At 36.7% G+C, this 52,119-nt stretch overlaps 1 protein-coding gene and 1 pseudogene across 2 annotated transcripts; both read right to left on the bottom strand.

Annotated features, from left to right (window-relative positions):
- Window positions 1–6,163: 6,163 nt before the first annotated feature.
- LOC132476453 (olfactory receptor 7A10-like) lies at window positions 6,164–7,059 on the bottom strand (annotated as a pseudogene).
- A 4,323-nt stretch (window positions 7,060–11,382) lies between these two features.
- SEPTIN14 (septin 14) lies at window positions 11,383–51,796 on the bottom strand. Of its 2 annotated transcripts, XM_060120239.1 has the most exons (11): window positions 51,743–51,796; window positions 42,204–42,324; window positions 41,624–41,819; window positions 35,917–36,103; window positions 31,985–32,146; window positions 26,057–26,153; window positions 24,609–24,777; window positions 21,634–21,766; window positions 15,610–15,778; window positions 13,637–13,642; window positions 11,383–11,426 (listed from the first exon to the last, which is right to left on the bottom strand). In XM_060120239.1, exons 1-11 carry the CDS (start codon window positions 51,794–51,796, stop codon window positions 11,383–11,385), a joined length of 1,338 nt encoding a protein of 445 aa, XP_059976222.1. The 2 variants fall into 2 exon arrangements, with proteins under 2 accessions (XP_059976222.1, XP_059976223.1); XM_060120240.1 differs by lacking the exons at window positions 11,383–11,426; window positions 13,637–13,642 and having other exon boundaries at window positions 15,599–15,778.
- Between the last annotated feature and the right edge of the window lie 323 nt (window positions 51,797–52,119).

The following is a 52,119-nucleotide window of genomic DNA, read 5'->3' as shown; positions in this document are numbered from 1 at the left end:
CCTCATGTCTGACTTATATTCTGACCCTTAACCTCACATAGTACATAACTCTGAACCTTACCCTGACCCTGAAAGTTATAAGGACTCTCACCCTGACCCTCACCCTGAGTCTGCTCTTGATGCTAATCCTAACTGATTCTAAACCTCGCCCTGACCCTGAACTACTTACTCACACTGATCCTGACTATTACACTGGCATGACACTCAACCTGACACTGACCCCAATTGTGACTTCATTATGGCCCTGCCCTACTCTGATGTTGATCCTACCCTGACCCTCACCACATCCCCGATTTTCACATTGCCATTGAATCTCTGTCACCCTGACCCTTACTTGACATTCACACTGGACTTGACTGTCACACTCATCCTCACCTGACCCTGACCTTGACCCTCAGTTTGACCTAAACACTGATTATAACCATCACTCTGACCCTGAAGTGTATACTCACTCTCACCTTGACTCTGACTCTCACTCTCATTCTGACACCACCTCTGTTCAATACCTGAATCTCACCTTGTTACTCACTCTTACCTTGTGTCTGACTGTGACACTCACCCTGACTTTGATCCTGATACTCATTTAAACACTCTATCTCATTCTCACTCTGACTCTGATTCTGTACCTGACCCTGACTCTCACTCTCATCTTTACCTTCAATTTCAACTTTACCCTGCCCCTGCCCCTAACATTGATGCTAACCCTACACCAGCACTCAACTTGACCCTCACCCTGGCCCTGAATCTCAGCCTCACCACGACTCTCATCATGACCATAAACTTGACCCTTACCTCACCCTGACCCTGACTCTTATACTCACTCTCCATTTACCCTGACTTGACCATTACCTTCTCCCTGAGCCTGACCTCACTCTGACTCTTCAATGACCCTTACACATACCTTCACTATGCCCTTGACACTGCCTTGAATCTGAAACCTATGCTTTACCTGAACCAGACTATCACCCTGACACTACCCTTCCCTCACCCTGGCCCGGGTTGGCACCGCACCCTGATCCTGACCCTGATCCTGGTGCTGAAACTGACCTTGACCTCTTCCTGATCATGACTCTGAACATTTGCCTCACACCCCTGACTGTTCTTCCTGACTCTGACACTAACCCCGGTTCTGACCCTCACAATGACACTCAATCTGACCTTGAGCGTGACCCTTACCTTCATCAAGACCCAGGAATTAGCATTGGTGTCACCCTGAACCTGACACTGATCTTTACCTTTAAATTTACCTGATTCTGACCTCTCTCCCTTTGCCTCCTGACCAACTGTGGTGCTTCTCCATGTGGCCTGTGTGGCATGACATGCCCCTCCTCTTGGGAACTGTCACAAACTATCTTTTCAATGATAGCTGTCTACTGATCTGTTGGCCTCCCCATATTTAAATAATAATAAAACCTACATTTAAAAACATGCTCATCCTCACCCTCTACATGACCATCTCCCCAAATAGATTCTGATGTCCTTGTTCCCCTGAGCCTTACCTGAAATTGACCCTCAAGCTGACTTTGACCTTACCCTGAGCCTGACCCTGATGATCTTCCCACACTGAAAGCAGCCTGACCTTAATCCTGATTATGAAGCTGACCCTGCCCCAAACACTACTGTCATATTAACTCTGAACTTTTACTGACCCTCACTTTGACCCTGACCCTGAACCTAGCCTTTACTTTTACCATAAGCCTGATGCTCACTCCATACTTATCCTGACCCTGGTCCTCACCCTGCCCTCAGCCTTGTCTATTCCTTGATATGACCCTCACTCTGAGGCTGACCCTGAACTTAACACTTATCTTGACGTTGACCCTGACAGTGACCCTCGCCATAACCCTTATCTTGACCCTCACCCTGACCATAAATTTGATTTACTTACCCTCATGCTGAATCTGACCCTAGGGTGACTTTTGACTTAGATTCTCACCCTGACACCAAACATGATACAGAGCTAATACTGTCCCTGACACTGAGCATGACCTTTACCCTGAAGCTTACCCTAGCTCTGACACTGATGCAATGTGGTCACCAATTTTGCTTATCATCATCACCTTAACCTAGAACCTGCCCCTCATTGCTGACCTTGACCATCACCCTGATGCTGACACTCAACCTGACTCTGATATCAACCTCACCTTGACCTACAACCTATCCTAATGCTAATCCCTCACTCTGACCCTTGCCCTCACTTCATTGCTAACCTTCACACTGACATTTAACCTGACTCTGACCTCATCCCAAAGTTCTCCTGAACCATGACCCTGACCCTGAACCTCATTTTCACACCCATCTTGACCCTAATTCTCACCTTGACTCTCACCCTGACACTATAACTGATGCTGAACCTCATCCTCATTCTGACCTTTACTTGATCCTCACACTCAACTTACCATGATCCTGATCATGACTCTCAACCTTAAGCTAACTCTGACCATCACCCTGACTTTGACCTTACCCTCACCCTGTCCCTGTGACTCTCATCTTAACTCCCATCCTGACTCTGACCTTCAAGCTGACCCCAACCCTTGCACAGACTATGACTCTGAACCTAACATTAACCATGACTGTGATCCTGGTGCTCAACCTGACTCTGGCCCTGGTGCTCACACAAATACTGATTCTGATTTTCACCCTCAAAATGACTCTGAACTGGTCCCACACACTGTCTCTGACCCTGATCATGACCATCACACTGACCCGGGCCCTTATGATGTTGACAATCAACCTGACCCTGACTGTGACCCTGACCCTGATCCTGAACCAAACCCTCACTCTACAATGAATCTCATCGTTATCTTGACCTTCACTTAATGCTTACCCTGACCCTGAGACTCACAGCCACCCTAATCTTGACCATGACCCTTACCCTTAGTTCTGTTCTAACACTACTCAGACCCTGATAATCATCAAGACCAAGATGTCCTTCAGCAGGTGAATGGATAAATAAACTATTATATCCATACAATGGAATATTGTTTGGTGGTTTAAAGAAAATGAGCTGTCAAACCATGAAAATACATGGCAGAACCTTAAATAGGTATTGCTAAGTGAAAAAAGCCAATCTGAAAAGGCTACATACTGCATGAGTCTAATTATGTGACATTCTGGGAAAGGTAAAACTATAGAAACAGTAAAAAGGTCCGTGGTTGTCAGGAAGGAAATGAGAGTCAAAGAGGTTAACTAGATGAAGCACAGGGGATATTTTTTTAGGGTGATAAACCTATTCTGTATGCTACTGTTATGATGAAGACATGCAGTTTTTGAAAATTCATAGAACTTTACAGCAAGAAGAGTGAAACTTAAGTATGCAAATTTAAAGAAAAATAATTTGGCTATGTTTGAAGGATCCCAGGAGGGAATGCAGAATGTGACATGAGAGTCAAACTATTACAAATGTACAAGACAACCTCACTGTAGGGATGGGGGAATGAAATGTACTAACCTAAGTGACTTTGGAAATGATGGAATTGATAAGGCTAAGCCAGAAATAACTGCACACAAACACTGTGCTTTAGCTGATAAAGTTATTTCTCACAGATGTACTAGTTAATAATTCTGATACTGCTGTACATACACATTAGAATTGAACAATGAAGTAAATAGATTGTGGATGATGGCAGCTGGGTTTCTCGATGTTGGAGTGGGAATTTAGGGATAAGCAAGGGGGGAAGTTTAGAATAATCTATGTAGTAATGGATTAGAGTTAGAAATATCAGCAGGGATAGACTTGTAGGAGTGATATCAGCATATGGCCAGTGGGGTAAGTTGCTCCTCTTTTCTCTCCCACTTTTTAAACAACTAATTAGACATCCATAACTGAACAAAAGTGCCTCTGCACGTTATGTCAAGGAAGCCAGGAGGTTTCTAGCCCACCTGTGTACCTGAAAATAAACAAACAGGACCTCAGTAGGGGCTGTAGATCCAAGGGAGTCAGCAAACCTGCTCCACCTCCACTAGTCACAGCGGGGCAGGGGATGGAGGGGAGGAGAGCCTGGAGATTGCCAAACTGGGAAGAGACCAAGTGACCCTCTAGGAGAGAGAGAATTTGTGGAAGTCTAGCCTGCCTGAGGGGGATTTTAGCATGCCATTGGAACAAGGTGAGGATGAGTTTGGAGGGGAGAAGAGAAACTTGCCAAGGTGGCCCATCTCCCCAGGTGATACTAACAAGGGACTGAGCTTTTGGCAGCAGTGGTGGTGACTCCTCCAACAGAGGAGGTGGAAAGCCATGACCCCTCCCATGGAGTTGGTGGAAAGTGGAAGTGATGAGTGACTGGACCACTATCCCAGTTATGCGAATTGCAACCGGAGAAACCCATTTCTCTCCAGCAGCAACCAGATTCCTGAGGAGGGACCTCCATGACTGAGGGGAGAGAGGAAAAAGAGAAAGAAAGAGATAAGAATATCAAGGGGCATTAAAGCTTCGTTTCCTGCTATCTGCTTCAGGACTTCAGCAGGAAGTCTGCCCGCAGACCTGCCGGAGAACCTCACTCAAGGAAACACCCACCAACTGTGGGCACTCCAAGAACCCCAAGTGCTAAACCCATACCTCTTTCTACTCTGCTGTCGCCTCGCAAGTGCATCTGCCAGAATGAGCCCTAGTTGACACAGAGGGTGCTCAGATAACAGGCCAAGGTTTGGGGTCGGGGGGGAGTGCAAGGGAGAAAATACAAACTTGAGCTATAGCACCACCTTCTGGAGCACAAAAGAAAGGATTCTAATAGCCGGCCTGGTGAATTGTAAGAGCCAAAGAAGGCATAAAAGCTTACTTAGTTAAGGTTTCTGCTACTTATAATGTGAAAGCAGAAGTGTGTACCTATAAACACTATTTAAAAATCAAAGAAATATGATGGACTTAGAGATTATCATACTAAGTGAAGTAAGTCAGACAGACAGATATTATGATATCACTTATATGTGGAATCTAAAAAATAGTACAAGTGAACTTATTTACAAAACAGAAACAGACTCACAGACATAGAAAACATACTTATGGTTACCCAAGGGGAAGCAGAGGGAGGGATAAATTGGGAGTATGGGATTAACAGATGCACACTACCATATATAAAATAGATAAACAACAAAGTTTTACTGCACAGCACATACAGTATATTGAACTATATTCAGTATCTTGTAACAACCTATAATGGAAAAGAATTTTAAAAGAATATAGATATCTACATATGTATAAGCAAATCAACTTGCTATATACCTGAAACTAACAAAAAATCAAGGAAATAGGCCATCATAAAAAGAAAACGATAATTTTCCAGCAGCTGAACACAAAGGCATGGAATATTGCAATCTAACTGATCAAGAATCCAAAATCTCTGTTACGAAGACATTCAATGAGCCACAAGAAAACTCAGAAGGACAACTCAATGAACACAGGAATAAAATTAATGAACAGAAAGAGTTCTTTACAAAAGAAATGGAAATTATTAAAAACTTGGATAAATGTATTTGATAATCATTATGCCAGTGAATCTGGTAGACAGTATGGACATGGGCTTGAAGAAGAGAATAGAATCTTAATGAGGAAAATCAAACCCTATGACCATGAGATACTAGCATTTCAAAGTCTATGTTTTCAGGGAGAGCAAATAAGTCAGTGATATACAATGAATATTGGGCATAAAAGTGAAAAACTGTAGTCTCAGATTTTTCTGTGTTATAAAATTATATAAATTGTCTTGGTTGCCAAGTTTAGTTTTTCCATAGGAGTTGTGTAACTCATGGCTATTCTTTTAGTAAAATCAAACAAAAATTAGTGTGATCTACATCACTTGAGAATAAATTATTTTTAAGAAATCTAAGTAGTCCCGTGAGATAAATGAGAATTGCCAAATATTTTAAGTCCAAGGTTGGGAATAAATCTGAGAGAATATGAGAATGACAGGGGAAATAACCCTGTTCGTTGTCAGGGCAGAAAGCTTAATAAATAAAGTGAGCTGTATAAATTGTAGAGAGAAGTTGAAATCAAAGAAATAGAAACTCTAGCAATAAAAAAGTAGTAAGTCCTACTTCCACACTCTGATAAAATAATTGGAAATTCTGGTTCACAGGCTTTGATCCTTGCAATCATGTGTACTTCTTCAGCCCTAGGACAATTGGTCTTTTATAGTTTCCTTCCCAAAGAGTCTTTTCAAAGCTGTTTTTACATGTCTTTGTTCTTCAAACTGTAGATGAAGGGTTTTGGCATGGACATGACCACAGTTTACATCACCAAGGCTGTTGCACTTGAATGTGAGCTGTGTGGAGAAGCAGAGCTTAAGTACATTCATAGACACATACAGTAAAATAAGGAGACAACTGAGAGGTAAGATGGACAGATGGACAAGGCTTTATGCTTTCCCTGAAATTATGAGATTCCGTGTATGGAGGAAACTCTTTTAGAATATAAATAAAGAACATCAGCCATGAGAACACACTGCCCAGCAGTGCAGCTGCAAAATGTATCATCATGTTATTAAGAAAGTTGACAGAACAAGCAAGTTGGACCACTTGACTGAGCTCACAGAAAAAGTGGGGATATCCAAGTCTGCATAGAAGAACAGCCCCAACATTACCAAGCTCTGTAGCAAGGAATTCATGACACTCATGACCCAGGACACAAGAACCATCAGTCCCCAGAGCTGGGGGTTCATGGTGATGGTGTAGCATAGCGGGTGAGAGATGGTTACAAAGTGCTCATAGGCCACCACAACCAGGAGAAAGTTGTCCAATCCTGCAAACAGTAGGAAACAATATATCTTCCTGCTGCAGATTTCAAGGGTTATAACTTTGCTGTGTGTCTGGATGTTCTGCATCATCTTTGGGATCCTGGTGGAGGTGAAACAGAAATCTGCAAAGGACACGTTGGAGAAGAAGGACAGGTTGGTTGGGTGTGTGGAGGTGGGAGTCTGAGCTGATGGCCAGGATGATGAGCAGATTTTCAGACACAGTGATCATGTACATGGAGAGGAAAAGCCAAAATGTGAGGGCCTGGAATTCTGGTTACTCTAAAAATCATAGAAGAAATTCTATAATTCCTGTAAGGTTCCCTGGTTCCATGTAGTGTAAGTGACTACAAGAAGTGAGAAAAACATCAGTAACATGTTTAATTTTCACCTACATTTACATTTTGCAGTCAAGAAATTGATTAATTTCAACAAATTGTCTATGGATCTTGTCCCCTCTCTAGGATTCCTTGTACCATCTCTGTTTATGAATTTTTGTCCTACTTTCAGCTTTTTCCCAAGATGTTATGTGTTGCAATTTTTTTTTTTTTTTTTTTTTTTTTTTTTTTTTTTTTTTTTTTGTGGTACGCGGGCCTCTCACTGTTGTGGCCTCTCCCATTGCGGAGCACAGGCTCCAGACGCGCAGGCTCAGTGGCCATGGCTCACGGGCCTAGCCGCTCCGCGGCATGTGGGATCTTCCCGGACCAGGGCACGAACCCGTGTCCCCTGCATTGGCAGGCAGACTCTCAACCACTGTGCCGCCAGGGAAGCTTGTGTCTTACAATTTTTATGTGAAATTCTTTCATGCATTTGAGGAATATTAATTGAGTGATAACTCAATTTTCCAATAACTATCTAGGCCATGAATATAGGGAGCTGAAAAACAAAACTCTCTACAATCCAATGATAGAGAAAGAATATAAGGAAATAAAAAATCATGTAACATGTCAGATGGTGAGCGGCGCTGTGATGAAAAATAATCAGTCATAAAGGAGACAGTAGACAGGGAGTGTGATTTTTTTTTTACTGAGTGTTTAGGTAACACCAGCAAACAAGGTGACATTTGAGCACAGATTGCAAGGAAGACAGGGTTGGATCCAGGAAGTTATCTGAAGTGTGTGCCTAAGTGCAGGAATGGCCAGTGCAATAGCTCCAAGAAACGTGCTTGTTTCAGAAGAATCAAGGCTCCAAAGGAACCAGGTATGTCAGAGAGGTATGAGCAAGAAGGAGCACAATAGAAACAGTGTCAGAAAAATTTGAGGAACCAGGTGGTTTCCCTGCTGCTGCTGAAGCTAAGCTAGAGAAGGTCCCTCATCCACTCCATGTTCCTCTTCCACATTATTAATTTTGTTGCAAGGACATCCTCTAAATTGATTGCCTCCTTAGTACCATCTGTTGGTTTATTTCTGGTCTCTGTAATGTAAAAGTCACCTTGGAATTATGAGGCCACGTACCCTGCCTTTAGGAATGTTCTCACTTCACAAGGTACACAAGCACCCAAACACACACATACACACACACACACAGAGATTGGACCATGGTCTCTTAGGCTGTTGCTACCATACCTTTCCCATTCCCAGCCTCATTGATTAGGCTAGGAGTAAATACAACTCACATCAGCCACAGATATTATCTTGCCTCTAAAGAATGTAGAAATGGTACCCAGAATTCCCAATTTAAAAAGCATCTCATGACAAATAAATCTGGGCCTCCATATTGGTATGGCCATTTTCTGTCATGTACTAAAATTACATAAATAAATATATATATAACAGCTTATAGTTATAATGATGGATATCATTATCATAATTATATCATTATCAATTTGATGTTTCTCGGTGGGGACAGGTTGTAGAAATTCTTTTACTATCATCTTGCTGACATCACCCTAAGAAATTCCTCTGCTTCCTCTATTGCCTGTACATTTTAAATACTTTCAGTTTATTTTATGTCATTAAACTGTAATAAATTAATCAAAAGGAAAAAATGAAATGATGCATGACGCGCCATAGGGTTTTTTTTTACTTTTTCTTTTTTACTTTTATTTTTTTGTTTGTTTGGGGTTTTTTCTCTCTGTCACCATAGGATCTTGATCACAGGGAGCTGAGTCACATTGAATAGGTGTGTGATATGTGTCTTCTAACTGGGAAAAAGGAAATTGTTATTTATGGCTATATGTAAAATGGAATTAAATGAAGGCAATTTACATTTTAAAAACTCACTTTTTTTTCTTTTGGGATTTCCCTGGTGGCACAGTGGTTAAGAATCCACCTGCCAATGCAGGGGACACGGGTTCGAGTCCTGGTCGGGGAAGATCCCCATGCCGTAGAGCAACTAAGCCCCTCCACCACAACTACTGAGCCTGCGCTCTAGAGCCTGCAAGCTACAAGTACTGAGCCCACGTGCCACAACTACTGAAGCCCGGACGCCTAGAACCCGTGCTCCACAACAAAGAGAAGCCACTGCAATAAGAAGCCTGCGCACCACAACAAAGGGTAGTCCCAGCTCGCTGCAACTAAAGAAAGCCCACGCGAAGCAACGAAGGCCCAACGCAGCCAAAAATAAATAAATAGGACTTCCCTGGTGACGCAGTGGTTAAGAATCTGCCTGCCCAACCATGTAACTGGTCCTGATCACTCAGCAACTAAGTGGCAGAGCTGACTGTGACCGCCTGGAGGGGTGGGATAGGGAGGGTGGGAGGGAGGGAGACGCAAGAGGGAAGGGATATGGGAACAGATGTATATGTATAACTGATTCACTTTGTTATAAAGCAGAAACTAAAAAAAAAAAAAAAAAAAAAAAGTGGCAGAGCTGAGATGAGAAATCAGCCCATCTGGTTCCAGAGTCTATGCTCTTAAACAGAAATACTGATGCAGAGAGTATGATTAAGGATTTAGCAGTCAGCGCTCCCTGGCATGACGTGCGTGGGTAACACTTATTGATCGTTTAATCTGCATCAGGCACCGTCACATGACATTTTGTGACTTGTACCTTTCCATTGATAAATAGGATTTGCATGTACCAGGAACCTTGCATCCTCACCACAGCCCTATGAGTTATGAGGGTTACAATCCTGTTATTTTGATGCTCCCTGTTTCAGAGATAAGGAAACTGAAACACGAGAAAGCTAAGCCCAAAGGCTCTGTGATATGCAGTAGCATAAGACATGAGCATCATAAGAAATGTAACAGAGGATCAACAGGGCCTGGGAGGAGAGGAAGCTCGGACTGGACCCCAGTGAAACCGCTTCCTTGGCTGTGCATTTACACTGTATCTTTAGAGGGGTGGAACTGGGGGTGTGGGAGGGCTCTGTGCAGAGCTCAGTTAGAGCTGTGTGTCTATTTGTGTTTGTGCTAGTGGTTGCATCGGTGAGGTCCTTCTGTTATCTCTATATGGTCCCTTCCGGTATTGTGATCAATGTTTGGACAGGGAGAACTGGACCACTGCAGTCAGGGTTCTGTTGACCCAAGAGGCAGACCCGATGAGCACATCACCCCCGTGATGTGTTAACGAGTCTAATATTTGTGGGCATGCCTTGTGTTTCATGTGCTGAGGTATATTGATATAATCACAAGCACACATGAACACGTAAGTGAGTATGTGGACAATACTCGGACGTGAGTGAAACGAGCACACAGACACCTAGGTTAGAGTTCCACATCTTCCATCTATGAATTAATTGTAAGACCTCGGGCAATTTTTTAATTCTCTCTGAAGCTCAGGTTTCTCCTCTGTAAAAGAATACCTCTCTCACAGGGCTGCTATAGTCAATGAATTTGAAACTTTATAAATCAAAAAACTTGATTCAAGAATGTAAGTTATTATATGTATGACTGATTCACTTTGCTGTACAGCAGAAACTAACACAACATTGTAAATCAACTATACCCCAATAACAATTAAAACTTTTAAAAAAGAATATAAGTTATTCACAGGGAACTCTGCTCAATACTCGTGATAACCTATATGGGAAAAGAATCTGAAAAAGAGCAGATACATGTATATATATAACTGATTCACTTTGCTGTACACCTGAAACTAACACAACATTGTAAACCAACTATACTCCAATATAAAATAAAAAATGTTTTAAAAGGATGTAAGTTATTGTATGTATATATATATATATATATATATATATATGTATGTACAACATGCATACTATAATGGCCTCATTGAAATTTTTATCTTGTTACCTCTGTCTGTCACAAACTGCAAGTGAGATTTCTCCATCTCTCTTTGTCCGCTCCTGGAAGCATATTCATCTAGGAATGAGGTTAATGCTATGCTTTGGAGGATATTTGCATTATTTTTGACCCTTAGGAACAGTGTGCTCTTGTGAAAAGGCATCAAATAGTACAGACGTTTGCAGCCTTGAATAGGAGATCTTCCAAACGTCGCCTCTACCGGACTGACCTGTTTGTGACCACCTAGAGGGGTGGGATAGGGAAGGTGGGAGGGAGGGAAATGCAAGAGAGAAGAGATATGGGAACATATGTATAACTGGTTCACTTTGTTATAAAGCAGAAACTAACATGCCATTGTAAAGCAATTATACTCCAATAAAGATGTTAAAAAAAAAAAAGAATCTGCCTGCCAATGCAGGGGACACGGGTTCAAGCCCTGGTCCAGGAAGATCCCACATGCTGCGGAGCAACTAAGCCCATGAACCACAACTACTGAGTCTGTGCTCTAGAGCCCCTGAGCCACAACTACTGAGCCCATGTGCCACAACAACTGAAGCACATGCCTAGAGCCTGTGCTCCACAAGAGAAGCCACCGCAATGAGAAGCCCACACACCGCAACAAAGAGCAGCCTCCGCTAGCCACAACTAGAGGAAGACCACACACAGCAACAAAGACCCAACGCAGCCCAAAATATATTAATTAATTAATTAATTAATTTAAAAAATTGGACAGCCATATGCAAAAGAATGAACATGGACACCTACCTTACACAGTACACCAATCCCACTCAAAATGGATAAAGACTTGAAGGTAAGACCTGAAACCAAAGAACTCCTAGGAGGAAACAAAGGCAATAAGCTCTTTGATATCGGTCATGGTGGTGATTTTTTGGATATGACACCAAAAGAAAGGTAACAAAAGCAAAAATAAACAAGTGGGCCAACATCAAACTAAAAGGCTTCTGCACAGCAAAGGAAACCATCAACAAAATGAAAGACATCCTACTGAATGGATGAAAATATTTGCAAATTATGTATCTGATAAAGGGCTAATATCCAAAATACATAAAGAACTCATACAACTCCATATTAAAAACAAAAGAAAACAAAAAACCAATCTTATTAAGAAATGGACAGAGAAACTGAATTGACAGTTTTCCAAAGAAAACATACAAATGGCCAACAAGCACATGAAAAAGTGCTCAATATCACTAATCATAAGGGAAATGCAAATCAAAATCACATTTAGATATCACTTCATGCCTGTGAAAATGTCTATCATCCCAAAGAGAAGAGATAACAAGTGTCAGTGAAGATGGAACCCTTGTGTATTGTTGCTGGGAATGGAAGTTTGTATAGCCACTATGGAAAAAAATATATGGATGTTTCTCAAAAAATTAAAATTAGAATGACCATGTGACCCAGCAACCATACTTCTGGGTATATATTCCTATGTTAGTTGCAGCATTATTCACGATAGGCAAGATATAAATACAACTTCAGGGTATGTCAATTGATGAATGAATAAAGAAGTGTGGAATACTATTCAACCACAAGAAAGAAGGAAATCATGCCATTTGCAACAATTTGGATGAAACTTGAGGACATTATGCTAAGTGAAATAAGTCAGACAGAGGAAGGTAAATACTTTATGATATCACTTATATGTGGAATCTAAAAACGCCAAATTCAAGAAACAGAGAATGGTGGTTACCAGAAGCCAGGGTTGGGGAAAATGGGGAATTATCAGTCAAAGGATACAAACTGTTAGCTATAAAGTTAACAAGTTTTGTACAGTAATCTAATGTACAGCATGGTGATTATAGTTGATAATATCATATTATATACTTGAATGTTGCTAAGAAAATAGGTCTTAAATGTTCTCACCACAAAGAAATGGTAAGTACCTGACAGTAAGAAGGTGTGTTAGCTAATGCTATGTTGGTAACAATTTTGCAATATATAAATGTATCAAATCAACACATTGTACATCTTAAACTTATGCAATGTTCTATGTCTATCTCAATAAAACTGGAAACAAAAGATAGATTGAACTGTATCTATTTCTAACATTGAGAATGAGATAATGAAGCCCCCTGTCACCACTTCTACTCAACGTTGTACTAAAAGTCATAGTCAATTAAGTAAGGCAAGAAAATAAAAGACATAAAATTTGGAAAAGTAAATGGCTTTCACTCAGATACCAAATAATCATGTAGCTAGGAAATCCAAATAAATCTACCAAAAAAGCTATTACAACTTATTCGTGAATTTAACAAGTGTTAGAAGGGTTACAGAATACAAGATAAATGTACAAAAATCATTGGAATGTGCATTACTAGCCATGATCAAGTAGAAACTGAAATTTAAAAAATACAACTCACATTAATATCAAAAAAATAATCTAGCAAATAAAAACTCTAAGGAAAAGTAAAGTATACTTATAAGTTTTTAGTAATGCTGACTTATTAAAACTTTCTGTGCTATATAAATCTGGAACCTCTGTTTAACAGGAAAGTGGATCTGAAAGAGAAAAATAATTTTATTCATATAGTTAAAAGCTATATAGGAAACAAATACTATTTTATAAAACCATTATTTAATGAGCAAATGTATGCTTTATAAACTACTAAATCATAACTTATTTTATACCTTTGGAAAAGAAGTGGAAAGAAAAACCATATAGTTTATTTAGGGTGAATCTTTCCTTTCTCTAAAAGAAACTATGGACTATCACATTATTACCTAAAGGGTCCATTCTCAAATGCAACCAATGCACTTTTACAAGGCTATCGTTATTGTTTGTTATATGTGTAACAACATTGGTGACTCAAATTTTAATAACACTGGATTATGTTGAGAGAATGAGAAGATGAAAATCCCTTAGCTGTATAATTCACCAGCATGTGGAAAAGCAATAATAAGTTATACTAATTGTTTATCTTCTAAAAGTCAATGATCTAAATTAAGTTATCCATGCATATAATATAGCTAATGTACTATTATTGTTTTCTTTTATTCAATGAACAATTACCACCATGTGCCAGGCACTGTTCTAGGCCTAGGGATGAATTCATAAGTGAACAAAACAAAGATCCTGGTCCTTGTAGAGTTTCCATTAAAAGTTCACATAGTAGACTTCATTCTTCCCCCAAATGATAAAATCATAAGGTGACTTAATAACATATATAAAAATCATTGTGGATATACCTCTCTTTCCCTGTATTTTTCCAAAAAAAAACTTTCAAGAAGTAAAGGTATTATAAATCAGATTATATTTTCTCAAATATTTTGAGGCAAAATCACAACACCCTAATACCCTGAAAAAAATATGCTGCCTTTGAAATGAATGCAGTAATAAAATTAGAACAGAAGAAAAATTTATTCTTTTAGGGACATGAGAAAAATTCCATGAACTATGCCAGATGTAGCTGGAGTAAATACATACAGACTCTCAACGGTAATACTTTCGTAGAATGAGTCACGGTGAGTCAGCCACACACATAGGTGAACTGACATTGTAAATGCAGAAAATCAGGATATATAGTCAGAAGGAAAATTTTGAAATGGCAAAAAAAGTCCACTTTATTTGATAACTTTAGTTTTAACATATACCCCAAATATGTAAGGTGTAATATTATCATCCAAATGTTACTCATGGTTTCCCACTGTTTTCTGGCTCTCCCTAACTTTTCAAGATTTATTCCAATATTAGTTTTACAAGGTATAACATAAAAGCCTAAGAGTTCCAATCAGAAACAATATTTTATTTAATAAAAACTATCAAGAAATTATTATCAATAGCTAGTGGGAAGCAGCCGCATAGCACAGGGAGATCAGCTCGGTGCTTTGTGACCGCCTGGAGGGGTGGGATAGGGAGGGTGGGAGGGAGACGCAAAAGGGAGTGGATATGGAAACATATGTATATGTATAACTGATTAAATTTGTAAAAAAAAAAAAAAAAAAAAAAACATACAAAATATGTGTTAATCAACCAGTTTATGCTGTCAGTAAGGCTTCTGGTCAACAGAAGACTATTAGTAGTTAAGTTTTTGGGAAGTCAAAAATAGTTATACGTGGATTTTCCAGTGGGTGGAGGGTTGGCACCTCCAACACCTATGTTGTTCAAGGGTCAACTGTATATCCAATTCCAAAAACAGAACCAAGACCCAAATAGAGATTAAATACAACAAATAAAATTAAATTAAAAAAAAAGAAATTATTATCAGTAGAATTTGTTAAGAAATATCAGCATAAGAATTAGCCTTTTATAACATAATATTTTATGCCAACAAATCCCCTACTTCTATTTAGATATGAAATAGTATATATACACTTGATCCCTTGGAGCCACAGGTAGGGCTATGGTAAAAGAATTTCAACAGCTAATCACTTTTTACACTGTGCTATATAATGCTTTGATTTTCTTTCATTTTAGCAAATATTTATTGAGTGCTAATTCTGTGCTACTCTTGTTCTAAACACTGAGGACAGAACATTTAACAAGATGGTCAAGGTACCTACTCCCAAGGAGTTCACATTCTAGTTGGAGAAAGTATACAATAAGCAAACAGATTTTAAAACTTAGTATAATTTTAATCAGAATTAGTGCTATGAGAAAAATCTCACCGGAAGATGAGATTGAGAGTGATAGGGCTCTATGACACACAGAATGGTAAGAGAGGATTATTTCTTACTATCTTTGTCCTTCCTTATATTGGTACACCCCTGAGTCTGCACTGTTCCAGAGGCAGCCTTCATTTTATAAAAATCTATTATTTCTTCTTCCAGTTGTCTTCTCTCCTTCTCAAGTTTCATTGTCTCCTCTTGTTGGACCCTCTTAAGATGCTCAAACTTGTCCTGTAGCTGTGAAACAAATCTGCAGTTGTGACACAAAGCACACTATGGTGGCACATCCCCAAGAACATGTTTCTTTTTTTCTGGTTACAGACATACACTAATCATCAGAGTAGCACTTGATCTTAATAACAGTTTAAAAAATTATCTCTGCTGGAGTCATATTGCTCGTAATTACATTTTCAGACCTGAGAAGCAAATGAGCATCTAGATACAATGGCAAGAAGAATGATTGCAAAGGCTGGGGATGTGGGAGTGTGGTATTTATAAATGATGACAAAATCATTGAGAAAACTTTTTACTTAAAGATGGGAGGTTGAAGGTAGAAATCAGAGAAAGCTAAACTTTATCTTAATACATAAACATTTCAAATGTTAACTACTCTGGTGAGAAACTCGAACTTTTCCTGCAAATCAGGTTCAAGGTAAGGATGTCCCCCCTCACTACTCCTTTTCAACATTGTACTGGAAGTACTTGCTAATGCAATAAAGTAAGAGAAGAAAAATAAAATGTATACAGATTGGGAAGAAAGACATAAAACTGTCATTGTTTGCAGATAACATAATCATCTATGTAGCAAATCCAAAAGAACTGACAAAAAAACTCCTGGAACTAATTAGCAATTATAGCAAGGTTGCAAGATATAAGGTTATTATATAAAAGTTAATTGCTTTCCTACATACCAGCAGTGAACAAGTGGAATTTGAAGTAAAAAATGCAATAACAATTGCATTAACCCCCCCAATGAAATACGTAGGTATAAATCTAATAAATACATACAAGATCCATATGAAGAAAACAACAAAACCTTGATGAAAAAAATTAGAGAAGAACAAAATAAATAACTATTTCATGTTTGTGTATAGGAAGACTCAATATCGTCAAGTTGTCAGTTCTTCCCAACTTAACCTACAGATTCATTGCAATCCTAATCAAAATCCCAGCAAGTTATTTTATAGATATTGACAAACTGATTCTAAAGGTTTTATGGCAAAATAAAAGACCCAGAATAACCAACACAATATTGAAGGAGAAGAATAAACTTGAAGAACTGATGCTACCTGATTTACTGACTATAGTAATCTGACTAAAACTACAGTAATCACGATAGTGTGATATTCGTGAAAAAAATAGAAAAATAGATGAATGCAACAAAATAGAGAGCCTAGAAATAGATGCAAATATATTTAGTAAATTGATCTTTGACAAAGGAGCATAGGTAGTACAAGGAGGAAAGATAGTCTCTTCAACAACTTGTGCTGAAACAACTGAACATTCACATGAAAAAAAAAAACCTCAAAGAATCTAGACACAAACCTTCACAAAAATTAAGCTCAAATGGATTATAAGTCTAAATGAGGGGACAGAAAAAGTGTTCTATGCAAATGGAAATGAAAAGACAGCTGGTGTAGCAATACTTATATCAGCCAAAATAGGCTTTAAAGCAAAGACTGTAACAAAAGACAAAGAAGGACATTACATAATGATAAAGGGATCAGTTCATCAAGAAGATATAAATTGTAAATATAGATGCACCCAACATAGGAACACCCAAATACATAAAGCAACTATTAACAAACTTAAAGGAAGAAATTTACAGTAGCATAATCATATTAAGGGACTTTAACAATGCACTCACATCAATGGACAGATTATCCAGACAGAAAACCAATAAGGAAACATTGGTCTCAAATGACACACACACACACACACACACACACACACACACACACTTACATATATATAGAATACTCTGTCCAAGAGCAGCAGAAATATACATTCTTTTCAAGTACACATGGAACTTCCTCTAGAATAGACACATGCAGACCACAAAAGAAGTCTCAATAAATTTAGAAGAGTGAAATCATATCAAGCCTCTTTTCTAACCACAGCATTATGAGCTAGAAATCAACTATAAGAAAAATACTGTAAAAAACACAAACATGTGGATGCCAAACAATATGCTGCTAAACAACCAATGGGTCATGGAAGAAACAAAGAGGAAATTTTAAAATATCTGGAGATAAATGAAAACAGAAACACATTTTTCCAAAATCTATGGGATACAGCAAAAGCAGTGCTGTGAGGGAAGTTTATAGCAATACAAGCATACCTCAGGAAACAAGAAAAATATCTAGTATAAACAACTTAACATTACACATAAACAAATTAGAAAAGAAGAACTAACAAAACCCAAAGTTAGCAGAAGGAAATAAATCATAAAGGTTGAAGCAGAAATAAATGAAATAGAGGCTTAAAAAATAGAAAAGATCAATGAAACTAAGAGCTGGTTGTTTCAAAAGATAAACAAAATTGATAAACCTTTAGCTAGACTCATAAGAAAAAAAGAGGGCCCAAGTAAAATCAGAAATGAAAAAAGAGAAGTTACAAATGATACCACATAAATACAAAGGATCATAAGAGATTAATATGAAAAATTATATGCCAATAAAATGGGCAACCTAGAGGAAATGAATAAATTTCTAGAAATGTACAATTTCCCAAGACTGAATCAGGAAGAAATTAAAAATATGAACAAATTACCAGTAGTAAAATTGAATCAGTAATTTTAAAACTCCCAACAAACAAAAGTCCAGGACCAGATAATTGGACAGGTGAATTCTACTAAACATTTAAAGAAGAGATAATGCCTATCCTTCTCAAACTATTCCAAAAAGCTGAAGAGGAAGGAATACTTCTGAACTCATTCTACAAGGCCAGCATTACACTGATACCAAAACCAGACAAAGAAACCACACACAAAAAATATTACAGGCCAATATCACTGATGAACATAGATGCAAAAATCCTCAACAACATATTGGTAAATCAAATTCAGCAATACATCAAAAGGATCATATACCATGATCAAGCAGGATTTATCCCAGGGATGCAAGGATAATTCAATACTCACAGATCAAACAATGTGATATATACTATATTAACAAAATTGAAGAATAAAATCATATGATCATATCAATAGATGCAGGAAAAGCTTTTGACAAAATTCCACATCAATTTATGATAACAACTCTCAACAAAGTGGGTATAGATGGAACATAATAACCTCAACATAATAAAGGCCATATATGACAAACCTACAACCAACATGGTACTCAGTTGTGAAGAGCTGAAAGTATTTCCTCTAAGATCAAGAACAAAGCAAGGATGTCCACTCCCACCACATCTATTCAACATAGTATTGGAAGTCCTAGCCAGAACAATCAGACAAGAAAAAGAAATAAAAGCCATCTAAATTAGCAAGGAAGAAGTAAAACTGTCACTGTTTGCAGAGGACGTGACACTATATATAGAAAATCCTAAAGATGTCACCAAAAAACTGTTAGAACTAGTAAACGAATTCAGTCAGGTTGCAGAATACAAAATTAATATACAGAAATGTGCTGCAATTCTATACACTAACAAGGAACTATCAGAAAGAGGAATTAAGAAAACAAACCCATTACAATTGCAAAAAAACAATAAAATACCTAGAAATAAATGTAACCAAGGACGTAAAAGACTTGTATTTGGAAAACGATGAAAGAAATTGAAATGACACAAATAACTGGAAATATATACTGTCATCGTGGATTGAAAAAATTATTAGTATAATAACTACAATATAAAAGGCAATCTACAGATTCAATGTTATCCCTATCAAAGTACCAATGGCATTTTTCACTGAACTAGAACAAATAATTCTAAAGTTTGTATGGAAACACAAAAGACCACAAATAGCCAAAACAATCTTGAGAAAGAAGAACTAAGCTGGAGGTCTCTCCATCCCTGATTTCAAACTATATACTACATAGCTACAGCAATCAAAACATATGGTACTGGCACCAAAACACACAGACCAGTGGAACAGAAAAGAGAGACCAGAAATAAACCCACACTTAATACGGTCAACTAATCTACAACAAAGGAGGCAAGAATGTACATGAGGGAAAGACAGCCTCTTCAATAAATGATGTTGGGAAAACTGGACAGCTACATGCAAAGGAATCAAACTGGACTACTTCCTGATGCCATATACAAAAATAAACTCAAATTGGATTAAAGATATAACTGTAAGATCTGAAACCACAAAACTCTAGAAAAAACATAGGCAGTAAGCTCTTTGACATCGGTCTTATCAATTTTTTTGGATATGTCTCCTCAGGGAAGGGAAACAAATGCAAAAATAAACAAATGGACTGCATCAAACTGAAAAGCTTTTGCACAGTGAAGGAAGTTATTAACAAAATGAAAAGGCAGCCTATTGAACGGGAGAAGACATTTTTAAACAATATATCTAATAAGGGGTTAATAATCAAAATATATAAAGAATGCATACAACTCAACATAAAAAAAAACCCAAACAACCCAATTACAAAATGAGCAGAGGACCTACACAGACATTTTTCCAAAGAAGATATGGAGATGACCAACAGGTACATGAGAAAATGCTCAACATCACTGATCATCAGGGAAATGCGAATCAAGTTCACAATTAGATATCTCTTCACACCCTTCAAAATGGCTATTATCAAAAAGATAACACTTTGGCAAGGATGTGGAGAAAAGGCAACACTTGTGCAGAATTAGTGGGAATGTAAATTGATACGGTCACTATGGAAAATAGGACGAAGCTTCCTCAAAAAATTAAAAATAGAACAACAGTACGATCCAGTAATTCCACTTCTGGGTATTTTTCTGAAGAAAACAAAAACACTAAGTTGAAAAAATATATGCACCTCTATGTTCATTGCAACATTATTTACAATAGCCAAGATATGGAAGCAACATAAGTGTCCATCAATAGATGAATGGATAAATAAGATGTGGTATATATATATACAATGGAACATTAGCCATAAAAAAGAATGAAATTTTGCCTTTTGTGACAACATGGATGGACCTGGAGGGTATTATGCTAAGTGAAATAAGTCAGATAGAGAAAGATAAATGCCATATGATTTCACTTATACACGGAATCTAAAAAACAATTCAAATGAACAAACATAATAAAACAGAAACAGACTCATAGATACAGAGAACAAACAGGTGGTTGCCAGAGAAGAGTGGCATTAGAGGATGAGTGAAATAGGTGAAGGAGATTAACGGATACAAACTTCCAGTTATAAAATAATGTAATGGGCATGTAATGTACAGCATAAGGAATATAGTGAATAATATTGTAAAACCTTGCATGGTGACAGATGGTAACTGGGACATCATGGTGATCTTTTTGTAATGTATAAAAATATTCAGGGGCTTCCCTGGTGGCGCAGTGGTTAAGAATCTGCCTGCCAATGCAGGGGACACGAGTTTGAGCCCTGGTTCAGGAAGATCCCACACGCCGCGGAGCAACTAAGCCCATGTGCCACAACTACTGAGCCTGCGTGCCGCAACTACTGAAGCCCGTACACCTAGAGCCCGTGCTCCACAACGAGAAGCCACAACAATGGGAAGCCCACGCACCACAACAAAGAGTAGCCCCTGCTCGCTGCAACTAGAGAAAGCCCGTGTGCAGCAACGAAGACCCAACACAGCCAAAAATAAAAATAATAAAATAAAATAAATTAATTTAAAAAAATCAATCACTGTTGTATACCCGAAACTGATATAATATTGTAAGTCAAATTATACTTCAGTTTAAAAAATAAAAAAAGTAAATTCTCCAAATGCTCTAGAAAAAAATAAGATTACAGATGGAAAATTTTTAAAGGCTGTATCCAAAACCTATATGGTAAATAGCTACTTTTTGAAGAATAGCAAGTATCCTCCAACAAAATCATCTAAACTCTCGAGATGAAAACCTCCAACTTAATAGGACACTTAAACTTGAATACAAATTATATCAAACTAGCAGGACTTGCCTTTTTTTCAGCTTCTTTAAATGCTTTTTCTTTCTCCTTTACTCTCTGCATAAACTTCTGTTTCAACTCTTCTTCTTCCCTCTGACATTGATCCAAGAAATCCTGCCTTTTGGCTTCATAGATCTCTTGAAAACTGAAAAGAAATTTGTGTTACTTTTATAGTAAAATGTTAATATAAATAAACATGTAAACATATATATTGTTTATTAATATAAGTAGCTCATACAACTCAACAACAAAAAAACCAAACAGGGCTTCTCTGGTGGCGTGGTTGTTGAGAGTCTGCCTGCCGATGCAGGGGACACGGGTTCGTGCCCCGGGCCGGGAGGATCCCACATGCCGCGGAGCGGCTGGGCCTGTGGGCCATGGCCGCTGAGCCTGCGCTCCACAATGGGAGAGGCCACAGCAGTGAGAGGCCCGCGTACTGCAAAAAGGGGGGAAAAAAAAACAAACAAACAACCCAATCGAAAAACAGGCAGAAGACCTAAATAGTCATTTCTCCAAAAGAAGATATACAAATGGCCAACAGGCACATGAAAAGATGCTCAGCATCCCTAATTATTAGAGAAATGCAAATCAAAACTGCAATGAGGTACCACCTCACACCGGTCAAAATACCTATCATTAGAAAAATCTACAAATAACAAAGGCTGGGGAGGGTATGGGGAAAAGGGAACCCTCCTACACTGTTGGTGGGAAAGTAAATTGGTACAGCCACTATGGAAAACAGTATGGACGTGCCTCAAAAAACTGAAAATAGTGTTGCTATATGATCCAGCAATCCCACTTCTGAGCATATATCCAGACAAAACTATAATTCAAAAGGATACATGCACCCTTGTGTTCATAACAGCACTATTCACAAGAGCCAAGACATGGAAACAACCTAAATGTTCATCAACAGAAGAATGGATAAAGAAGAGTTAGTACATATATACAATGGAATACTACTCAGCCATAAAAAATAATGAAATAATGCCATTTGCAGCAACATGGATGGACCTAGAAATTATCATACTAAGTGAAGTAAGTCAAAAAGAGAAAGACAAATACCATATGGTATCACTTATATGTGGAATCTAAAGTATGACACAAATGAACTTATGAAATAGAAACAGACTCCCAGACATAAAGAACAGACTTGTGGTTGCCAAGGGGGATGGGGGAGAGGAGGGATGGACTGGGAGTTTGGGATTAGCAGATGCAAACTATTATATATAGAATGGATAAACAACAGGGTCCTACTGTATAGTACAGGGAACTATATTCAGTAACCTGTGATAAACCATAATGGAAAAGAATATGAAAAAGAATATATCTATATCTATATATATATCTGAATCACTTTGCTATATAGCAGAAATTAACACAACATTGTAAATCAACTATACTTCAATAAAATACATATATATATATTGTTATGTCACATATAAGGACATTTACCAATATTCTCTCATGTATAGAAATGAAAATTTCTATATCACGAGACGTAAAAAAGTGAGGTGCCATATTGAATATAAGTATAGAGAGTGTATATATAGTAAGTACTCACATTTTGAAACACTTAAATTATGTTTTGTTTCTCCTACCACTTTTTATTATATCACACTTCTTCACATCTTTTGACAACAAAATTTGGGGAAACATCTAATTTATGAGGTTCTCAAAATAATTAAAATAAGGCCAGGCGTCTTTCAAAATATGATGCATTTAAGATAGCCGGTTCAATTCTGGTTGCCTTCAAAGTACTGTAACTAATATAACTGGATTGTTCTACACTGTCATCCTTCTGCAGTACAAATCCTATTCCTCCTCAATATAGCTAAGTACACCTACTCTCAAACTATTTTCACTTGACTTCCATTGAAACTGAGTCCGCCGAAAACCTAGTTCCTCTGCCAAGTTTATGATTGAGCTCTCCATCCAAAATGTTATTCCCTTTCTTGTCCAACACCTGTTCCCCTCAAGACTGAGGAATATCAAAGAAAAGGGGAGATTGAAACGGAGTGGGATGTTGTGGGAACCTCCCAGGCATAAAAGCCTTTCCGTGTACCCCCTTTCTTGTTTGTGGGAAAAAGGCTTTCTGCCTCCTAGACCTTCCCTGAGTTCCAAAGGGCAGATTCAAACAGTTACTGGGAGGAGAGTGAGGGAAGGCAGAAAGAAACAATAGTGCAGCATGGGGTCCTGGACGTGGTTCCTCCTGGGGCAGGGGCGGGAGTGTGTGTATGACAATCTGATACAGATCTCTTGAGTTCTTCTACAGGAACTAATGTGCCTACCCAGGTGGAGGATGATAATTTCACGCTGAGCACAAGCATGTAGACCCAGACTGGTAGGAACCAGAAGGCTGATGACTGAACATCACCCTGTTACCTCACCATCAACCAATCAGAGGAGGGTTACACACCCTACAGCCCTCCTCCACAAATTTTGCCTATAAAAACTTCTTCCCTGAAACCCATCAGAGAGTTCAGGTCTTTTGAGGATGAGCCACCCATTCTCCTTGCAAGATCCTTGTGATAAACCTTTCTCTGCTCCAAACTCCAATGTTTCGGTTTGTTTGGCCTCACTGTGTGTCATGCACATGAACTTGGATTCGACAACGCCATGACATTACACTGCTGCTTTTCCTCTTTCCTCCATCCAATCCTCAATATCCTTTTCAATATCCTTTGCCATCTTATACCAATTTTTACTAATATTTGCACATCTCTTTCCTGAGCTTCTGTTCCATATAAAATCTACTTTTTCTTTTGGATACACATTTCAGCACATACACATATTGGATGCATATAAACGAGCCCTTGCATTATGTTGCTCCTACTAACTCTCCATCTAAGTCTGAAGATGATGAAAAACCACAAAATTTAGGATGTGAGAAGTACAGCTATTCTCATTCCAAAATAATCATATCTCATCGTTGTAGGGGATTTCTAAGTCACCCGTCATCTTGTTTGAGCAAGATCTCCACTCACCTAACTGGCTGGTTGTCTGGACCCACATCAGTAAATCCCATTTTCTGAAGTTTGCTGAACCTATAACGTTCATAGTGCCAAGTGTGGGTTTGTTCTTTCAAGTCTTCCATGTTTGTATAAAGAAGAACATCCCGGAGCTTAACAAAGTCACAGTGATTTTCATTTTCCACTAGGCAGAAAAATAATAAAGCCACAATGCTTATTATCAATCCCTATCACTTTCTAAGTATTCTTGAATGAGCCAAGAGATCGTTCAGATTAATAGCTATAATTCTTTTAACCATGTAACTATGGTTATATGGTACATACCAATTAGAGGTAGAGTTTATTTATAGACCAGGAAATTTGCTTGAAATTTATTAGCCAAAGAATAAATAGGAAACACTGAAATAACATGTAATATTAGTAGATGACATAAACTTTCATTAATAATTATGTTCGTATTTTTCAAATGAATATGCTCAAGGTATTTTACAGAGCACTAAAAAAGAATATAATATAATTTCACTAAAGTAAATAATTTTATTAAAGTAAATCCTGCTAACATAAAGGTCTTAACAACTATGCATGATTTAGTTATTAAACTATATTTATACACCATATTTATGAGAATGAATTAGCCAATTTTCAAAATCACTCAATAAATTCACATGGCTCTCTACTGTGTCATATCCCAAAGACTGAGCACAATACTTTGTGCATTGTGTATGATATTGTAACCAAATGTAATATTCATTAAAATATGTTGTTTTTAAGTATGTTTCATGAATTTAAAAATTTGTAATATATTAACCGAAAATAACATTTGGAAACTAGTCTCCAATAATTAGTATCACAAGTATACGAATCAGACAGTAAATGACTGCTATTACACTATCCTAACTCATCATGATGCTAGATAACTAATATAAATGTCTAGGTATAATTTATCCCAAAATGAATTGTATTACTTTATTTTTAAAACGTTTTTCCATCCCTTTTTATAGTGACCACTTTAAAATGCTTTATAAATTAGGTAGCAATTAACTTATATAACATGTTTCAAGTACCAATATTTATGCTTCTGTGTTGTTCAGAGTTCTTTTGTTCAAAGAACTTCCCAACATTCTTAATGTGATGGTTTATGCATAGAGAGATAATCTGCATATGGCAGATGGGGGAAATGAGGAGGTTCTGCTCAGTTTCTGAATTTTTGCCTAAAGCACCATCCAGAAAACTCCCGTGAGAATAGATTACAATCAAAATAAGCATTATCTTAAATGAAACAGAATCTGTGCTCCTTATCAGTAACTATTAATTTGCTGTTTAGCGAGAGTTACCAATATTGACTCAAGGTAAAATATTTTGTTTTACGTATTTATCGTTATATTTTATATAATTTTTATAATTATATATATATTTAAGCATAATCATTCCAGAGCAAGTCTGTGCATCTTTGTTACATTTACCTTGTAAAACTCCCCAAGGGTACTGACGTCCTCTGACCATTCTTTTTCCAACTTTCACTTCATCCATACTTCCTACTACAGCAAAAGGTAAGAGTCCCTAGAAAGTAAGTACAATTTTAATCATGTTTCCTTATACCAATATGACTTACTCTGTTAATCTTATTTCTGTTATGGAAACAACAGAGACAATAATATCATCATAAGTTTATTCAAACAAGTGATTTATCCAGCCTCAGATTTTATGACTTCACATTAAATATGTGCAAATTAATTTCTGTAAGCACTTGTGGGAGATCATGCACACAATTGAAAACTACCTACTGAGTACAGCCTAAAGCAAGGCATTCTACTGTGGGGAATACAAAGAAAACAGTTTTTGGTAGACATATATTTTTTTCTCACATTACCTTTACCCTGAAACACAATAAGCAAATCACTTTTAACTCCAGTATAAAAGCTAAAAGACAAAATTAAGAAAACTCTAATAATTAGTTAATTGAAATATAACATAAAGCATATTAATAAATAATACTATATAGAAAATGGAAAAGAAAATTTAAAAAGAAAAAAGAGAATGCAAATCAGAAAGGAATAAGTAAAACTATCTGTTCTCAGATGATATTTTTTAAAACATTTTTTAATTGGGATATAATTGACATATTATATTAGTTTCTGATGTACAACATAATGATTTGGTATTTGTATATATCGTAAAATGACCACCACAGTAAGTCTAGTTAACATCCATCACCACACAGTTACAATTTTTTTTCTTGTGATGAGATCTTTTTGAATCTACTCTCTTAGCAACTTTCAAATATACAATACAGTACTATTAACTACAGTCACTATGTTGTACGCCACATCCCCAGGACTTATTTATTTTATAACTGAAAGTTATACGACACAAACGTACATATCTATGAAACAGAAACAGACTCACAGACATAGAGAACAGACTTGTGGTTGCCAGGAGGTGGGGATTGGGGGAGAGAAGGAATGGGAGTTTGGGATTAGCAGATACAAACTAGTATATATAGGATGGATAAACAACAAGATCTTACTGTATAGCACAGGGAACTATATTCAATATCCTGTGATAAACCATAATGGAAAAGAACATGGAAAATAATATTTATATATATATACAACTGAATCACTTTGCTGTACAGCAGAAATTAACACAACATTGTAGATCAACTATGTTTCAATAAAGTATAAAATAAAATAAAATAAACTATTTGGGGTTAAAAAAAAGAAAGGCAACTGATTTCTGTATGTTAATCTTGTATCCTTCTACCTTGCTGAATTCATTTATCAGTTCTAGTAGCTTTTGTGTGGAGTCTTTAGGGTTTTCTATATATAGTATCATGTCACCTGCATATAATGACAATTTTACCTATTCCTTACTGATTTGAATACCTTTTATTTCTTTTTCCTGTCTGATTGCTGTGGCTAGGACATCCAATACTATGTTGAATAGAAGTGGTGAGAGTGCACATCCTTGTCTCGTTCCAGATTTTAGCAGGAAGGCTTTAGCTCCTCACTGTTGAGTAGTATATTGGCTGTGGGTCTGTCATAAATAGCTTTTTTTTTTGCGGTACGTAGGCCTCTCACTGTTGTGGCCTCTCCCGCTGCGGGAGCACAGGCTCCGGACGTGCAGGCTCAGGGGCCATGGCTCACGGGCCCAGTCGCTCCGTGGCATGTGGGATCTTCCCAGACTGGGTCATAAACCCGTGTCCCCTGCATCGGCAGGCAGACTCTCAACCACTGCACCACCAGGGAAGCCCAAATAGCTTTTATTATGTTGAGATACGTTCCCTCTATACCCACTTTCATAAGGGTTTTTATCATGAATGGATGTTGAATTTTATCAAATGCTTTTTTCTGCATCTACTGAGGTGATCATATGGTTTTGTATGGTGTACATGGTGTATCACATTGATTGATATGCTTATGTTGAACCATCTTTGTGACCCTGGTCATGGAAAGCTTGTTTTTTAAAAAGGTAAACAAAATTGACAAGCCTTTAGCCAGGTTGATTAAAAAAGAGAGAGAGAGAGGACCCAAATAAACAAAATAATAAGTGAAAGAGGAGAAATTACAATGAATATTACAGAAATTAAAAAATCATAAGAGAATACTATGAATAATTATAAGCCAATAAATTGGACAACCTAGAAAAAATGGATAAATTCCTAGAAAAATATAATCTCCCAAAACTGAACCAGGAAGAAATATATAATCTGAACAGACCAATATTTAGTAGTGAAATTGAATCAGTAATCGGAAAACTCCTAGCAAACAAAAATCCAGGACCAGACAGCCTCATATGGGAATTCTACTAAACATATAAAGAAGAGTTAATACCTATCTTTCTCAAGCTACTCCAAAAAACTGAAGAAGAGGGAACACTCTCACATTCATTCTATGACTCTACCATTACCCTGATACTAAAACCAAAGACACAGCAAAAAAAAAAAAGAAAGAAAATGACAGGCCAACATCTTAGATGTATATAGGTACAAAAATCCTCAACAAAATATTAGGAAACCAAATTCAACAATACATAAGAAGAATCATAAACCATGATCAAGTCTGATTTATTCCAGGGATGCAAGGATGGCTCAATATCTGCAAATCAATCAGTGTGGCACACCATATTAACAAATCAAAGAATAAAATCTCATGATCATCTCAATAACTGTAGAAAACGCATTTGACAAAATTCAACATTCATTCATGATGAAAGCTCTCATCGGTGTTGGTATAGAGGGAACACATCTCAACATAATAGATGCCATTTATGACAAACCCACAGGTAAAATCATACTTAATGTTGAAAACTGAAAGCTTTTCCTCTAAAATCAATAACAAGACAAGGATGCCCACTGTCACCACTTCTATTTAACATAATATTGGAAGTCCTAGCCACAGCAGTCAGAGAACAAAAATAAATAAAAGGCATCCAAATTGGAAGGGAAGAAGTAAAACTGTCAGTATTTGCAGATGACATGATACTATATACAGAAAACTTTTAAGCCTCTACCAAAAAACTACTGGAACTAATAAATGAATTCAATAAAGTTGCATAAAAATGTTAATATACAGATTTCTGTTGCTTTTCTATACACTAATAATGAACTATCAAAAAGAGAAAGCAAGAAAACAATCTTGTTTAAAATCACATCAAAATGAATAAAATACCTAGAATTGGCTTAAAAGAGGAGGTGAAAGGCCTATACTCTGAAAAATATAAGACGTTGGTGAAGGAATATGAAGATGACACCAATTAGCGAAAAAAATATACCACAATCATGGGTTGGAAGAATTAATAATATTAAAATGTCCAAACTACCCAAAATAACCCATAGGTTTAATGCAACCCCTATCAAAATACACATGACATTTTCCACAGAACCAGAATAAATAATAATAAAATTCTATGGTACCACAAAAGTCCTTGAATAGCCAAAGTGATCTTGAAAAAAAAAGAACAAAACTGGAGGTATCACACTCCCTGACTTCAGACTATACTATAAAACTATAGTGTCAAAATAGTATGGTACTAGCACAAAGACAGACATCTAGATCAACGGAACAAAACAGAGAGCCCAGTTATAAAACTACACACATATGGCCAATTTATCTATGACAAAGGAGAGAAAAATATACAATGCTGAAAAGACAGTCTCTTCAATAAGTGGTGCTGGAATAACTACATGATAACTACACAGCTACATGTAAAGGAATGAAATTAGAACCTTTTCTCATAAGATATACAAAAATAAACACAAAATTGATTAAAGACCTAAGTAAGACCAGAAACCATAAAACTCCTAAAAGAGGACATAGAACACTCTTTGACATAAGTGGTCACAATATTTTTTTGGATCTTTCCCCTCAGGCAGAGGATACAAAAGCAAAAAAAAATATCCGGAGCCTGTGCTCCGCAACACGAGAGGCCACAACAGTGAGAGGCCCGTGTAATGCAAAAAATAATAATAATAATAAAGCAAAAAAAATAAACAAATGGGATCTAATTTAATTTAAAACCTTTTGCACATCAGAGGAAACCATCAACAAAATGAAAAGACAACCTACTGAATTAAAAAAATATTTGCAAATGATATATCTAATAAGGGGTTAATACCTAAAATATATAAACAGCTCATACAACTCAACATCAAAAAAAAGCAAACAACCCAATTTTTAAAAAGGGCAGAAGACCTCAATAGACATTTTTTCAAAGAAGACATGCAGATGGCCAACAGGCACATGAAAGGATGCTCAACATCACTAATCATCAGGGAAATGCAAATCAAAACCACAATGAGGGCTTCCCTGGTGGCGCAGTGGTTGAGAGTCCGCCTGCCGATGCAGGGTACACGGGTTCGTGCCCCGGTCCGGGAGGATCCCACGTGCCGCGGAGCAGCTGGGCCCGTGAGCCATGGCCGCTGAGCCTGCACGTCCGGAGCCTGTGCTCCGCAACGGGAGAGGCCACAACAGTGAGAGGCCCGCGTACCGCAAAAAAAAAAAAAAAAAAAAAAAAAAAAAAAAAAAAAAAAAACCCACAATGAGATACCACCTCACATCCATTAATATAAACTATTATTTAAAAAAAACAGAAAGTAACAAGTGTTGGTATGAATGTGGATAAATTGGAATCCTTGTACACTTTTGGTGGGAATGTAAAATAGTGCAGCCACTATGGAAAACAGTATGGTGGTTCCTCAAGAAATTAAACGTAGGATTACCATACAATCCAGCAATTCCACTTCTTGGCATTACCCAAGGGAATTGAAAGCAGGGACTCAAATAAATATTTGTACAGGTATAAAAGGGCAAATATTACATATTTCCATCTACTAGAAGTACTTTGAGTAGTCAAATTCACAGGGCTGAGGGAAAGAGTAATGGGGAATTATTGTTTATTACAGAGCTTCAGTTTTTGAAGATGAAAAGAGTTCTATGGATATAGATGGTGGCAATGATAGTAGCACAACATTGTGAACGTATAATGCCACTCAGCTGTAAGCTTTAAAAGGTTTAAGATGGTAAATTTCAGGTTATGTGTATTTTACCACAATTTTAAAACCTCTTAGAAGAAAACTTATAAGTAAATCTTTATTACCTTGGATTTGACAAAACATTCTTAGATATGACATCAAAAGCACAAGTAACAATAAAAATAAATAAACTGGACTTCATCAATATTGAAAAGTTTGTGTTTCAAAGCACACCAAAAGTAAAATGGAAAGACCAACAGATTGGGAGAAATATTTGCAAATCATGTATCTCATAAGCAACTTGTATCCAGAATATATAAAGAACTCTTACCACTCAATAATAAAAAGACAAAAGCTCAATTAAAAATAGACAAAGGGTCTGAGTAAATTTTTCTCTTGGGAAGACATATTAATAGCCAATAAAAACATGTAAAGACCAAATATTATATAATTCCATTCATATGACATGTCCAGACAGAGAAATCTGAAGAGAAAGAAGTTGATTAGTGGTTTCCTAGCGTTGGTGGAGAGGAGGGCTGACAGGTAGTAGGTGAGAAAGCTGAAGAGTATGGGATTTCTTTTTGAGAAATAAAAATGTCCTAAATTTCGTTGTGGTGATGGTTGCACACATTGTGAATAGACTAAAACTCACTAAATTGTATATTCTAATGGGTGAGTCATATGGTATGTGAACTATATCTCAATAAAATGCTTTTTAAAAGAATTGATTATCAGCAAACATTTTTCAAAATCAAGAAAGTGAAACATTTTCCCACACTGGCTTTTGGGGAAAAGAAATCTTATTTATAGTATCGTTGTCAGATACAAGTGACACTATATTACTAATATTGTTACTTATAAATTATACTTTCATTCCCACCTGTCAAATAGAACTGATATTCAGTAGTTAGAAGCTTACATTCATTGAGGTGTTCACGTGCGTGGTAGCTTCATCATCTGTTGGGAGCTGGTATATCTGGATGCCATTACTAATCAATTCACTCATTATCTTACACTTAAATTTCTGTAAATCTTTTTTAGAAATTGTATCTGCTTTGGCAATCAGTGGTATAATGTTCACCTATTAAGAAAGAAGCAAACAAAATCTCACCATTGAGGATTTGTTATTAATTTGTTATATTTACAGTCAAAACCTCAATCTCTGACAATAAATTTTTGTAACTAGATAATCACTGGCTATCATGACTTCTTCACAGAATTACTTTCCAAAATCATCAGTACTTTTGAAGATTAATCTTTAATCAGAATTCAGGTTTAGAAATCTCAATTTTCTGTCTCTTCTCAAACTTTCTTACACTTCCGACACATCTGGAGTTAGCAAAATGTAAGTAGCAAAATGAAGTATGATCAATTTGATTTCATTATCAATTTGATTTCTTATTCAACTGAGTATTAAAAAGTCAGAAGAGACCTTTCATCAAAATTATAGAACAGATCAACTTTGTCCTTCTACCTGTCATTCATTTGCATCATCTTCTCCATAAATCCATCTTAATCACTGTCCCATTTTCTAGGTAGAATCTTGTTCTACCTAGATGACCTTGCAGGTAGATCTGCTTGTGTTTTCCAAAGACCACCTAAAAATAGTAGACTTCTTTTTTTCCTATACTTTAAAAGCTGAGTGTGTATATGTGTGTGCATAGCACCTTGCTAACAAAAAAGTCCATTTGTAATTTGTAAAAAGAAATGATTTCACATTGCATATTTGAAGTTGAAATTTTATACATAAAATTTTCTTCCTAGCTCTACAATATGATCATTCCTTCTCAATGAACTTACATCTTAATAATTAAACTTTGTAGAAAATAACAATATAAAATTCCAAAATATGTTTTATTACTGTTAAAATAAATCATTACTGTTAAATCATAGCTACACAACGTTAAGTTCTGTGATCTAGTAGAAATGCATAAAAGTCAGTTTTAGGTCTATTGCTTTTGTTTTAGGTTCCTCAAAGTACTTTTTTTTTTTTTTTTTTTTTTTGCAGTATGCGGGCCTCTCACTGTTGTGGCCTCTCTCGTTGCGGAGCACAGGCTCCGGACGCGCAGGCTCAGCGGCCATGGCTCACGGGCCCAGCCGCTCCGCGGCATGTGGGATCTTCCCGGACCGGGGCACAAACCCGTGTCCCCTGCATCGGCAGGCGGACTCTCAACCACTGCGCCACCAGGGAAGCCCCTCAAAGTACATTTTTTAAAAATCCTGTGAAAATCTAGGGCTTCAATATTATAACGTAGATGTTCAAAATTTTGTCTAATTTTAAAATCTTGAATAATAGCTTCCATAGTAAAAAGCAGACAACTGCTATGGTAGATTCAAGACTAACATAAATGTCTTGGGTTGTATTAGTGAGAAAGCTGGGAAAAGATATCCTCCAGTGATAGTAAATCATTAACACATGAGAAATGAAAACACTTCATGTCAATAATTCCTCGGGTGTTCATATTTAAGGAACAAAAGTCACTTATTGCAAGGAGAGCTGAGAAACCTGTAAGAGAAGACAACAGACAGACACACACCCTTGCCCAACCCTTTATGCAATGGTCTTTGCAAAAATTAGTAACTTCCAGTATCTGGAAATGGCTTGATGATTACAGCTGCCCATAAAATTAAAAATAAAACTGTGTGTCCTTGAGTATTGAATATAGTACTAATCGAGAAATTGAGACAGCTCTTAATTTTAACTAGAAATCTAATTTCTTTCAACTACTTGGTGACTTAGATTAAGTACAACGTTTCTTTCCAGTTTGATCAATACATAGCAAAGGTCAGGCCTTCTTTGTTAAAGGGAATGCAATTTTAGAACTCTTCCTCCCTTCAACTGAGTAAAGTTGAAGACAGCATGTTTTACCAGGGCTGAATGCAGAAAAGAATCTCGTGACATGACAAGTTCTTTCATATGTATATTTGCTCTCTGTTGGAAAAAAAAATCATATATATTCTGAATTTTCTCTGACAGAATCAGCAGCCAGGATCATGAAATCTTCATGTTTCACACTATCAGTGGTACCAGGTAAACGTTAATGGCATTATTTTATAGTACTCTAGAGTAAATTCTATTTCAAAGCTACAGGTAAATGACCATGATCTGAATTATGATTTAATCACAAACCCCTAAATTTAAAAAAAAATTTTTTTAAGTTTTTTAAATTTTTATTTTAGATTGGAGCATAGTTGATTAACAATGTTGTGTTTATTTCTGGTGTACAGAAAAGTGATTCACTTATACACATACATGTATCTATTCTTTTTCAAATTCTTTTCCCATTTAGGTAATTACAGAATATTGAGCAGAGTTCCCTGTGCTATACAGTAGGTCCTTGTTGGTTATCTATTTTAAATATAGCAGTGTGTACATGTCAATCCCAGACTCCCAGTCTATCCCTCTCCCCAACCCTTCTCCTCTGGTAACCATAAATTCTGTTCTCTAAGTCTGTTTGTTTCTATTTTGTAAGTTCATTTGTATCAATTTTTTTTTTAGATTCTGCATAGAAGTGATATCATATGATATTTGCCTTTCTCTGTCTGACTTACTTCACTTAGCATGATTTTAAATTTTATTAAATTTTTTAAAACCTGTGTCTCATTTTCCTAACTGATACACATTCTATTTAAATTTCTCTGGAAAGGAAGAAAGGTTGAAATGTATCAAATGCTCTTATGGGCTGAATATGTCTCCCCCTTCTCCCTCACACATATCTTAAAGCCCTAAATCCCAGTATCTCACAAAGTATTTGGAGATAGAACCTTTAAAGAGGTGATTAAGTCAAAATAAGGCCATGAAGATAGGCCCTAATCCAATCCCACTGGTGTCCTCATAAAAAGGGGAAACTTGGACACACAGAGACATCAGCTGTGTGTACAAAGGAAAGATCAAGTGAGGACGCAGTGAGAAAGTGGCAATCTGCCACCTAAAAAGAGGTTTCAGAAAAAATGAAACTTGATGGATGGTGGGGGGTGGCCCCGTGGCATGGGGGGATCGGATCGGTGCTTTGTGGCCGCCTGGAGGGGTGGGATGGGGAGGGTGGGAGGGAGGGAGACGCAGGAGGGAGGGGATGTGGGAACAGATGTATATGTATGACTGATTCACTTTGTTGTAAAGCAGAGACTAATAATAAAAATTAAAAAAAAGAAAAAAAATAAAAAAAAATAAAAAAATAAAGAATAGATGCAATTCCCCTGAATGGAGTGAGAAAAGAAGAAACCCTAAACTGAGATTCCAATAATTAGGATGTAACTTTAGGGAAAAGAGACTGCAAAGAAGATGGAGAGGTAGGAAAACTAGAGGAGTGTGGCACCGTGAAAGCTGAGTGAAGTGTTTCAAAAGGGAAAGTTGATCATGTGGTCAAGAAAACCATGAATATACAGACTCCACTGTGTGCAGTTTCATTGTCTACATTTGCACGTTGGTGATTTTAATGAGATCACTTTCAGTGGAGGGATGTGGGAGAAGCCACAATGTGGTGGCTAAGGATTGAGCAGGAAGCCAAAACTTGCCACAGGGATGGATGGCAACAGTACAAGGCGGGCTTAGAATATGGGGAAGATAAAAAAAAAAAAAAGAAAAAATGAAACTTGGCGACACCTTGATCTTGAACTTATAGCCTCCAGAATTGTGGGAAAATTAATTTCTGTTGTTTAAACCACTAAGTCTGTGGTATTTTGCAATGGAATCCCTAGGAAATGAACACAAATGCTTTAAAGATTAACAAAAAAGTGACATATATACATATTACAAAATAACAAGTTCTCTGTGTGCAAATGCCTTCAAGATTTGTATTATTTCACAATAAGTATCAAATCTTGATAGGTTGATAGATTTACCAAACGCACCTTCCTGTCAATGTTCTTCATGGTTAATAGATCAAGGGGTTTCAGAGAATGTCCTGTAGGTGAAATGAAGTAAAGGCACACGTGGATACGGGAATCATGGTAGTCAACAAAGGAACGCTTAATTTTCAATTCTTCTTGAAGATAGGACTCAAATTGAGCATCTATGTAGTCAACTATTGGCTGGTAGCTGAAAAAAATGATTATTTAAACATTTAGCATAACAGATTAATATCATCTGATGTCTGCATTTTTACCATTTAATATCTAGTTAATATGTGTACTCACTAGTTTGCCACAGTGATAAAATGTGCATAACATGTCCTTACAAAGATAACAGCTACAAAGCAATAAAAAATCCTCTTGTTTATAGAAAAGGAAAAATGATCTATCAGTTCAATGAAGTTCAAATCAGAAAACAAATTTTTTATATGTATACATATGTATAAGTGCAAAGAACCAAGAATGCTCAAGACATACTGAAAAAAAATGAAGGAGATATATTCTTCATATATCAGGTCTTACTATGTATGAAGTAAAATAATTAATACAGGATGGTATCAGCACAAGGATAAATAGACTAAAGCACTAGAGAATTTTTGGATGTGACAGAACTGTTCTATGTCACAACTAAGATGGTGGGTATAAACTCTATGCATTTTTTAAAACCTACAGAAATATACACCACAAAAATTGAGTCTTACTGTATGTAAATTTTAAAAGAGTGCCATCAGCATCATGACAGTGAATACGTCTCTCCTTTTGCCCCCTAAAAAGATGATTGCTCTCATTCTTACAACAAACAACAAGGATTTACTTGTTGTTTGCACAGGTAACTATATTCAATATCTTATAATAACCTATAATGGAAAAGAATCTGAAAAAAATATGTATATAACTGAATCACCTTGCTGTACACTTGAAACTAACACAATATTGTAAATCAACTATACTTCAGTTAAAAAAAAGAAAAGAAAAAAGCTGGGCAAAGTGAAAAATCAATGACTTTTCTTGAATCCATCAGAGAAATAAAGTCATAGAACAAGAAACTTACTGAAAATCTAGAGGCAAAGAGAGGTGTACAGGGAAAAACGGTAACTGATCATTTGCTTACCTGAGACACATGTCAATGGAAACTATATATCCCAGTAAAAACATTAAGCTAGGAATTTTTAACTAACTGTTAAAATCCAAGAGTGGGTTAGCCTGAGAGCATAAAACACTTCAGGAACCATATTAGGGAATCATAGAGAAGATCAGGGAAAATCCTGAGAAATTTTCCCCAAGATGCTGGCGAGGGAAAGGCCACAGCAGTCAATGCTGAAACTTCAAACAGACCTATCTTCCAAAGGAATAAGTCTTAACCTTCAGGGATAAAGGCTTCAAAACTGCAGCCTGAGGGCACTAGTAGAAAGCCACTGAAGATTAGGGAGAGGAACACAGGCAAAAAACAAAAACAAAACAAAAAACTCTACCCACAAGGAAGGCACAGAAATATGTGGTAGGCTAAACATTATATATGTAGGAGGAGAAATAATGCTTATGAAGACCACACCCTTGATAAACAGATTCTTAACAACTAGCTAACATTAAATTTTAGTTAGAAAAATAGACAATGACTGATGAAGCCCCAATGATGTGAGGTAGATACTGTTCCATGAATTATACAGAAAAAAAAAATTGGGCTGAAAGAAGTCAAGTAGATCTTGAACAAAATGATGGACCGGGAAGCCCCAAGCTCTCACTCCTCCACAGAAACATTAAAAAACATCCAAAAACTACTTGAATTAACTTTAACAGAGCTCTTGAAAATAGTCAAAGATTTATAGGCACCAAATAAATGCCCAATCAAGAAAAAGCCACCTACAAATAGTAAGAAAGTTTTGTGGCATTTCTTATTTGCCCTGGTTTCACCACCTCCTTGTCATGGACATGGTCTTGGCATTACAGGAGTGACAGCCCAAATCACAGTTTCCTCCCTCACACTGGGGGGAGCAGAGCAGACCTTATTTTCAAATTGTTTAGCACTTATGTTCTAACCAGTGGAGCTACCTGAAAGACAAATCAGAGAAGAAAATAGGGACATTACTACTGATAATACAGAAATAAAAAGGATTATTAGAGAATACGATGAACAATTATATGCCAACAAATTGGATTACCTATATGAAATGAATAAATTTCTGGAAATATACAACTGATCAAAACAGACTCATGCGGGCTTCCCTGGTGGCGCAGTGGTTAAGAATCTGCCTGCCAATGCAGGGGACACGGGTTTGAGCCCTGGTCCGGGAAGATCCCACATTCCACGGAGCAACTAAGCCCGTGCACCACAACTACTGAGCCTGCACTCTAGAGTCCGGGAGCCACAACTACTGAGCTCACGTGCTACAACTACTGAAGCCCACACACCTAGAGCCTGTGTTCTGCAACAAGAGAAGCCACGGCAATGAGAAGCCCGTGCACCGCAATGAAGAGTAGCCCTCACTCGCTGCAACTAGAGAAAGCCTGTGCACAGCAACAAAGACCCAATGCAGCCAAAAATAAATAAATAAAATAAACTTTTTTAATTAAAAAAAAACCTGACTCATGAAAAAATAGAAAATCTGAATATATCTATAACTACTATAGGTATTGAATCTGTAATTTTTAAATTCTACATAAATAAAATTCCATGACAGATGGCTTTGTTGGTGAATTCTACCAAACATATAAAGAAGAATTAACAGCAAACTCCTCTAAAAATTGATGAGGAGGGACTATGTCCTGACTCATGCTATGAGGCCAGCATTATCCTGATGCCAGAGCCATACTAAAACACTAAAAGAAAAGAAAATACACCAATATACACCAATATCCCTCATGAATATTAATGCAAAAATCCCCTATTAAATATTAGCAAAGCAAATTCATCAGTACAGTAAAAGGAATATCACCACAAATAAGTGGGATTTATTCCTAAAATGCAAGGATGTTTCAACATATGAACATCAATCAATGTAATACATCACATTCATAGAATGAAAGGGAAAAAAACAGATGATCATCTCAATAATTGCAAAAAAAGACATTTGACATAAGTCAATACCGTTTCATGATAGAAGAAAACACTTAATAAACTAGGAATAAAAGTAACCTTTCTCAACATGATAGAAAACTATATATGAAAACCCCACAGCTAAAATCGTACTCTATTGCAGAGTCTGAAAGACTTTCCCCTAAGATTAGGAACAAGTCAAGTATGCCTACTTGTGCCACTTCAATTCAACATAGTATTGGAAGACCCAGCAAGAGCAGTTAGGAAGAAAAAGAAATGAAATCCAAATTGGCAAAGAAGAATTATCTTTGTTCATGGATGACATGAAAGCAATTTCATTTATAGTAGCATCAAAGAGAATAAAATACTTAGGAATCAACTCAACCAAAGAGGTGAAAGATTTGTACACTGAAAACTATAAAACATTAATGAAAGAATTTAAAGAAGACACAAGTAAATGGAAAGAAATATCATGTTCAAGGAGATTTAATATTGTTAAAATGTCCATAATACTCAAAGCAATCTACAGATTCAATGCTATCCCTATCAAATCCCAGTGGCTTTTTTTAAATATAGAAATAGAAAAAACAGTTCTAAAACTCATATGAAAACAATAAAGACCAGAGATTCTGAAGGTGAAGAATAGAACAACTGAACTAAAAATCCACTAGAGGGATCCAAGAATGACTTGATGAGGCAGAAGAAAGAATCAGCAAACTCAAAGACAGGTTATTTAAAATTGCCCAGTCAGAGAAGCAAAAAGAAAAAAAAAAAGACTGAAACAGGGTGAAGAAAGCCTTAGGAAATTATGGGACTCCATCAAGCAACAAGCAAACCAACATGCCTATCATCAGAGTCCTAGAAGAAGAGAGAGAGAGAAATGGGCAGTAAGCTTATTTAAAGAAGTAATTGCTGAAAACTTCCCATATCTGGGAAAGGGAAATGGAATAGAAGATTGAAGAAACTCAGAAGACCCCAAAATAAGATGAACCCTAAGAAGTAGCCACCAAGACACAATATATTCAAACTGTCAAAGGTCAAGGACAAAAAGTAAATTTTGAAAGCAGCAAATCATGTATAAGGGAGCCCCCATAAGACTATGAGGTGATTTCTCAGGATAAAATTTGCAGGCCAGAAAAGAATGGGATAATATATTCAAAGTGACAAAAAGAAAAAACACGCCAACAAAGAATATTATACCCAACATAACTGCCCTTCCAAAATGAAGGGAAAACAAAAACTTTCCCAAATAAATACTGAGGAAGTTCATCACCACTAAATCTGCCTTAAAAGAAATGCCACTAGATCTGCCTGAAAAGAAATGCTAAAGGGAGTTCTTCAAGTTGAAACAAAAGGACACTAAACAGTAACACAAAAGCACACAAGCATATGAAACTCACTGGTAAAGGTAAATATATAGACAAATAGAGAATACTGTAATACTGTAATTAAAATGGTATGTAAATCACTTTTACCTGTAGCATAAAAGTTAAAAGAGGGCCTCCCTGGTGGCGCAGTGGTTAAGAGTCCGCCTGCCGATGCAGGGGATACGGGTTCGTGCCCCGGTCTGGGAGGATCCCATGTGCCGCGGAGCGGCTGGGCCCGTGAGCCATGGCCGCTGGGCCTGCGCATCCGGAGCCTGTGCTCCGCAACGGGAGAGGCCACAACAGTGAGAGGCCCGCATATCGCAAAAAGAAAAAAAAAAAAAAAAAAAAGTTAAAAGAAAAAGAGTATTACAAATAACTATAAATACAAAAATCTTTTAATGGATACACAACATAAAAATATGTAAAGTTTGGGGCTTCCCTGGTAGCACAGTGGTTTAGAGTCCACCTGCCGATGCAGGGGACACAGGTTCGTGCCCCAGTCCTGGAAGATCCCACATGCCGCAGAGCGGCTGGGCCCGTGAGCCATGGCCGCTGAGCCTGCGTGTCCGGAGCCTGTGCTCCGCAACGGGAGAGGCCCCAACAGTGAGAGGCCCGCATACAGCAAAAAAAAAAAAAAGAAAAAAAATATGTAAAGTTTGATATCAAAACAAAGTGAAGGACAGGTAAAAGGGTAAAATTTTTGCATGTGATTGAAGTTGTTATCAGCTTAAAGTAGACTGTTATAACTATAAGATGCTTTATGGAAGCCTCATAATAACCACACAGAAAATACCTATTAAAGGTAAACAAAAGAAAAAGAGAAAGGAATCAAACATATTAGTACAAAAATCAACAAAATACAAAGAAGTTAAAAAGAAAGAGGAGAAGAGAAATAAAAGAACTACAAGATAGACACAAAACATTTAACAAAATAACAATATAAGTCATTCCCTATCAATAATTACTTATATGTATTACTATATACTATATATAATAGTTACTTGAATGGAGTAAACTCTCCAATCAAAAGACATAGAATGGTTGAATGGATTTAAAAAAAAAATCCAACTGCATGCCATCTATTACAGTAGACCCATTTAATTATTTTTTAATTGAAATATAGTTGATTTACAATGTTGTGTTAATTTCTGCTGTACAGCAAAGTGACTCCATTTTCTATATATATGTACATGTATATATACATATATATATATATATTCTAAAAGACTATTACTTTTTAATACATGGAGAAAGAAAGTTCCTTGAAATTAGAATAATTTTTAAATTAAAATAAAAAACTACTCACCTGGCTTCCTTGTTTATTTGATCACCATACCCCACTGTTTTCACAACAGTTAAATTCAATTGAATATTGCTTTCCTGAAGTTCATATGTCTGAATTTTAAGTCCAACATTTGGGTAAAAATGTGAGGATTTTTTGTCTTTCAAATTAGTATTGAACAGTGTGTCGATCAATGTTGATTTTCCAATCCCAGTTTCCCCTGTATAAACATAGATACATCATAGGGGCATAAGATGTCTGAGAAGAAGTAACACCCTGACCCTCTAGGAAGGTTTAAAGGGTCCCAAACACTTTAAAGACAACAGAACTAAATATCCTTGAAAGTATACATGCTACTCTTGACTCCCTCCATCATTACATAATATAGAAAGATAATATACACAAAGCTATATCAGATTTTGAAGAGCACTGAAACACTTAAAGAAAAAAATGTCTAAGTAACATGACTAAGAAGATACAAACCAATACAAACATGAAGACGTAGTCTTAAATTAACAGCACCAGTGTTATGCTGATTAAGATAAGTTGAAATGAGCATTTAGGAAAATTAGGAAATAATTCATGTGAGGGGTTTGGCACTTACCCACACAGAGAATATTAAAAAAGAACCCTTGTTGAACAGATTTGTTCACCAGTTGATGAGGCAAACAATCAAAACCAAAACGACCAACCATAGTTAAGCAACGGATATTATCTTCTTTTTGCTTAGAGAAAAAAACAAAAATACAATAATTAGAATAGAAAATATCATTTGAAAATATGACTATAATAATATGTCAAAGAAATGGAATTGATTATCATTTGATCATCATACCTCAGATAAGATGCAAATGAAGTAAATTTGTGAGAAGAGAAATCTTTATCCAGACACACAGATTTTTGTCATCATTTTTATAAATAGTGACTCTGTCTCTGAATCACACTCAAACTATGTTTCTAAATTTAAAGTAGGAAATTAAAGAAATACCACAAGAAAGCCTAGTGTGTTACTATACAATAATAAAATATTTTTATAGAAAAAAAGGAAACAACATTCTTTCACTCTGTTTCAGTGTGGTACTATATTCAGGAAACCCAATATATGTTAATATATGTAAGGAAATCAAAGTTAATTTGAATTTTTTAAAAAGCAACTAAAAACTTAGACTCCAAATTTGTTATATGCCCTCTGAGAACTTGTGTTATATCAAATTGTTAAAGGAATCCATTGCTAATAATACCAACCTAGAAAACTAGAAATCCAACAATATTATACATAAACTTACCAACTGATTATTTTTAAAAGGTGGAAAAATAATTCAAAGAATGCTTAACAATCTACACTAATTTCACCCCTAGAAATCTCTCCCAAACAACTAGAAAATTTCACAAATGCTTTATGCAGAAAAGTGTTCACTGTAGCTATCTAACATCCAAATATATGACTCCCTGAAATAGAATATCCAAGTAAATGATAATGTATTTTTTCACGCACACACTGGGGCATTCTTAAGTCATTTTTAAAGATATTTATGAAAAATGCTTTAATAAATTGAAAAATACATGAAAATATTAAGTTAAAAAAGTAAAGTGTGAAATTGTGTGTACACTCGTAGCTTTTGGTGATAGAGTAACTTATAGCATTTTATCTTTCCTTACATCAATTAGAAACAACTGTTTGGGGAGTTCCCTGGTGGCCTAGTGGTTAGGATTCCGGGCTTTCATGCCCGTGGCCCAGGTTCAATCCCTGGTCGGGGAACTAAGATCCCTCAATCCACATGGTGCGGCCAAAAAAAAAAAAAAAAAAAAAATGACTGTTTGAAGGCACTGGGAGGGAAAGAAAAGGAGGCAGAAACAAGAATAAATCACGCTGGAAATAAGGTTAGCATAAGAGGTGAAACTAGGTTTATCCATATATTCCCTTGAAGTGACTCTCCAGTAAATGAGAAACTTGGGAAGCAGAACTCAAGCAGAGTGACAATCTTGAGCTGGGAAGTCTAAGGTCAGAAGTTGGGCTGCCAAAATACTGGGATATTGAGAAAGAAATGCTGGAAGAGCAAGCATTGGGGAGATCCAAATCTGCAAACTTTAGAACACTTGGCTGAGTCTAACTCTGCACGTGCAGACATGACTACAAAGAGCTCAGTGGCAATGGAGAGAAGAGTTGGCATTCCAAAAGTGCTAAGCTGGCATTTCAGCAGTGGTCCTGGGAAGACCCAAGGAGACAGAGTTTGGAGTTTACATTTCTTCCAAGATAGATAAGTTTGGTCAACACTTTAGATAAACACTTTGGACTTTTTATTTAAATTTGTAAAAGGACTTGCTATAGGATTTAGGATTATGTTCTAAGTCAAAGGGTTACTCCCAACTCAAAGGGTATAACTAAGATAAACCCTTTTTTTTTTTTTTTTCGGTACACGGTCCTCTCACTGCTGTGGCCTTTCCCGTTGTGAAGCACAGGCTCCGGACGCGCAGGCTCAGTGGCCATGGCTCACGGGCCCAGCCGCTCCGCGGCATGTGGGATCTTCCCGGACCGGAGCACGAACCCGTGTCCCCTGCATCGGCAGGCGGACTCTCAACCACTGTGCCACCAGGGAAGCCCAGATAAATCCATCTTTACAAAGAGTATCATGACTCAACAGGGTCCAAATGACTTGCCAATAATCTAACTGCCTGCTAAAACAAAATTCAACACTCTTTAGAGAAATATAATAATAGAATTCAGACTTTCTACAATACCATCCACAATGCTCAATGCATAATCAAAATTACTAGATTTGAAGAAGCAGAAAAAAGTCTGTCTCATAGCCAAGGAAAAACACAATCAATAGAAATACCCAAACAATGAGGATATTGGAATTGGCAGACAAATACTATAACTATTATGAACATGTATAAGAATCTACAGAAAAAAATGAGTTTAGTGGATGAAGTGATAGGTAATTTTAGATACACGAAAGATGATGATCTAGGAGTCAAAGCATACCACCAAAAAAAGTCATCAAATCACAAAGGAAGACAGCAAGATAACAAGTAAAGAACAAAGCAATTACAAAACAATCAGAAATAATTAACAAAATGGCAATAGTAAGTCCTTACCTATCGATAATTGTTTTAAAGGTAAGTGAATTAATTCTCCAATAAAAGGTCATAGAAGCTTGAATGGATTTAAAAAAATCAAATGATATGCTGCCTACATGAGAATAACTTTAAGAACACAACAGACTGAGAATAAAGGGATGGAGAAAGATATTTCAAGCAAATGGTTACCAAAATAAAGCAAAGGCAGCTATACCTATTTCAGACAAGATAGACTAAGTTATAATTATAAAGAGGACAACCTATCGAGAAGATGTATTTATTATAAATATGCACTCAGTACCTAAATATGTAAAGCAAATACTAGCAGAACTAAAAGGAGAAAGAAATAGCAATGCAATAGTAGCTGGGGACTTGAATACCCCACTCTCAACAATGATACATCATCCAGATGGAGAACCAATAAGGAAACAGCAGATTTGAACAATGCAATAGACTGAATGGGCCTAATAGGCATATACAGAAAGTTCCATCTAACAGCTGCCTACTACACATTTTTCTCAGGTGCACACAAAATATTTTCTAAGGTAGATCATATATTAAGCCACAAAACAAGTCTTGATTAATTCAAAATGTATCATAATGATATGTAAGACATTTACACTGAAAACTACAAAAGAATGATAAGAGCGATTAAGATTGAACTAAATAAATGGAAATATATATTATGTTTACACATTGGAAAAACCATTAACATTAAGATGTTCTTTCACCCCATATATATTCAAATGCAATCTTAAAAGCACAGGAGAATCTGTTTAAATGGCACCTACTGGCCAAATGTTGTATATTTGAGCACCAAAATTATTAACTCTGAGATTACTGTTCTTCATATTCCAATTTCATGTTCATTTCTACATGCCTACCCCTTCCTGAATCACCCTGATATGGGACTCTTAATTGAGTTCAGTAGTAAGAGTAAAATAGGTTTACTATATCATGTTTTTAGCATAACTATTTTGAATAGTGTGGTCAAAAATATGAAATTATTAAAAATTTTTTCTTAACAAAGAAAACATAGAGTTGGTAGTCCTAAACAAGAATATGCTTCAAAGATTTTTTTAAAAACACTCTTTGCATAGAAAATAAAATTATGCTATTTCTTTTCCCATAAGCATTATAATATTATAGGCACAATGATATAAGAAAACATTTGTATTAATAGTTTCACTATGATTAGTATTAGAATTAATTTAATCCTCTTATGTTAAAATAAGGGATTAAGATCCAAACAGTTTACATGATTTACCCAAAGACAGAGTTCAATACACTTTGAGCTCTTTGAGATAGAATTTTATTCATTTTATATCATTAACTCCCAGCTCACAGTAGGCTTTCAATAGCTTTTGGTTGAATTAGTGCATGCTAAATGAAGAGTAAATGCTAGGGATAGGAGCCTACCAGGGTCCTATCTGGTCTCAACCAAGAATCCAGGAATCAACCAAGAATTAATTAGTAAAAATTCCATGGGGATTTTATGTTTAAAGAGAGTGTATTTAGCAATACTAAACTGAAAATACAATCAAATAAGAAATAATAAAAATTTCAATTTGTAACTACTTGTGCTCTTAGAAGACAGTGTTTATATATGGTGGTAAATTTTGAGTTCTCTACTCAAAAGAGAACATTCTGACCCACATAATCTGAAGATTATATGTAACAATAAAAGATTTGGACACTCTATTGTCCTCTCTGTCCTAGACTCCCCTGTGGCAGGCTTCTCTCATTTAAAAAAATGTAGCTTAGGGAGGTACCAGATCAAAGTGCTTTGTGTGTCCATAGAACAAAATATAGCCCATTTTCTTATCAGGAACAGACCAGAAACCTTGGCCTCATGAACACTGAGTTTTCACCCACAGAGCAAATATCGATAGAACAAGAAGGGGTTTCCATAGAATCATCACTATTACTTAACAAATGTCTTCTGACGGGCCAAAAGTTCTTTCTTATAATATTTACTTTTATAAAATTCCAATATAATCTATGTAGAGAACTTAAATATTTCAGATTCTACTAATTTGGAATTTGTGATCTTTCAAGTCTCGTTCTTGAATTCACCTTTGCATCATCCACAAACAAAGCACAAATAAAGCAAATTAAGAAGTAAACAAGGTAGATATATAAAAATATATGAACCTACTATTAAAAGGATTATTTCACATGCATTCACATGAAACTGAAATGCAAATCATACATTATTTTAATCCCTCATGATAGCAAGGACACACAGACTACATCTAGCAAATGGGATACTGTACATAAAGTTATAGTCTGTAAATTTATAAAAGGACTCTACAAGCTCTGACAAGCCCTGATGTTTACCCTGCATTCACTGAACTTTTTTTTCCCGTGGTATGGGGAAAGGTAGCTGAATAAGAAAAAGGCACTAGTCATTGTGAGCCTTTGGGACAGTCACTGGTGCCTGTTTTCTCTTCTGTAAAATGAGAACACTTGATCAGGACAGCTTAAAATTTTTTCACACTCTGATGTTCTATAAGTCAAAGAGTCTTATTTATGAAGAGCCTACAATTTCAATGAGAATAAAAGCCATGAAGAAAAAGTTAAAATATCTATTAATATCATACTAAGTACTAAAATTACAGAAAAGTCAAAAAATAATATAGGAATTTGGAAGAAGGATAGATGACTGTGGCATAGAGTAGTTAAAAATAATTTTAAAAGATGGCAGATTGGCTCTTGAAGACAGGATAAGATTTGTATGAAGGAGGGAGGTATTATGAACAAGAGGCAAAATGGACCCCAACAATAGAGAGTTTTAAATATGAGGCTAAGGAATATGGATTTTATCTAAATGGTAATGGGCAGTGGCTAGAGGTTTGAGCCAGAGAATAGTAGAAGGAAGAAGCATTTCAAAAAGATGAATAGGGAACAGATGTATATGTATGACTGATTCACTTTGTTATAAAGCAGAAACTAATAAAAAAAATAAATTAATTAAAAAAAAAAAGAAAAAGAATGCAGAATATCTCATTAGAGATTTTTCTTTGACAATTTGTTGAAATAATAATATTTTGTATTTGAATTGAATAAAATATATTGTCATATTAAATAAATAAATAAATAAATAAATAAATAAATAAAGAGGATTTAGAAATCTTCAAAAAAAAAAAAAACAAAAAGATGAATAAGGCACTAGCATGACAGTGGCCTGGAGAGCAAACTAGAGCCAGAAGATGAGTTGTGAAGCCCCTTCCCTTATAAAAGTGAGTGTTCTGTTGGTGGGAATGTAAACTGATACAGCCACTATGGAGAACAGTATGGAGGTTCCTTAAAAAACTAAAAATAGAATGACCATTTGATCCAGCAATCCCACTACTGGGCATATACCCAGAGAAAACCATAATTCAAAAAGACACATGCACCCCAATGTTCATTGCAGCACTATTTACAATAGCCAGGGCATGGAAGCAACCTAAATGCCCATCAACAGACGAATGGATAAAGAAGATGTGGTACATATATACAATGGAACATTACTAAGCCATAAAAAGGAACAAAATTGGGTCATTTGTAGAGACGTGGATGAATCTAGAGACTGTCATACAGAGTGAAGTAAGTCAGAAAGAGAAAAACAAATATCGTATATTAACGCATATATGTGGAACCTAGAAAAATGGTACAGATGAACCAGTTTGCAGGGCAGAAATTGAGACACAGATGTAGAGAACAAACGTATGGATACCAAGGGGGGAAAGTGGCGGGGTGGGGGTGGGGGTGTGATGAATTGGGAGATTGGGATTGACATGTATACACTAAGATGTATAAAATAGATAACTAATAAGAACCTGCTGTATAAAAAATTAATAAAATAAAATTCAAAAAAAAACCTAAAAATAGAACTACCTTATGACTCAGCAATCCCACTACTGGGCATATACCCTGAGAAAACCATAATTCATAAAGAGTCATGTACTACAATGTTCATTGCAGCTCTGTTTACATAGCCAGGACATGGAAGCAACCTAAGTGTCCATCAACAGATGAATGGATAAAGAAGATGTGACACATATATACAATGGAATATTGCTCAGCCATAAAAAGAAATGAAATTGAGCTATTTGTAATGAGGTGGATAGACCTAGAGTATGTCATACAGAGTGAAGTAAGTCAGAAAGAGAAAAATAAATACCATATGCTAATACATATATATGGAATCTAAAAAAAAAGGTTCTGATGAACCTAGGGGCAGGACAGGAATAAAGACGCAGACGTAGAGAATGGACTTGAGGATACGGGGAGGGGGAAGGGTAAACTGGGATAAAGTGAGAGAGTGGCATGGACATATATATACTACCAAATGTAAAGTAGATAGCTAGTGGGAAGCAGCTGCATAGCACAGGGAAATCAGCTCCGTGCTTTGTGACCACCTAGAGGGGTAGGATAGGGAGGGTGAGAGGGAGCCGCAAGAAGGAGGGGATATGGGGACATACGTATACATATAGCTGATTCACTTTGTTGTACAGCAGAAACTAACACAACATTGTAAAGCAATTATACTCCCATAAAGATGTAAAAAAAAAAAAAGAACAGAGCTATTAAAAAGAATTAGGTTGATCAGTATGGGCTGATATGAAAAGTTGTCCAAAGATTAGATTAGTTATTGCCTGTAAAGAGCTAGGTTGAGAGGCCTGTTATCTCTTTCTATTGTTTGAAATTTTCTTTTAATAATGTTATTTTTAATTTCAAAAAGGAGAATAAATTAAGTTGCCAGTTGTAAAAGTTCAAAAAAAGTTTGGAAGACAACTTGCTAAATGGTTTGTAGCAAGCATTTATATATCAGATTAAAGTTCGACTAATTGGCCTTTGGGATCCGCCTATTCTAAAATTTTATGATTTTAATGTCATGTAAACAGAGGAGCATTCACCGTGATTTAATGCATCAGAGGGCCCAAAGGTAATATGGGATGGGCATAAGTCTGTGGTTTAGTCACTGAGATAGGACTCTGACAGTAGTTTTGTCACCAGCAAAGCCCACTGGGGTCCCTGGGGAAAATATGATGGAATCTAGGTGATCGGATAAGGTCTAACCTCTTCTTTTGTGCTTAGTCTAATCTCACTTGCCTTAAGGGGGCCAAGCTCAGAGCCCCTACACCTAACGTGTGGGATTAGAGTTCCCAGCTCAGAACCACTGCACTCAGGACTTCCCTGGTGGCACAGTGGTTAAGAGTCCACTTGCCGATGCAGGGGAACATGGGTTCAAGCCCTGGTCTGGGAAGATCCCACATGCTGTGGAGCAACTAAGGCCATGTGCCATAACTACTGAGTCTGCGCTCTAGAGCCCACAAGCCACAACTACTGAGCAGACGTGCCAAGAGTAGCCCCCGCTCGCTGCAACTCAGAGAAAGCCTGTGTGCAGCAATCAAGACCCAACGCAGCCAAAAATAAATTAATTAATTAACAACAACAAAAAGAACTGCTGCACTCGACACCCCAACTTGGCGCTCCATATGGAGAAGTGCTGTGCATGACACCTCAATTCAAGATGATGACAGTGAACCGTGTGCAGAGATGCTGCTGCACCCGGCACTGCAGTCACCCTCCAAGAACGCCGCCCCTCTCTCCGTTGACAAGAACCCTATAAAGCGAGCCCGTCAACAGCTTGTTCAGGAGAGCGAGGACTCTAGAGCGAGAGCTCACACCTCTCCATTCTTTGATCAAAGAATAAAGCTTTCCTTTGCTTCTGAACCAAACTGGCTCTCATTCTATTGGCTCCAATAACACCAGGCAGGAGGACTCTTGTTGGAGCCCGAATCAAAAGGGTCAGTAACAATAAGATAAGGTCTAACCTTTTCTTTCACGCTAAGTCGTTTCACTTGCCTACAGGGGGCCGTGTGCAGAGGCCTGCACCTAACACCTCGGATTAAAGTTCCCAGCACAGAACCGCTGGGCCCAACACCCCAACTTGGCATACCGTGTGGAGAAGCTCTGTGAGCAACACTTCAACTCAAGATAGAGGTGGGGTGCCGTGAGCACCCACGAGAACTCTGCCCCTCCCTCCACAGGCTGGAACCCTATGAAGCAGCCTGCCCACAGCCTGTCCACAGAGTGTTCACTTTAGAGCTCGAGCTCACACCTCTTCATTCTTTAATCAAAGACTAAACTTTCCTTTGCTTCTGAGCCGCACTCAGTCTCACTCCACTGGCACGAGTGACCCCAGGCAGGAGAACCCTTGTGCGGACCCGACTTGAAAGGGTCAGTAATAGTTTCAGAAAAGCAACGAAGATGAAAGTTAGATCAAATGTGATTTTTAAAGTGTGGCTGATAGAAAAATAAAGGTGGAATAAGCCATTCACTTCAGAAAAGTTACTGAGAAAGAGAAGAGAAAAAATATGATCGTTTGATGGTTCAAACGAAGATACAGAAAACCATGCATGATTGGAGGAAAACACCGAAAAGAGAGCCATTAGTTATTAAGTCATAAACAAACACTACTTAACATAGCTCAATATTCATGTATCTGTTCAGGTATCTATTTTGGTCAAAAATAGTTCTAAAACTCAGTTTTCACCCATTCAGATATGGTACTCTCTCTTTTAGGGTAAAATTGTATGTGAATTACTATGTTTTCCCTAGTACAGAGACGCATCTTAAAATGGAAATTGGTTCAATCTCCCACTCAGTAAAGTAATAAAAAAGCAGCCACCCAGCCACCTCCTAAAATAACTTCATTTAAAAGTTTTTTATTATCAGTATCTAAAGGTCCACAAACATATGCATCAAAGTAGCAATATTTTCCTCACCTACTGGGAGGTTCTGGAATTTTCATTTGTTATTCTTTGGTGTTAAATAGGAATAGTCTTTTGTACTACTAAAAATGTCTGCAGATGCAAGAAACATGCATCAGTTATTTAAACGATCATTGATATTTAACTCCAATCAGTATAAAAGTTAATTCATGTCCAAACATAACAAACATAAGCCTTTACCATCTAGGTCTATATCAGTTTATTGAGTCAATATTTTGAAGCTACACAATTTTGTTAAGGACAAAAAGGAGAATTCTCTTTGAAAGATATACTCAACTATATCTTCATCATCGGATATTTGTGTGGACATACGCATTGGTTTTTCTGCCATGTCAGACTGAAGGAGCTGAAAACAAAGAAACAAAAACCTTTAAAAGATTACTTTAAAAGGCTACATTCCTACAATATAATTTAGATCAATAAGGGAGCCTAATATAGACATTATCCCTGGTTTTGGCTTTCAGTCCACACTGTTAACCTGTTTTCAATTGTGGCTGCTTTGCTAAACAGGCTTCTATATAATAAATAATACTCAACTTATAATGTACAGTAATACATTTAATCATAAACATACAAAAAGCATCTAAAGAAAGGTAAACTCCCTTTTGAAATCAAAAGGACAAAGAGCATTGTTCTTCTTTAAAGAACTCTCTG

The sequence above is a fragment of the Mesoplodon densirostris genome, chromosome 16, assembly GCF_025265405.1.
Source record: "Mesoplodon densirostris isolate mMesDen1 chromosome 16, mMesDen1 primary haplotype, whole genome shotgun sequence".
NCBI lineage: Eukaryota > Metazoa > Chordata > Mammalia > Artiodactyla > Ziphiidae > Mesoplodon > Mesoplodon densirostris.
The sequence above is the reverse complement of the archived record's forward strand: the minus strand, read 5'-3'. Positions and strand labels throughout refer to the sequence as shown.

What these genes read in the sequence shown, in the direction of transcription:
- SEPTIN14 (XM_060120239.1), bottom strand. Translation starts at nt 51,796, where the DNA reads ATGGCAGAAAAACCAATGCGTATGTCCACACAAATATCCGATGATGAA. An exon ending in CAAATAAACAAGGAAGCCAG is followed by an intron (nt 36,104 to 41,623) that starts GTGAGTAGTTTT and finishes CATTTTTTTCAG; the next exon opens with CTACCAGCCAATAGTTGACT. An exon ending in TTAAAGAAGCTGAAAAAAAG is followed by an intron (nt 15,779 to 21,633) that starts GCAAGTCCTGCT and finishes TTTGTTTCACAG; the next exon opens with CTACAGGACAAGTTTGAGCA.